Genomic DNA, 72,089 nt, shown 5'->3' with positions numbered 1-72,089 from the left:
GCAGGAATCCTCATTGAGTGGAGCACAGTGCCGGAAGTCTGGGACTTGGTCAGACACTGGCTTCATCCCCAAGAGTTTCTCATCGGGGGCCCCCCACTGGTCCCGATGGGTCAGCGGGGCAGACAGGCGGAGGGGGTGGAAGGAGAAGGAGCAGCATTATTAGCTCTCTCTCCTCTCCTGCTTGTGAGGGGAGGGTGGAAGTGTCAGCACTGGCTCTGAGTGACTCTCCCTGGCTGTGATCCGGAGCTATCAGTGAGCTCCGATCACACGGTAAATAGCCTGCTATCTCTCCATGGGGGGATCCACTATCAGCACAGCTCTTTAGTTAGGCAAACTAGGCAGCCACGAGGCCCCTGTGAGCGCGAGGCCTTAGGCGACCTCCTAATTTGCCTAATTAGAGAGTCGCTTCTGACTGCACTCATCCTGGATCTAACATGTCATCTGTATAATATACTGTCAATGCACTCATCCTGGATCTAACATCTCATCTGTATAATATACTGTCACTGCACTCATCCTGGATCTAACATCTCATCTGTATAATATACTGTCACTGCACTCATCCTGGATCTAACATCTCATCTGTATAATATACTGTCACTGCACTCATCCTGGATCTAACATCTCATCTGCATAATATACTGTCACTGCACTCATCCTGAATCTAACATCTCATCTGTATAATATACTGTCACTGCACTCATTCTGGATCTAACATCTCATCTGCATAATATACTGTCACTGCACTCATCCTGGATCTAACATCTCATCTGTATAATATACTGTCACTGCACTCATTCTGGATCTAACATCTCATCTGCATAATATACTGTCACTGCACTCATCCTGGATCTAACATCTCATCTGTATAATATAATGTCACTGCACTCATTCTGGATCTAACATGTCATCTATATAATATACTGTCACTGCACTCATCCTGGATCTAACATCTCATCTGTATAATATACTGTCACTGCACTCATCCTGGATCTAACATCTCATCTGTATAATATACAGTCACTGCACTCCTCCTGGATCTAACTTCTCATCTGTATAATATACTGTCACTGTATATCAGTATAATATAGTGTAAAACTTTTTGTAGTTAAATGATAGATTTTTATTGAGGGACAGAAGGATTTGGTCCCAAATGAGGGACAGTTGGTGGATATAAGATTAGCACACCTCCCAAATTCTAAGGTGGGAAGGAGGGACACGTTTAAGCGCAATATATTTTGGCACACGTTATACCTCTGCTCAGGTCCTGCATTTGTCAACAATGGTCAGCATCAGCAAAGAAAGAATATTACAAACATACACATTACCTAAATACAGGGATGCTTTTTCACAACAATTTTCCTTTATGCTTGTATTAGATCACTCTTTAGGCCGGTTCACACTGGTGCGATGTCAGAGATCGGATGTGATTCGCACCGCACTGCAGTGAAAATCACATAGATCTCTGTGCGATGTCTGTGCGATGCAATTTCAGCCATAAAGATCGTATGGCTGAATTCACATCAAACTCGCACAGGACCCTTTTTTTTGTGTTCACACCCATGCGATCGGATTCCTGTCCGAGTTTGCAGATCGCACTGCGATATGCGAACTGATTTGGGGGTCTTATTAACTTTACCTGACACTCCCAGCAGTTCGCATAGGGAGCCGCCAGGAAACATGCGATGCGGGAACCCGCAGTGGATTTGCAGGGTTCCCGCATCGCAGCAGTGTGAACCGGCTCTTTATTGGCAAAAGAAATTCAAGCAACTGGGTTTGTGCTGTGTAATGATTTGTCTTCTCTGACTCTGCAGGTTTTGCACACATCATGTCCTTGTTGTGCACTGTGTCATCACACATGTGGCTGCGAGTCATGTGGGTGGTGGTGGATGTGATTATCTGCTGGATTTTGCACTCCGTTTGGGATCTGTTTATATAGAGAGAAGCACAGTGTACACTTCAAACAGCAACACGCTGAGGATCACCGACATCTACTGAACGCCTGAAAATCACCGACATCTACTGAACACCTGAAAATCACCGACATCTACTCAGCATCTGAATCCACAGCAAATCACTGCCGTCTTTTGCCCATCTGAATCCGGTGCAACCATGGACCCTCAGGATTGCAAATGTGCTCAAGGTATGCCAATGACTCTAACTAATAATAACATAATGATATGGAACCTTGTAAATAAGAAGTTATCTCAAATATTGTTCATTTTCTGGAACTTTTATGGTTTTTAGAAAAAGTACTTGTAACTGTCATTTTGTAACAATTAGGCTCCATGCACGCTAGTATTTTTTTATAAGCTCAAAAAACGCTGGATGAAATATGCTAATAATAGAGTTTTGTACTGGCTAGTAGTAGCATTTTTGTAGCTTTTAGGAGCGTTAGTATTTTATTAGCGTTTTCACAGTACATGCAGAAAATAGAAGCGTTTTAGTAGCGTTTAGGAACATTTAGCATTTTTTTGTTCTGCTGGGAAAAATGCTCCAAATAAGTGTACAAAAACAATTTTTTTGTGCTCCTAGATGCTGAAGCTCAAAAAACACTAATAGCCTAAAGTAGTGTGCATGAACACATAGGATAACACTATTTAGCTTCTAGGAGCAGAAAAAATGCTAATAACAGCTTATAGGAGCATAAAAAACACTAGTGTGCATTATTTTATTATTATTATTATTATACAGGATTTATATAGCGGCAACAGTTTGCACAGCGCTGTACAATGTAGAGAGGGGACAGTACATTTACAATACAGTTCAATGCAGAAGGGATAGGAGGGTCCTGCTTGTCGAGTTCACAATCTATAGGATGGAGCCTCACACTGATTTTGTTGCATAGTCTCTGATAATTACAGCTTTGATGCTCGCTGTAAAATCCAATTCACAGTATTTATAAAGATTTGAAGGACCATTTTCAGGAGGTGGAATTGAAAAGGTATATTAAAATTTTTTGCAGCACTGTACAGTAGTAGTGCAAATGTTTGTCCAAAACTCTGGTCCTATTGATTTAGCACCTCTTACAATCCCAAGTGTAAATTAATGAGAAACTTTACATACTGCACATTGAGGACAAGATTCCATAATCCAGAAAACCCCATTGAGAATTACAGAGTGTTTAACAATTATAGATTTTTGTATAATCTAGCTTGCTTGTATGTATTGTTGTTTTTTGTGTTCTTTTCTAATTATATCTCATTTTATAGGTGCTTCCTGTAATTGCCAACCTGATTCCTGTAAGTGCCAGGACTGCCAATGCGATTCTTGCAAGAAAAGTAAGACTGAGACTTGTATTTGTATCCACTTCACATGTACAATAGATAATAGACTTAAAGTGGAACTAAACCCTCCTATGCCTTATAGCCAAGAACGTGGCCATCTTAGCCTCGGTTTGATCTGCAGTTGCCATGGTGCTGCACATGTGGTGTGTTATGACCCCAACCATTTGATGGCTTAGCCGTTTGGATGGGAGCCGAAGCACTTTTGACAGTTCTCATTCACGAAAATCCTTGAATATAACGGTTTTGGGAATCAACACCATTCGTTTCAGGCTTGCCACCAGTTTTTTAAACATCCATCGGCGGTTTCTACTGAAAATAACATTCATTAAGCTAAATTTCCTAAGATAACTAACTTTTTTGTAAATAAGGAAACTTATCTTCAGCTGAGCAGAAAACAAATGAATTTAAGATGAACCTGATTCACACATCCAGTAGCATAGAAGTGTGTGTGTGAATGTGTGGGGGGGGGTGGGGGTGGAACCAGGGGACGGACTTTAATCCCCCAGGCCAATACTTCTAAGATATGATGGTCTGGTAGCCCCAAATGAAGATATTTTATCTTTCATCCATTGATCAGAGTATGACCCGCAGTGAACAATAGAATTCCAGCACCATTTTTCTATGTGGCTCTTAGATGTCAGTTTACAGTATGTCCGCTAGAGATGAATTCATTTCAATCTGCTGCTTTACAGCTCTCACTGAGATATGTTATATGAAATGTTTTTGTTTTGTTTTTTAGTTGCGATTTATTTATCCTTCTAGAACAGTGGACTCTAAACTGCAACCCAGAGGCCAGATGTGGCCTTTTGCTTTTTTGTTGTCCAGCCCTTGGGGCACTATTCCTCCTACTGCCACCAATACCATTGATGGGCACCCTTTCACCCACTGACACCAGTGATGGGGTACTATTCCTCCCACTGACACCAGTGATGGGGTACTATTCCTCCCACTGACACCAGTGATGGGGTACTATTCCTCCCACTGACACCAGTGATGGGGCACTATTCCTCCCACTGACACCAGTGACGGGGCACTATTCCTCCCACTGACACCAGTGATGGAGTACTATTCCTCCCACTGACACCAATGATGGGGTACTATTCCTCCCACTGACACCAGTGATGGGGTACTATTCCTCCCACTGGCACCAGTGATGGAGTACTATTCCTCCCACTGACACCAGTGATGGGGTACTATTCCTCCCACTGACACCAGTGATGGGGCACTATTCCTCCCACTGGCACCAGTGATGGAGTACTATTCCTCCCACTGACACCAGTGATGGGGTACTATTCCTCCCACTGACACCAGTGATGGGGTACTATTCCTCCCACTGACACCAGTGATGGAGTACTATTCCTCCCACTGACACCAGTGATGGGGTACTATTCCTCCCACTGACACCAGTGATGGAGTACTATTCCTCCCACTGACACCAATGATGGGGCACTATTCCTCCCACTGACACCAATGATGGGGCACTATTCCTCCCACTGACACCAATGATGGGGCACTATTCCTCCCACTGACACCAATGATGGGGCACTATTCCTCCCACTGACACCAATGATGGGGCACTATTCCTCCCACTGACACCAGTGATGGGGTACTATTCCTCCCACTGTCACCAGTGATGGAGTACTATTCCTCCCACTGACACCAGTGATGGGGTACTATTCCTCCCACTGACACCAGTGATGGAGTACTATTCCTCCCACTGACACCAGTGATGGGGTACTATTCCTCCCACTGACACCAGTGATGGAGTACTATTCCTCCCACTGACACCAATGATGGGGCACTATTCCTCCCACTGACACCAATGATGGGGCACTATTCCTCCCACTGACACCAATGATGGGGCACTATTCCTCCCACTGACACCAATGATGGGGCACTATTACTCCCACTGACACCAATGATGGAGTGCTGTTCTTCCCACTAACACCAGTGATGGGCACTGTTTACTCCCACTGCCCCCCTAAAGTCTGGCCCCTTGTTTAGAAAGTTTGGCGACCCCTGGTCTACAAGCAAATTCAATTACTTCAGATCACGTAACAATGTTGTAACATACATACAACATCATACAAATCCAGGTACATGTACAGTATCTGGAGTAAGCACCGCATGTGCTGGAGTGGCAATGAGGATAGTCCACCCACAGTGCAGCTGAGCTCCCCCCTACCCCAGAAGCTGTCACACAGACAACGAATCAGCAGAGGAGTTTTGTCGCTGGATGGGTGGAACCTGATGGGAATTCGGAGACACTGGTTTTCCATCAGATCTGCTCCCCTTGTGATTCACAGCAGGCAGTGGCCACATTCCATAGCTAATAGACAAGCTGCAGCAGTATTCATCACTCACCATTCTACTTTTTAGTAGAATGGTTCACTAGACAGCGCAGTATCTCTACCTTTGACATTTTGATAGCTAATAGACAGCCTGCTGTTGGCTATAGAATGCACCCACTGTCTGCTGTCAATTCCAAGGAGAGAGCAGACCTGATGGGGATCTTGTTCCTCAGCTTCCCTATCAGGCTCCGCCCATTGTCAGCATCACTGATTGTTAGGAGCATTTCAGCTGTAAAGAACTGAGAGCATCCCTGACGACTAGAGATAGATGGGGAGGGGTGTGTGATGGCAAACATGCCGCCTGCTACACAGCGTACAGAAATGGGCACTGTGCCTGTCTCTGTACGCCAACTTATGCCGTGTACACACGAGCAGATTTTCTGTTGGAAAAATCTTGGATGGTTTTTCCGACGGAATTCCGCTTAAGCTTGGCTTGCATACACACGGTCACACGAAAGTTTGCTGAACTTTCGACCGTCAAGAACGTGGTGATGTACAACACTACGACGAGCCAAGAAAATGAAGTTCAATGCTTCCGAGCATACGTCGAATTGTTTCAGAGCATGCGTAGGAATTTTGCGCGTTGGAATTGTTACAGACGATCGGAATTTCCAATTGGAACTTTTTCCGTCCGAAAAATTGAGAACATGCTCTCAATCTTTTGCTGGTTGGAATTCCGCCAGCCAAAATCCAATGGAGCATACACACGGTCACATTTTCGGACCAAAAGCTCTCATCGGACTTTTGCTGGCAGAATTTCCGCTCGTGTGTACGGGGCATTAGAGTTGGTCATAATCCTCCAGTCTTGTTATTTATGAACTGGAGGTAATTGTTCTCGAATCCACTTCAGCAATAAAAGTGAAAGTAAAAGTGCCGCTATTAAGAACTACCTGAATCTGTTACATGTTTTGTTAAAGCTCCCAAAACTGGTGGCAGGGCTTTTAGGATCTGGTGCAGGCCATTTTAAAGGGGCCACACCACTAATAAAATGTCTTTTGCCTTTTGACAAGTGGTGACGCATGCCAAAGCAAAGCACTGCAGCTGTGGTATATGAACATCTCCATCTGGCTGTTATTTTACAGGTTGGGTGGCTGGCAAAAGGAGGTAAAACCACAGCTCAGCTGCCAGTATTTACTGAACCCCAACCGCTCGTCTGAAAGAAACCTTAGAGATTTTCACAGATCTTTAATAGCTGGTAACCACTTTCCATCTGCCCTATAGCAGTGTTACTGCTATAGGGTAGCACCTGTGTGACGTAACACAGAGTGTGTGTGTGTATGTGTGTGTATATATATATACACACACACACACTACGTGATTCAACTCTTCCAGGTAAGGGGCGCACATGCGTGCTGCCTTGCTCCCGCTGTGATCGTGAGCCTAGCGGTGGGTACCATGGGGTTGATGTCTGCCAACACCAGCCGATGAACGAGCAGAGAGGCAGAAGGGCCATCTTCCTATGTAAAACACGGCAGATTGCCTTTCTGACAGGACAGGAGGCATGGATCCTGTGTCTCTGCAGAGCAAGGACTAGGATCCATGTCTTCCCCTAATAACAGCCTCTCCCACAGTTAGGAATAGAAAATCACAGGCTAGGCACACATTTAACCCTTTGATTGCCCCTGATGTTAACCCTTTTCCAGCCAGTGTCATTAGCACAGTGACCAGTGCTAAAAAAATATGCACTGATCACTGTATTAGCGTCACTGGTCCCCAAAAAGTGTCAGTTAGTGTCAGAATGTGTCTGCTGCAATATTGCAAAAAATAAATAAATAAAAAGCAATGCAGAGGTGATCAAATACCACCAAAAGAAAGCTCTACTTGTGGAAAAAAAGGACGTACATTTTATTTGTGTACAGCATGACATGACCGCGCAAAGAAACGCAGTGCCATATCGCAAACAAGGGCCTGGTCATGAAGGAGGGGAGACCAAGTGGTTAATATACAAAATATCATTTGAACTGGACTTTCTCTAACTTCTAGACCTGTTTGATTTCTCATACATTATATTCACAAGTAATCGTGAACTATTACAGGAAACTTGTACTGAGAAAATATGCCAGCTGCTGCTATAACGGATATTCCTTCTAAATATGCTAGTTGCCTGAATGTTATACTTATCGAACGACTTGATTATCTTTTGATAAAGCAATTCCATCACTAGTTCTTTGTGTTTTAGCTTGGTATAGGTTTCTTTTCAGAATACATTGATTTTTTTGCTTTTGATAGGCGCTTTTATTGATGACAATATTAAAATGTTGTGAGTTTTGGCTGCTATGGCGTTTCCCTCGATCGAAGCACATTATCCTACCATCATCTGATGACTGTTTCTATCCACAGGCTGCTGCTCCTGCTGTCCAGACCAGTGCGGTAAATGCATTGAGGGCTGCCATTGTGCCAGCGGAAGTGAGACCTGCAACTGCTGCAAGTGACCAGAGCTCCAATGAAGATTCCTAACAATGTGATCTGTATATTGTGATCTTCATCTGATGCATGCTGTATAAGTGTGATGCCTGGGACAATAATCCAGCTCATGTGTTCCTTAATAAAGGTGTCTATGAAGTATGATGTCTTGGTGTTGTGTCATCTGTCATCAGTGTCTTTGAGGGCCGGTTCACACTGAATCACATTCCTGTGCGTTCCCATGTGGTGCGAACGCAGGAAAAGTGGATACTCTTTTGGAATACTTTTACAATCACTTCTTAGCAGAAGAATGGCAGCTCAGACACAAAGATCCGTCTACTTGGGCGCTAAGTCAGTCTTTAGGGTCAGGAAGGAATTTCACCCAAATCAAAATTTCCTTCTTTCCTTTTTCTGGCCTTTCACTGCCAACATTACAATCATCTCTAACACCTTCCACAAATGCTACATTTCACTTACACTGATTTCATAAGCCCCAGGTAGCAAAAAGAATTTTTATTTTTCATGTATTCATACAGCAGTAAATTAAAAATACCATAATAAGCTTTTTTTATTTTTTGTAACTGTCCTCAGCATCATAGTCCTATTTGTTAGCATCCAGTTTGGCCTTAGATTTTGCCATTTTCTGGTCTATTTCTTGCAATATGTCTTGCTCGATCTTGGTTGTATCATATTCCTTCAGCATATCAAACTGTTCCCAAGGTTTAGCAGACTTCTTCACTCTCTTTATGTGTTTCTCCAGCAGATATTGTTCAAACCAAATGCCTTTAATGTTGAACTTGTCCTTCTCCCAGCGTTTGGACCACGGCTGGGGCTTCTCGGCACCTGTATCTATTGGGGGGGGGGGGGGGGGAGAGGACATGAATATATTCTACTATATATTGTAAACATGTTTTATGTAAAACTGTTGTCACTGTGACTGTAGGTGGAAATCTCTCTAACAGAACAGCAGGAAAAACCCAACAGGTGTTCTAAATATTCCTCTCTTATACTAAACTAAAAAGAAAAAGGTTTAGCAGGAATTACACTTTATAAAAATCATCACTGAACTCCAGGCAAACAATTAAGTACACAGATTAACCACTTAAGGACCGAGCCTCTTTCTGAAATTTGTTGTATACAAGTTAAAAAACATTTTTTTTTTGCTAGAAAATTACTTAGAACCCCCAAACATTATACATTTTTTTCCAAACACCCTAGAGAATAAAATGGCGGTCGTTGCAATACTTTCCGTCACACCGTATTTGCGCAGTGCACTTTTTTTGGAAAAAATAAAATTTTTGATTTAAAAAATAAGACAACAGTAAAGTTAGCCCAATTTTTTTTACAGTGTGAAAGATAATGTTACGCCAAGTAAATCGATACCCAACATGTCACGCTTCAAAATTGCGCCCGCTCGTGGAATGGCGACAAACTTTTACCCTTAAAAATCTCCATAGATGACGTATAATAAAAATTCTACAGGTTGTGTTTTGAGTTAGGCCCTTTTCACACGTGCGGACCGTATGTCCGTATTTCATCCATCCGTTTTCGGATGAAATACGGACATACATGCATCCCTATGGGATAGCGGGTGTCAGCGGATGTACATCCGCTAACACCCGATGTTGTCCGGCTCCGCTCTCGTCCGATTCTGCGGACGGAAGAAAATCCTATTTTTCTATCCGTCTGCAGAGCGGATCGGAGGAACACGGACAGACGGTCCGTGTTCCTCCGATCCCCCATAGGGGAGAGCGGAGATCTGACAGGGTGGTCCCTGCACAGTGTGCGGGTCCCGCCCTGTCATCTGCCTGCTCAGCTGGGGAAAGCGGAGCGATCCCCGCTGAGCAGCGGATAAACACGGGGCGGATCAACACGGAAAGGGGCCTTAGAGAGGAGGTCTGGGGCTAGAATTATTGCTCTTGCTCTACCGATCGCGGCGATACCTCACATGTGTGGTTTGAACACCGTTTTCATATGCGGGCGCTAGTCACGTATGCGTTCACTTCTGCAGGCGAGCTCGTCGGGACAGGGCGCGTTTCTAATTTTTTTTCTTATTTATTTTACCTTTTTTTAAAAAAATTTTACACTGTTTTTTAAAAAAAAAAGTGTCACCTCCCTTGTAATAAAAAAAATTGAAAAAAGCATGACAGGTCCTCTTAAATATGAGATCTGGGGTCTCATATTTACACTACAATGCAAAAAAAACAAACAAACAAAAAAAAAACCACAGCAAGTATCCGATCGCCTCCGCCGCTGCCGACAGCTCCGGTAAGTGGCAGAGGGGACCGGAGCACAGCAGGCCCTCTCCCGCCGCCGATAAAAGTGATCTCGCGGCGAATCCGCCACAGAGACCACTTTTGTCTTAAACCGGACCACTCACTGAAGAAGAGGATACCAGGGTTATGGCAGCTAGCTGCTGCCATAACAACGATATCCTCCTTCAAAGTACCGACGTATAACTACGGTGGGCGGTCCGGAAATGGTTAAATGCATACATGAGAGGTTTTACCTGTCAAGGGATTTCTAATTCTCTCCATCCAGTCCTGAGATTTACACAGCTCTGTCACACAGCACAGCTCTGTCTAGCAGGGTAGGGGGCCTGATCTTTCTCTGCTGCAGTATTTCACTTCAGATTTCCTCCCCACCCAGTTATTGAACAATAACAGAAGAAGTGGCAAACTGATCAGCTCATCCTTGTCACACTGCTCTCTTCTCCCATCAACATGCTCCTTACTGCAGTACAACAGATGGTCTCCTTGTGCTGCTTTTTTCCCTTCCCCTGTCTGAGCTCTGCTGTGCAAGGTTTACAAGAAGCTGATAACAGGTCACATTTAGGAATGTACACTGCTTGCATTAAAGAAATACATTTAATAATATGTTAATGATTACAGCGCTGCAATACAGATTGTTCACATATGCTTTCTTCCCTGAAGAGTGATCTGAACAAGCATTTGACAAGAGGTGAGGTGACATTGTAGGGTCTTCTCGCTGCCTGCTGTAATCGCTAAAACCCCAAAACTAGCACATCGCCACCATGTGCAGTGCATGTGGTTGTGGGGTCCTTGAGAGCGGCCTCATTCACTTTAATGTGTTGCGCTCAGCTTGTCGAAAATACATCATAAATATATTGTTTCTACTATATATTGCATACATATATTGTGTATATATACAAACACACAATATTACCAAAAGTATTGGGATGCCTGCCTTTTTATATATATATATATATATATATATATATATATATATATATATATATACACACACACACACAAACACAAACTTTAATGACATCCCAGTCATACTCCGTAGGGTTCAATATTGAGTTGGCCCACCCTTTGCAGCTATAACAGCTTCAACTGTCCACAGGCTGTCCACAAGGTTTAGGAGTGTGTCTATGGGAATGTTTGTTTTGTGAGATCAGGCACTGATGTGGACGAGAAGGCCTGGCTCACAGTCTCTGCTCTAATTCATCCCAAAGGTGTTCTATCGGGTTGGGAGCAGAACTCTGTGCAGGCCAGTCAAGTTCCTCCACCCCAAACTGGCTCATCCATGTCTTTATGGACCACTGGTCCAAATCATTTGGTGGAGGGGGGATTATGGTGTGGGGTTGTTTTTCAGTGGTTGGGCTTGGCCCCTTAGTTCTAGTGAAGGGAACTCTTAAGGTGTCAGCATACCAAGACATTTTGGACAAGATCATGCTCCCAACTATGTGGCAACAGTTTGGGGATGGCCCCTTCCCATTCCAACATGACTACACACCAGTGCACAAAGCAAGGTCCATAAAGACATGGATGAGTGAGTTTGGGGTGGAGGAACATTAATGGCCTGCACAGAGTCCTATATATATATATATATATATATATATATATATATATATATATATATATATATATATATATATATATACACACACAGAGACAGACAGGGAGATATTGTACAATCTCCTTTAGATTTACCAAAACTAAATAATATGAGGACAAGCCTACACAATATATTCAATTATTATCAAATCTGGTAGGTCCTTAAACTACATATTTGATAGTAGCTCTAAAGGAGATTGTACAATCAGATAGTATAGTGTAAGCCCTGGAGAAGGGCTTGGCTTATGTGTAGTATACAGCACTACAATTCACATACAACTTCCCCACTTACTGGGTTGACAGGAACTTCAGAGCCCAGTAACATGACTGGCTTCATATCGACATCAAACTTGCTGTATTCAGGGAGTGCGTCCCGCAGATACATCAGGTTGCTGTCCAGTCTCTTCTCCAGTTTCAGGACTTGGATTTCATTCATCCGAGGACTGTACAGGTCATATCTCATCTCAACACCTGGAGAACAGGAAGACAATCCCAACAACATCATGACCTTGGGAATCACCCAAGACAAAAAAAAATAAAAAAAATACCAGACCCTTATTCGAGCATGCCTGGAAGGCCAGCAAAGAGTGTTTGGGGGGCTAGAGCAAGCCCCCCCCGGACCATACCAGGCCTCAGGCCCTCAACATAGAGGGGTGGGTGCTTTGGTGCAGGGGCCCTCTTCCCCACAACCCTGGGTGGTGGTTGTGGGTGTCTGTGAGAGGGGGGCTTATCAGATTCCTGGCAACCCCCCCCCCCCGTGTGAATGAGCATGAGGTACATTTTACCACTACTCATTCACCCAAAAAAAGTGTCAAAAATAAATAAACACAGTACACAGGTTTTTAACAAAAGTCCTTTATTAAAAATGAAGAATGTCCCCTGTCGTAGCTCTGTGTCTTCTCTCTCCGCTGATGTCTTCTCCTCTGGTTCTTCTCTCATCGCTAGCTCCCGCTGTTGTCGGCTCCTGCTGTCTGCCATTTCTTATATAGCCATGGGGTGTGGCCATCCAGTGACATCATCAGGAGACCCTGTCCCTTGTGACACCACCGCACCATTATGCTCCAGGCGGTGACATCACCGGATTGTCATGCCCCATTTCTATATAAGAAATGTCAGACAGCGGGAGCCGACACAACAGCGGGAGAAGAACCAGCAGAAGAAGCAGAGGAAGAAGACATCAGCAGAGAGAGATGAACCAGAGGGAGAAGACGGTACTCACATAAATAGCCCTGTAACCCCAGTGCTGGGATGAATGGCATACAATCTTATCAGCAGACATAGGTGGATAAGGTGGCTGCAGTGGCGTCACAAAGTTCTCCCGCATTGCTATTTATGTGAGTACCCGTCTTTTATGAATAAAGAAAGTATTTTTAGCTACACAGTGTGCACTATATACTTTTTATTGTTTTTTTTTTTATGGTACCATGGTTGGAAATTAAGAGTGACAAGGTGCGGTTGTTTAAAGTGGTTGGACATCGTATCCTATTCATCTGTTTATTCAAGCTTCCATCTGTGACCACTTCAAGTGGTGAATGCCTGTTTGACCCATCTGTTAACTTAGGGGTCCAGTAATTGAGGTGAGCGGTTTGGCTAGCTGCTGGAGGAATTACGGATTAAGATACACCATATGAATGTCTGTGAGCACCCTTATCACCGCCGAGGAGATCTTATTATTATTATTATTATACAGCGCCAACAGTTTACATAGCGCTTTACAACTTGAGGGTAGACAGTACAAATACAATACACTTTAATACAGTAGGAATCAGAGGGCCCTGCTCCTTAGAGCTTACAATCTAAGAGGGAAGGTCAAGAGATACAAGAGGTAATAACTGTGGGTGATGTGCTGATTGAGAAGGTAAATGTACAGTTGTTATCTGTCAACTTTCATATTCATTTTTCCTTTACCAAAAGGGACTTTCAATATTTTATGCTATGAGCAACTTGTTTGATTGTTTTTTAATGTATCACTAACGCTGCACTGTTATTTACTTATCATATTCCATATACAGAACATTTATCACACAATATCTCTGATCATGTAACAGCAAATATGTTCTCCCAGGCAATGGCTGTGAGTATAAAACATTACAGTACTGTTGCCTTTACAAAGAGAGATTATTAACTCACAACTGAAATGCATAGAAGAGTGTCATACAGAAAGGAAAGGGTCAAAGGAATAATGACGCTCATTAACCACTTGCCGACCGATGCACGTCGATGTACGTCAGCGCAATGGCAGCGGTGGGCAAATGGGCATCCCTTTATGTCCCCTTTAAGAGGCGGGGATAGCAGGCGCCCGCCGCGTACAGCGTACCCGTGCCCGCAGGACCGGCAGACTCGATGTCCGCCGGTCTCCCGGCGATCGTGTCACAGAGCCGCAGAACAGGGAAGTGCCTATTTAAACAAGGCATTTCCCCGTTCTGCCTTGTGTCATGACAGAGATCCACTGCTCCCTGTCATCAGGAGCAGTGATCGCTGTCATGTGAGTTGAAGCCCACCCCCCCACAGTTAGAATCACTCCCTAGGACACACTTACCCCTTCATCGCCCCCTAGTGGTTAACCCCTTCCCTGCCAGTGTCATTTACACAGTAATTAGTGCCTGTAAATGACAGTGGTCCCAAAATAGTGTCAAAAGTGTCCGATGTGTCCTCCATAATGTCGCAGTCCTGATAAAAATCTCAGTTTGCCGCCATTACTAATAAAAAAAAATTAATACTAAAAATGCCATGACACTATCCCCTATTTTGTAGACGCTATAACTTTTGCCCAAACCAATCAAAATATGCTTACACATACTGTCCATGTTATATTATTTTGTGACGTGTTGAGATTCTTTTATAGTGTTAAAAATCAAAACTAATCAAAAAATGTAAAAAAAACAAACAAAAACAAAACAGAAGAGGGGGAAAAAAAACAAAAAACATCTAAACCAGGCAGCCAAAATTAGTTGTGTGTCCTTTCACCTTTGACTTCATTCCCCCAATTAACACAAATTGTTTTTAATCCTCATGCTGCTACCATTAGTAAATAGATAGGAAGGTGTGTCATATTTACTTGTTTTTAACTTTGTTTAATTACTTCACTTATTTCCTGGTTTCTTTCCTAGGAAAATGACATACATCCCAGGAGTCTTCAGGAGGGCTTTTCTCAGCAAAGCACAAACTCCTGCATGCATGCCTAAGAAAGGGGCAGATGGATTCCAGGAAATAAAAAGCTACATGAATCCTATTCCCCCTTCCCAAGGTGACCACAGCCAAAAATGCTAGGGGGGTGTTTTTCAAAGCGGTTTCTCAACAAAATAAAGCATGGCGACATGGATAGATGGGGGAATTTGCTTTGAATATTAAAAATGAATTAAATAGTATTTTTAGTTTGTGGTGCTCAGATGCAGCGAAGATCCGATTTAAAGTAAATCTCTGACAGAAGAAATACTGGGGCTGATAATAGCTTGCCATGATTGAAAAATACTAACTGCTCAGCTCTTTTTCTGACACTTTGGTTCTTATCTCCTGTACTATGTACTCACCCTCTTTGACAGTCTCCTGTAACATATCCCCACCCTCTCTGACAGTCACCTGTACTACGTCCTCACTCTCTCTGACCATCTCCCGTACTATGTCCTTGACCATCTCCTGTACTATGTCCTCACCCTCTCTGACAGTCTCCTGTACTATGTCCTCACCCTCTCTGACCATTTCTTGCATCTGTTTGATGGGATCTGCCTGGGAGATGGTGTTTGGAGTAGCTTTATCTGCTGATTGGTAAACTTTCTGGAATACACATTTTTATTGTGATGTAGAATCTGGGCCTGCTGTCTCTCCATCCCTCTTTCTTTCCTTCCTTCTCTCCCCTTCCCTCCCTATCTCTTTCTCCCTCTCTACCCTCTCTACCCTCTCTACCTTCTCTTCCCTCTCCTCCTTCTCTTCCCTCTCTACCCTCTCCTCCCTCTCTTCCCTCTCCTCCCTCTCTTCCCTCTTTACCCTCTCCTCCATCTCTTCCCTCTTTACCCTCTCCTCCATCTCTTCCCTCTTTACCCTCTCCTCCATCTCTTCCCTCTCCTCCCTCTCTTCCCTCTCTACCCTCTCCTCTCTCTCTTCCCTCTCTACCCTCTCCTCCCTCTCTTCCCTCTTTACCCTCTCCTCCCTCTCCTCTCTCTCTTCCCTCTCTACCCTCTCCTCCCTCTCTTCCTCTTCCCTCTTTACCCTCTACTCCCTCTCTACCCTCTCCTCCCTCTCTTCCCTCTTTACCCTCTCTACCCTCTATTCCTTCTCTTCCCTCTCTACCCTCTCCTCTCTCTCTTCCCTCTCTACCCTCTCCTCTCTCTCCTCCTTCTCTTCCCTTTCTCCCCTCTCTTCTCTCTCTACCCTCTCTTCCTTCTCTTCCCTCTCTACCCTCTCTTCCTTCTCTTCCCTCTCTTCCTTCTCTTCCCTCTCTTCCTTCTCTTCCCTCTCTACCCTCTCTTCCTTCTCTTCCCTCTCTACCCTCTCTTCCCTCTCTACCCTCTCTTCCTTCTCTTCCCTCTCTACCCTCTCTTCCCTCTCTACCCTCTCTTCCTTCTCTTCCCTCTCTACCCTCTCTTCCTTCTCTTCCCTCTCTACCCTCTCTTCCTTCTCTTCCCTCTCTAACCTCTCTTCCCTCTCTATCCTCTCTTCCTTCTCTTCCCTCTCTACCCTCTCCTCCCTCTCTTCCCTCGTTACCCTCTCTACCCTCTATTCCTTCTCTTCCCTCTCTACCCTCTCCTCTCTCTCCTCCTTCTCTTCCCTCTCTTCCCTCTCTTCCCTCTCTACCCTCTCTTCCCTCTCTTCCCTCTCTTCCTTCTCTTCCCTCTCTTCCTTCTCTTCCCTCTTTACCCTCTCTTCCCTCTCTTCCCTCTCTACCCTCTCTTCCTTCTCTTTCCTCTCTACCCTCTCTTCCTTCTCTTCCCTCTCTACCCTCTCTTCCCTCTCTACCCTCTCTTCCTTCTCTTCCCTCTCTACCCTCTCTTCCCTCTCTACCCTCTCTTCCTTCTCTTCCCTCTCTACCCTCTCCTCTCTCTCTTCCCTCTCTACCCTCTCTTCCTTCTCTTCCCTCTCTACCCTCTCTTCCTTCTCCTCCCTCTCTACCCTCTCTTCCTTCTCTTCCCTCTCTACCCTCTCTTCCTTCTCTTCCCTCTCTACCCTCTCTACTCTCTCCTCTCTCTCTTCCCTCTCTACCCTCTCTTCCTTCTCTAATTTAAACCATGTCCATTTTTCGCCACTACACACCACATTCTTTCCTACAGCAAAAGCATCCCTATTAATTTTTTCTGAATGTTGGCAATTATGCATAATTCCTGCCACTGACATTAACAATGGGGCACCACCCCCCCCCTGAAACCAACAATGGGGCACAATTCCCGCCACTGACACCAACAATGGGGCACTATTCCTCTCCCTAATACCAAAGCTGGGGCACTGCTTATTCCCACTGATGCCAGAAAAATGTTCTATTCCCGCTGTCCACAGTCCGGCCCCCCTAAAGGCTGAATGACAGTAAACTGGCTCTTTGTTTGGAAAGTTTGGAGACCCTTGCTCTAGACATAAACAGGCGGTTACCCCTTAAAGTGTGAACGCAGCCCTACTTGTGGAAATGGGCCGCATATATGCATTTGGCATTTGTGCTGCAAGCACATTTCCCCTGAGCACTCCTAGCAGAGAAAATGAGCTGTCACCGACAGCTCCTGGTTTTTAAACTAATGATCGGGTCACAGGAGGACTAGCTGTCGAACTCATGATTGCTGTGACAGCCTATGATTGGCTATCATAGTGACTGCCCCTGTACTCTCTTCTGCCTCTGAATGGAGGACAATATTGTATCTTTTTCTCCTAGTCAGAGGAGAAGAATATAAAAAAGAAAAGTCTGTGTGTACAATGTTTTTCATAAAATAAGGATAATTTTTTAGACCAAGGCATGATCTAGGAAAGTGTCAGGGTCAAGGGTCACAATTAAAGGTCAGGACCACTGTCATTATTATTTAGCAGAAAAAAAGAAAAATGCACACTATTGATTCTAATGAATATACACATATTCAGGAGTCAGGAGTGGGAGAATTTATTTCAGGTTTTTTCAGGCAGTTTTTTTTTCTTTTTAGTAGTGGGTCATAGTAACAGCAAGAAGTTTATAGCTACAATTTTGAAAACTTTTTTTACTATTTTGGTCAATTTTTCCTTTGATAATGAAAAAAAAAAATCTCCTCCCTCTCTTCCCTCTCTACCCTCTCCTCTCTCTCTTCCCTCTCTACCCTCTCCTCCCTCTCTTCCCTCTTTACCCTCTCCTCCCTCTCCTCTCTCTCTTCCCTCTCTACCCTCTCTTCCTCTTCCCTCTTTCCCCTCCCCTCCCTCTCTACCTTCTCCTCCCTCTCTACCCTCTTTACCCTCTCTACCCTCTATTCCTTCTCTTCCCTCTCTACCCTCTCCTCTCTCTCTTCCCTCTCTACCCTCTCCTCCTTCTCTTCCCTCTCTTCCCTCTCTTCCCTCTCTACCCTCTCTTCCCTCTCTACCCTCTCTTCCCTCTCTACCCTCTCTTCCTTCTCTTCCCTCTCTACCCTCTCTTCCCTCTCTACCCTCTCTTCCTTCTCTTCCCTCTCTACCCTCTCTTCCTTCTCTTCCCTCTCTACCCTCTCTTCCTTCTCTTCCCTCTCTACCCTCTCTTCCCTCTCTACCCTCTCTTCCTTCTCTTCCCTCTCTACCCTCTCTTCCTTCTCTTCCCTCTCTACCCTCTCTTCCTTCTCTTCCCTCTCTACCCTCTCTTCCCTCTCTACCTTCTCTTCCTTCTCTTCCCTCTCTTCCCTCTCTACCCTCTCTTCCTTCTCTTCCCTCTCTACCCTCTCTTCCTTCTCTTCCCTCTTTACCTCTCTTCCCTCTATACCCTCTCTTCCCTCTCTACCCTCTCTTCCTTCTCTTCCCCCTCTACCCTCTCTTCCCTCTCTATCCTCTCTTCCTTCTCTTCCCTCTCTACCCTCTCTACCCTCTCTTCCTTCTCTTCCCTCTCTACCCTCTCTTCCTTCTCTTCCCTCTCTACCCTCTCCTCTCTCTCTTCCCTCTCTACCCTCTCCTCTCTCTCCTCCTTCTCTTCCCTCTCTTCCCTCTCTTCCCTCTCTTCCCTCTCTACCCTCTCTTCCCTCTCTTCCCTCTCTACCCTCTCTACCCTCTCTTCCTTCTCTTCCCTCTCTACCTTCTCTTCCCTCTCTACCCTCTCTTCCCTCTCTACCCTCTCTTCCTTCTCTTCCCTCTCTACCCTCTCTTCCTTCTCTTCCCTCTCTACCCTCTCTTCCCTCTCTACCCTCTCTTCCTTCTCTTCCCTCTCTTCCCTCTCTACCCTCTCTTCCTTCTCTTCCCTCTCTACCCTCTCTTCCTTCTCTTCCCTCTCTACCCTCTCTTCCTTCTCTTCCCTCTCTACTCTCTCCTCTCTCTCTTCCCTCTCTTCCCTCTCTACCCTCTCTTCCTTCTCTAATTTAAACCATGTCCATTTTTCGCCACTACGCACCACATTCTTGCCTACAGCAAAAGCGTCCCTATTAATTTTTTCTGAATGTTGGCAATTATGCATAATTCCTGCCACTGACATTAACAATGGGGCACCATTCTCCCCACTGAAACCAACAATGGGGCACAATTCCCGCCACTGACACCAACAATGGGGCACTATTCCTCTCCCTAATACCAAAGCTGGGGCACTGCTTACTCCCACTGATGCCAGAAAAATGTTCTATTCCCGCTGTCCACAGTCCGGCCCCCCTAAAGACTGAATGACAGTAAACTGGCTCTTGTTTGGAAAGTTTGGAGACCCTTGCTCTAGACATAAACAGGTGGTTACCCCTTAAAGTGTGAACGCAGCCCTACTTGTGGAAATGGGCCGCATATATGCATTTGGCATTTGTGCTGCAAGCACATTTCCCCTGAGCACTCCTAGCAGAGAAAATGAGCTGTCACCGATAGCTCCTGGTTTTTAAACTAATGATCAGGTCACAGGAGGACTGGCTGTCGAACTCATGATTGCTGTGACAGCCTATGATTGGCTATCATAGTGACTGCCCCTGTACTCTCTTCTGCCTGTGAATGGAGGACAATATTGTATCTTTTTTTTTTACATTCTTCTCAGAGGAGAAGAATGTAAAAAAGAAAAGTCTGTGTGTACAATGTTTTTCATAAAATAAGAGGCATGATCTAGGAAAGTGTCAGGGTCAAGGGTCACAATTAAAGGTCAGGACCACTGTCATTATTATTTAGCAGAAAAAAAGAAAAATGCACACTATTGATTCTAATGAATATACACATATTCAGGAGTCAGGAGTGGGAGAATTTATTTCAGGTTTTTTCAGGCAGTTTTTTTTTCTTTTTAGTAGTGGGTCATAGTAACAGCAAGAAGTTTATAGCTACACAAAAAAAAAAATCAGGAGATATCCATTACCACTTATCCCTAAATGAAGGTCCAATTTGTCCTAAAGAAACAATGTATAATTCACCTGGATACACAAAGTAGTTGTGTGAGGATTTGTTTTATCTCTAGGTGTGAAAACGTTTGTAAACAGAAATAACAAATTAAATATAATACCTAATAATCCTGCCATGAAGGTCCATGTCTAGGCACTTCCTGTCAGAAGATGACAACACCTTATAAATTGTACACCTGCATTGTTGTCACCGTGACTCAGGCATCCAGATGTAGTCTGCAAGTGGATGTTTCTACAAACATTATTCAGGCGTGGTCCACTCTTGTTACCATCAGGACACCTATCTTCAGAAATACCATGCAACCCCACTGGAGGGTAAATATGTCAACATGAAGTGGCAGCAAAGAGCCCACAGGGGATAAACAGAACTAAAAGGCAATAAATGATAAAAAAGTTGAACACGCTATTATATTTTTTTAAATGAAAATTGTTTATAATATCCAGTCCTTTAGTAAATTGGATGTCATTGAGTTAGGGCTTACATCTATTTTAACCATATACAGTTATCAGAGTACAATATTTGTTTGCTATAGTTGTCTTTTCATTTTCAATTCCTGGTATCATGTGTTACTAAAACTGAGTGCAGAATGAGGTTAGTCTACAGTACATGGCGGGGCGTGTCTATGGAGTGTGGTCTGTACACAGACTGCTCAGTTCTCTGTCACTGCACTCCGCCTGAATCTGACATCTCATCTGTATAATATACTGTCACTGCACTCATCCTGGATCTAACATCTCATCTGTATAATATACTGTCACTGCACTCATCCTGGATCTAACATGTCATCTGTATAATATACTGTCACTGCACTCATCCTGGATCTAATATCTCATCTGTATAATATACTGTCACTGCACTCCTCCTGGATCTAATATCTCATCTGTATAATATACTGTCACTGCACTCATCCTGGATCTAATATCTCATCTGTATAATATACTGTCACTGCACTCATCTTGGATCGAACATCTCATCTATATAATATAATGTCACTGCACTCATCCTGGATCTAACATCTCATCTGTATAATATACAGTCACTGCACTCATCCTGGATCTAATATCTCATCTGTATAATATACTGTCACTGCACTCATCTTGGATCTAACATCTCATCTGTATAATATACTGTCTCTGCACTCCGCCTGATTCTAACATCTCATTTGTATAATGTACTGTCACTGTATATCGGTATAATATAGTGTAAAACTTTTTATAGTTAAATAATAGATTGTTATTGAGGGACAGAAGGATTTGGTCCCAAATGAGGGACAGTTGGTGGAAAAAACATTAGCACACCTCCCAAATTCTAAGGTGGGAAGGAGGAACACCATTAAAGCGCAATATATTTTGGCACACGTTATACCTCTGCTCAGGTCCTGCATTTGTCGACAACGGTCAGCTTCAGCAAAGAAAGAATATTACAAACATACACATTACCTAAATACAGGGATGCTTTTTCACAACAATTTTCCTTTATGCTTGCATTAGATCACTCTTTAGGCCGGTTCACACTGGTGCGATGTCAGAGATCGGATGTGATTCGCACCGCACTGCAGTGAAAATCACATACAATCTCTGCGCGATGCGATTTCAGCCATTAAGATCGTATGGCTAAATTCACATCAAACTCGCACAGGACCCTTTTTTTTGTGTTCACACCCATGCGATCGGATTCCTGTCCGAGTTTGCAGATCGCACTGCAATATGCAAACTTATTTGGGGGTGTCATTAACTTTTACCTGACACTCCCATCAGTTCGCATAGGGCAGTGTGAGCTGCCGCCGGGAAACATGCGATGCGGGAACCCGCAGTGGATTCGCAGGGTTTTTCACATGGCAGCAGTGTGAACCGGCCCTTTATTGGCAAAAGAAATTCAAGCAAATGTTTGTGCTGTGTAATGATTTGCCTTCTCTGACTCTGCAGGTTTTGCACACATCATGTCCTTGTTGTGCACTGTGTCATCACACATGTGGCTGCGAGTCATGTGGGTGGTGGTGGATGTGATTATCTGCTGGATTTTGCACTCCGTTTGGGATCTGTTTATATAGAGAGAAGCAGAGCTGTACACTTCAAACAGCAACACGCTGAGGATCGCCGACATCTACTGAACACCTGAAAATCACCGACATCTACTGAACACCTGAAAATCACCGACATCTACTGAACACCTGAAAATCACCGACATCTACTCAGCATCTGAATCCACAGCAAATCACTGCCGTCTTTTGTCCATCTGAATCCAGTGCAACCATGGACCCTCAGGATTGCAAATGTGCTCAAGGTATGCCAATGACTAATAACTAATAATAACATAATGATATGGAACCTTGTAAATAAGAAGTTATCTCAAATATTGTTAATTTTCTGGAAATTTTATGGTTTTCAGAAAAAGTACTTGTAACTGTCATTTTGTAACAATTAGGCTCCATGCACGCTAGCATTTTTTTATAAGCTCAAAAATTGCTAGAAAAAAACGCTGGATGAAAAATGCTAATAATAGAGTTTCTGTACCAGCTTGTATTAGCATTTTTGTAGCGTTAGCATTCTATTAGCGTTTTCACAGTACATGAAGAAAATAGAAGTGTTTTAGTAGCATTTAGGAGCTTTTAGCATTTTTTGTTCTGCTGGGAAAAATGCTCCAAATAAGTGTACAAAAAATATTTTTTTATGCTCCCAGATGCTGAAGCTCAAAAAACACTAATAGCCTAAAGTAGTGTGCATAAACACATAGGATAGCACTATTTATCTTCTAGGAGCAGAAAAATGCCAATAACAGCTTATAGGAGCTTAAAAAAACACTAGTGTGCATTATTATATTATTATTATACAGGATTTATATAGCGGCAACAGTTTGCGTAGCACTGTACAATGTAGAGAGGGGACAGTACAATTACAATACAGTTCAATGCAGAAGGGATAGGAGGGTCCTGCTTGTCGAGGTCACAATCTATAGGATGGAGCCTCATACTGATTTTGTTGCATAGTCTCTGATGATTACAGCTTTGATGCTCGCTGTAAAATCCAATTCACGGTACAGTGGAACCTCGGATTACGAGCATAATCCGTTCCAGGAGTTTGCTCATAATCCAAAGTACTCGCATATCAAAGCGAGTTTTCCCATTGAAGTCAATGGAAACTAAAATCATTTGTTCCGCATTGAATTCAATGGGATGCAATACCACATGCGGCCAGAGGTGGGGGGCGCCAGAGAGCCTTGGAAACGGCCGAAAAGGCCCGAGGAAACTTCGGCTGACCTTGGCAAACTTCGGAAAGCCTTTCCGAGGTTTGCCGAGGTCAGCCGAACTGTCCTCGGGCCTTTCCGTGCATTTCCGAACGCAGACGAACGGCGCTGTTTGGCTCCAGCGCCCCCCACTTCAGGCCAAAAGCGGTACTGCACACTGCTTTTGGCCTGAATCTTGCTCATTTTGAGAGACAACACTCGCAAACCGAGTTAGGATTTTTTACTTGCAAACTGAGGTTCCACAGTATTTATAAAGATTTGAAGGACCATTTTCAGGAGGTGGAATTGAAAAGGTATATTAAAATTTTTTTTTTAGTGCAAATGTTTGTCTAAAACTCTGGTCCTATTGATTTAGCACCTCTCACAATCCCAAGTGTAAATTAATGAGAAACTTTACATACTGCACATTGAGGACAAGATTCCATAATCCAGAAGGGCCCATTGGGAATTACAGAGTGTTTTACAAAATTGTAGATTTTTGTATAATCTAGCTTGCTTGTATGTATTGTTGTTTTTTGTGTTCTTTTCTAATTATATCTCATTTTATAGGTGCTTCCTGTAATTGCCAACCAGATTCCTGTAAATGCCAGGACTGCCAATGCGATTCTTGCAAGAAAAGTAAGACTGAGACTTTTATTTGTATCCACTTCACATGTACAATAGATAATAGACTTAAAGTGGAACTAAACCCTCCTATGCTTTATAGCCAAGAACGTGGCCATCTTAGCCTCGGTTTGATCTGCAGTTGCCATGGTGCTGCACATGTGGTGTGTTATGACCCCAACCATTTGATGGCTTAGTTGTTTGGATGAGAAGCGAAGCACTTTTGACAGTTCTCATTCACGACAATAATTGAATATAACGGTTTTGGGAATCTGTGAAGTCATTGGGTTTAGTTCCGCCTAAGTTCACTAAATTGGTTAGTTCCACAACAGCCATTCGTTTCAGACTTGCCACCGCTTTTTTTTTTAAACATCCATCGGCAGTTTCTACTGAAAATAACATTCATTAGGCTAAATTTCATAAGATAAGTTTCCTTATTTACAAAAAAGTTGCGGGGGGGGGGCGACTTTAATCCTCCAGGCCAATACCTATAAGATATGTTGGTCTGGTAGCCCTGAATGAAGATATTTTATCTTTTATCCATTGATCAGAGTATGACCCGCAGTGAACAATAGAATTCCAGCACCATTTTTCTATGTGGCTCTTAGATGTCAGTTTACAGTATGTCCGCTAGAGATTAATTCATTTCAATCTGCTGCTTTACAGCTCTCGCTGAGATATGTTATATGAAATGTTTTTTTTTTTTTTTTTTTATTTATCCTTCTAGAACAGTGGACTCCAAACTGCAACCCAGAGGCCAGATGTGGCCTTTTGCTTTTTTGTTGTCCATTCCTCCTACTGCCACCAATACCATTGATGGGCACCCTTTCACCCACTGACACCAATGATGGGGCACTATTCTTCCCACTGACACCAATGATGGGGCACTATTCTTCCCACTGACACCAATGATGGGGCACTATTCCTCCCACTGACACCAATGATGGGGCACTAGTCCTCCCACTGACACCCATGATGGATTGCTGTTCTTCCCACTAACACCAGTGATGGGCACTGTTTACTCCCACTGCCCCCCTAAAGTCTGGCCCCTTGTTTAGAAAGTTTGGCGACCCCTGGTCTACAAGGAAATTCAAGTACTTCAGATCACGTAACAATGTTGTAACATACATACAACATCATACAAATCCAGGTACATGTACAGTATCTGGAGTAAGCACCGCATGTGTCGGAGTGGCAATGAGGATAGTCCACCCACAGTGCAGCTGAGCTCCCCCCTACCCCAGAAGCTGTCACACAGACAACGAATCAGCAGAGGAGTTTTGTCACTCGGTGGGTGGAGCCTGATGGGAATTCGGAGACACTGGTTTTCCATCAGATCTGCTCCCCTTGTGATTCACAGCATGCAGTGCCCAGATTCCATAGCTAATAGAAAGCCTGCTGTTGGCTATAGAATGCACCCACTGTCTGCTGTCAATTCCAAGGAGAGAGCAGACCTGATGGGGATCTTGTTCCTCAGCTTCCCCATCAGGCTCTGCCCATTGTCAGCATCACTGGTTGTTAGGAACATTTCAGCTGTAAAGAACTGAGAGCATCCCCGACGACTAGAGATAGATGGGGAGGGGTGTGTGATGGCAAACATGCCGCCTGCTACACAGCGTACAGAAATGGGCACTGTGCCTGTCTCTGTACGCCAACTTTGAGTTGGTCATAATCCTCCAGTCTTGTTATCTATGAACTGGAGGTAATTGTTTTCGAATCTACTGCAGCCATAAAAGTGAAAAGTAAAAGTGCCGATATTAAGAACTAGTTGAATCTGTTACATGTTTTGTTAAAACTGGTGGCAGGGCTTTTAGAATCTGGTGCAGGCCATTTTAAAGGGGCCACACCACTAATAAAATGTCTTTTGCCTTTTGACGCGCGGTGACGCATGCCAAAGCAAAGCAGGGCGGCTGTGGTATATGAACATCTCCATCCGGCTGTTATTTTACAGGTTGGGTGGCTGGCAAAAGGAGGTAAAACCACAGCTCAGCTGCCAGTATTTACTGAACCCCAACCGCTGATCTGGAAGTGACCTTAGAGATTTTCACAGATCTTTCATTGCCGTTAACCACTTCATATCTGCCCTATAGCAGTGTTACTTCTATAGGGTTGCACCTGTGTGCCGGATCACATAGTGTGTGTGTATGTATGTATGTATGTGTATATATATATATATATATATATATATATATATAAACAGACACACACACACACACTATGTGATTCAGCTCTTCCGGGTAAGGGGCGCACATACACGCCGCCAGCGGCTCGCTCCCGTTGCGATCGCACAGAGCAGGAGCCCAGCGGCGGGTACCATGGACTCGATGTCTGCCGGCACCAGCCGATGAACGAGCAGAGAGGCAGAAGGGCGATCTTCCTATATAAAACAAGGCAGATTGCCATTCTGACATGACGGGATGCATGGATCCTGTGTCTCTGCAGAGCAAGGACTAGGATCCATGTCTTCCCCTAGTAAAAGTCCCTCCCGCAGTTAAGAAAATCACAGGCTAGGCACACATTTAACCCTTTGATTGCCCCTGATGTTAACCCTTTTCCAGTCAGTATCATTATTACAGTGACAGTGCATATTTTTTAGCACTGATCACTGTATTAGTGTCACTGGTCCCCAAAAAGTGTCAGTGTCAGAATGTCCACCACAATATCGCCACCATTACTAGTAAAATATGTAGCAGAATACATGTTGGCCTACATTTTTGAAGAAATTCGATAAAAAAAAAAATATATATATATATAATAATAATAACTAGAAAAGGTACAATTTCTGGGGAAATTGTGAAAGTGTTCTTGCCTCTACAACTGGAGTGGGCGGAGTAACTGGGTGGGGTGGAGTGGCTTGAGTAACTGTGAAAAGTGTTAAAAAGCTTAATATTTTAAAAAGTATAAATAGTAGTAAAAAAGTTCCATCATTCGCTGAAAGAGCTGAACATTTTTTTCAAAAGTAATTTTTTTTTTCAAAAATGAATTTTTTTTAATCAAAAATGATTTTTTTTTTCTTCAAAAATGATTTTTTTTTTCAAAAGTAATTTTTTTTTCAAAGGTAATTTTTTTTTTCAAAAATAATTTTTTTTTTAAAAGAAATTTTTTTTTCAAAAATAATTTTTTTTTTTTCAAAAATATTTTTTTTTTTTTTTCAAAAATGATTTTTTTTTTTCAAAAATTATTTTTTTACTTTTTTCAAAATTTTTTTTTTTTTTTTCAAAAATATTTTTTTTTTTTTACATGGGGCGGTCATAATGTTTTGGCTGATCATGGGGTTGTCAGCTTTTGTCACTTCCCACTCTAGTTTTGAACATTTCGCCATTCATTCCTATGGGACCAATTTCGCCGCAAAAACGTCATTTCGTGGACCATTCGGCAAAACATTCCACAAAGTAATAACACACCAATCGGGAACAATCCGCTCGTTTCGGTATATTATTTGTCTCTGTAGTGTGAAAACTGTGGGAGGAGTCTACAAGCATTATCAAGTCTAGCAGATAAAGTCACATGCATTTGGGGTGTCTCAGCATCTTGTGTTTACAACCACTGTTTCCTAGCAACGCTCATGCCCTGTTTATGCTTCCCAAATACTGCTTCATCAAAACTGCCCCATCAAAACTGCCCCATCATATTCCTCTATTATAAATCAGTACATGGTGTGTCTGTCCCCTCCCCCGGGCTCTGTAATCAGCTGAGATGCTCCAGCCACCTTCCCCCCTGTGTATAACAGAAGCTTTGGTAACCATGGCAACAAAACAAACACACACAGTACACTCTGATTAATGGCTAAAATTTCCTGAAATGACCTCTAAACAAATGGCCGTATTTTAAAAACTATACATCCTACAGCGAAGATCTTTATATTGTGAGAATCACAAGACCCAGACCTAGATTTTGATGTATAGTATGTCTCTGAAATATTAAAATTGAAGGCACGGTCGCAGTTTAGAAATTGCCCTTCAAATTTGGAGGGGGCTAGAGTGTAGTTTCAATGAATGTCAATGGACGGCGTGAGTTACAAACAAATGGTCATATTGTGAAAACTATCAGGACTATGGCTTAGCCGTGGACATGTTTAGTGGCAGCAGGGATAGCTGAACGTTTTGATATAAGATTTGTGTAGGTGGGCTTGAAAATGAGGGAGTGGCGGCAGTTTAGAAATCATGTTCTGATTTTCCAGCTTTTGTCATCTCCCACTCTAGTTTCCCCATTCATTCCTATGGGACCAATTTCGCCGCAAAAACGACGATATTTCGTGAACCATTCGGCGAAACATTCCACAAAGTAATAGCACACCATTCGGGAACAATCCGCACGTTTCGGTATATTACTTGTCTATGTAGTGTAAAAACTGTGGGAGGAGTTAGGGTGGTAAATTTGGCTATAATAATAAGAATAATATATATGTGAGATAACAATAAGTGGTCTTGCTATGCAAGAACACTTAATAATATATATATATATATATATATATATATATATATATATATATATATATATATATATATATATATATATATATATATATATATTGGGGCTGTTTTATAGCAGAAAGTAAAAAATATACATTCTTTTTTTTCAAAATTGTCTGTCTTTTTTGTTTATAACAAAATAAAAAAGCAATGCAGAGATCATGAAATACCACCAAAAGAAAGCTCTATTTGTGGAAAAAAAAGGACATACATTTTATTTGTGTACAGCGTGACATGACCGCACAATTGTTAAAGAAACTAACTGCCGTATCGCAAAAAACAGCCTGGTCGTGAAGGGGGGTGGGGGTGGGGGAGTGGTTAATATACAAAATATCGTTTGAACTGGACTTTCTCTAACTTCTAGACCTGTTTGATTTCTCATACATTATATTCACAAGTAATCGTGAACTATTACAGGAAATTTGTACTGAGAAATTATGCCAGCTGCTGCTATAACGGATATTCCTTCTAAATATGCTAGTTGCCTGAATGTTATACTTATCGAACGACTTGATTATCATTTGATAAAGCAATTCCATCACTAGTTCTTTGTTTTCAGCTTGGTATAGGTTTCTTTTCAGAGTACATAGATTTTTTTTTTTTTTGCTTTCGATAGGCTCTTTTATTGATGACAATATTAAAATGTTGGGAGTTTTGGCTGCTATAGTGTTTCCCTCGATCGAAGCACATTATCCTACCATCATCTGATGACTGTTTCTATCCACAGGCTGCTGCTCCTGCTGTCCAGACCAGTGCGGTAAATGCATTGAGGGCTGCCATTGTGCCAGCGGAAGTGAGACCTGCAACTGCTGCAAGTGACCAGAGCTCCAATGAAGATTCCTAACAATGTGATCTGTATATTGTGATGTGTGATCTTCATCTGATGCATGCAGTGTGATGCCTAGGACAATAATCCAGCTCATGTGTTCCTTAATAAAAGGTGTCTATGAAGTATGATGTCTTGGTGTTGTGTCATCTGTCATCAGTGTCTTTGAGGGCCGGTTCACACTGAATCGCATTCCCGTGCGTTCCCATGTGGTGCGATTTTGCAGCCCAATTATGTGAATGGACTGCAAATCACACCAGAACGCAGGAAAAGTGGATACTCTTTTTCTCTTATTTCCTTCTTTCCGGCCTTTCACTGCCAACATTACAATCATCCCTAACACCATTCCACAAATGCTACATTTCACTTACACTGATTTCATAAGCCCCGGGTAGCAAAAAGAATTTTTATTTTTCATGTATTCATACAGCAGTAAATTAGAAATACCATAATAAGTTTTTTTATTTTTTGTAATGGTCCTCAGCATCATAGTCCTTATTTGTTAGCATCCAGTTTGGCCTTAGATTTTGCCATTTTCTGGTCTATTTCTTGCAATATGTCTTGCTCGATCTTGGTTGTATCATATTCCTTCAGCATATCAAACTTTTGCCAAGGTTTAGCAGACTTCTTCGCTCTCTTGATGTGTTTCTCCAGCAGATATTGTTCAAACCGAATGCCTTTAATGTTAAACTTTTCCTGCTCCCAGCGTTTGGACCACGGCCGGGGCTTCATCTGTACCTGTATCTATTAGAGGGGGAAAAATAGAGGACATGAATATATTCTACTATATATTGTAAACATGTGTTTTATGTGAAACTGGTAAGGAGTGAAACAAAGAAGAAGAAACAAAATTAATGACACCACATCCCAGATAATTGTTGAAAAAGAAAAAAATGGACTTTAAGGCAATAAGCCTTGGGACTTTGAGGGTGTACAGGGTTAAAAAATATTCAGGAATTCATCCAGAATGATCATTTAATTAAAAAAAGAGAAATTTTATTTAAACTTTGAGTAAAGTGGTAATTTTATCATGAATTGTTACTGTTATTTATGGATTTTTCTGTAATTTCTGTACTATACTTAGCCTTCTAGCTTTTTAAACATTGTTTAAATAAAATTTCTCTTTTTTAATTAAATGATAATGTGTGGTTTGAACACCGTTTTCATATGCGGGCGCTAGTCACGTATGCGTTCGCTTCTGCACGCGCGCTCGTCGGGATGTGGCGCGTGTTTTTTTTTTTTTTTTTATTCTTCACAGCTCAGCTGTGCAAGGATTACAAGAGGCTGATAACAGGTCACATTTAGGAATGTACACTGCTTGCATTTTAAAGAAACACATTTAATAATATGTTAATGATTACAGCGCTGCAATACAGATTGTTCACATTTGCTTTCTTCACTGAAGAGTGATCTGAACAAGCATTTGACAGGAGGTGAGGCGGCATTGTAGGGCCTTCTAACTGCCTGCTGTAACCGATCCAACCCCAAACTAGCACATCGCCACCATGTGCAGTGCATGTGATTGCAGGGTCCTTGAGAGCGGCCTCATTCACTTGTTGCGCTCAGCTAGTCGAAAAGACGACATAAATATATTGTTTCTACTATATATTGCATACATATATTGTGTATATACAAACACAATATTACCAAGAGTATTGGGATGCCTTCCTTTACACACACACACATGAACTTTAATGGCATCCCAGTCTTAGTCCGTAGGGTTCAATATTGAGTTGGCCCACCCTTTGCAGCTATAACAGCTTCAACTCTTCTGGGAAGGTTGCCCACAAGGTTTAGGAGTGTGTCTATGGGAATATGTGGCCATTCTTCAAGAAGCACATTTGTAAAGTCAGGCACTGATGTGGACGAGAAGGCCTGGTTCGCAGTCCCTGCTCTAATTCATCCCAAAGGTGTTCTATGGGGTTGAGGTCAGGACTCTGTGCAGGCCAGTCAAGACACACTCCTAAACCTTGTGGACAGCCTTCCCAGAGGAATTGAAGCTGTTATAGCTGCAAAGGGTGGTCCAACTCAATATTAAAGTCTCAATACTTTTGACAATATAGGGAGTGTGTTTGTATATAGGTGTATGTGTATATATATATATATATATATATATATATATATATATATATATATATATATATATATATATATATATATATATATATATATATATATATATATATATATATACACATATACACACACACATACACATATATACATACACACACAGATATTGTACAATCTCCTTTAGATTTACCAAAACGAAATAATATGAGGACAAGCCTACACAATATATTCAATTATTATCAGATTTGGTAGGTCCTTAAACTACATATTTAATAGTAGATCTAAAGGAGATTGTACAATCAGATAGTATAGTGTAAGCCCTGGAGAAGGGCTTGGCTTATGTGTAGTATACAGCACTACAATTCACATACAACTTCCCCACTTACTGCGTTGACAGGAACTTCAGAGCCCAGTAACATGACTGGCTTCATGTCCACATCAAACTTGCTGTATTCAGGGAGTGCGTCCCGCAGATACATCAGGTTGCTGTCCAGTCTCTTCTCCAGTTTCAGGACTTGGATTTCATGCATCCGAGGACTGTACAGGTCATATCTCATCTCAACACCTGGAGAACAGGAAGACAATCCCAACAACATCATGAACATTCCTGTATCACTAACACAGACCGCCGGCGCCTTGTATTTTACAAAACTTTCCTGGCTATGAGACAAACGTCACCCGCTCATCACAGACACGGGCTTATTTACAAAAGCTGGAGAGTGCAAAATTAGGCTTAATTTTGCAAAGAAACCAATCAGCTTCCAGGTTTTAGGCCGGGTTCACACTCCTCCAACATGGAAGTCGGACAACTTCAGATCCGACTTTGCCCTATGACTTCAGTGAACAGTATCCGACAATAAACAACAATATCCAAGAACATTTTAAGGGAATCCCCCAAGACAAAATGAAAAAAAAAAATCTATACCAGACCCTTATTCGAGCATGCAGCCTGGCAGGCCAGGAAAGGGGGGGGGGGGGGGGGGAAGCGAGCCTCCCCCACCTTCTGGACCATACCAGACCACAGGCCCTCAACATAGAGGGGTGGGTGCTTTGGGGCAGAGGGGAATCTGTGCCCCTACCCCAAAGCACCTTGTCCCCATGTCAATGGGGGCAAGGGCCTCTTCCCCACAACCCTGGGAGGTGGTTGTGGGTGTCTGCGGGCGAGGGGCTCATCAGAATCGCAGGCGAACCCCCCATGTGAATGAGCATGAGGTACATTGTACCCCTACTCATTCACCCAAAAAAGTGTCACAAATAAATAAAAAAACAAACAGTACACAGGTTTTTAACATAAGTCCTTTATTAAAAATGAAGAATGTCCCCTGTCGTAGCTCCGTGTCTTCTCCCTCCGCTGATGTCTTCTCTTCTGGTTTTTCTCCCATTGCTAGCTCCCACTGTTGTCGGCTCCCGCTGTCTGCCATTTCTTATACAGCCATGGGGTGTGGCCATCCGGTGACATCATCAGGAGACCCCGCTCCTTGTGACACCACTGCTCCATCATGCTCTGGGCGGTGACGTCACCGGATTGTCACGCCCCATGGCTATATAAGAAATGGCAGACAGCGGGAGCTGACACAACAGCGGGAAAAGAACCAGCAGAAGAAGCAGAGGAAGAAGACATCAGCGGAGAGAGATGAACTGGAGGTAGAAGACTGGAGGAAGAAAACACGGCGCTACGATGGGGACATTCTTCATTTTTAAAGAAATGCTTTGTCACAAACCTGTGTAATGTTTGTATTTATTTTTCACACTTTTTTTGGGTGATTGAGTACCCCATACTCATTCACATGGGGGGGCCCTTGTTAGATACCTTTCAGATTTTCAATAACCCCCCCATCCGCAGACACCGCCCAGGGTTGTGGGGAAGAGGCCCTTGTCCCCATCAACATGGGGATAAGGTGCTTTGGGGTAGGGGGGCGCAGAGCTTGCTCGCTCGTCCGCCCCCTCCCTTTTTCTGGCCTGCCAGGCTGCATGCTGGGATAAGGGTCCGATATTGATTTTGGGGGGATCCCTACATCTTTTTTTTTGCCGTGGTGTTCAAGATTCCTCAGAGCACAAGTCGTATGCCACAAGTCAGATCAGTTAAGATGATCCGACTTGGATGTGACTTACATTAAAAGCAATTGGCTGAAATCGGACCAAAGTAGCACAGGAACCTTTTTCAAAGGCGGATTGACAAGTCGGACCAGTTAAGACGGCTCCCATAGGGAACCATTGATTCATATACGTCATGCGACATGTGCTCCCAAATATGGAGAGTATGTCACACCGGTGTAAACTGGGCCTTATTGCCAAAGCTTGATTGAACAAGCCGAGGTTACAAGCTTATTGGTTACCCCATACACAGCTGCACCAGATTCTGAGTGTACCAGTTTTACTAAATCTCTCCTATAGTGACTTCTCTGGAAAGCCAAAAAGAAGATCAGATCAGAAATTAAGCTCACCCAAATCGATGATTTTGCAGATGTTAATCTTTCTACATAAATCATTTATATTCCATATACAGATCAATTATTAAACAATATCTCTGATCATGTAAAATATGTTCTCCCAGGCAATGGCTGTGAATGTAAAACATTACAGTACTGTTGTCTTTACAAAGAGAGATTATTAACTCACAACTGAAATGCATAGAAGAGTGTCATACAGAAAGGAAAGAGTCAAAGGAATAATGACGCTCATTAAAAAAAATAAAAATATAATATGTAGAAATAATAAAAACATCAAACTAATAAGAAATCTCTAGGTGATGATGTTAGGGATGTTTAGCACTCAGACATAATCAAACAATTTGGCTTAATTTTCCGAAGCCAAGAGGGCAAAAGATGCTGAAAACTAATCAATACAACCAGCAAATGTTACTCAAGTATATTATGGCTCATGCCTAACCGAATGATAATTCATGTGTACGTTTTATACCCAACTATTTTCCCGCAGTCCAAACATGACAGTTTGACCTGTATCATATTCAGTTTTTGCATACCCTGATGTATGACTTGCTTACACATACTGTCCATGTTATATTATTTTGTGACGTGTGGAGATGATTTTTAATTGTTAAAAATCAAAACTAATTTAAAAAAAAAAAAAAAAGTAAAAAAGAAGAGGGAAAAAACAAACAAAAAAAAACAATATAAACCAGGCAGCCAAATTTAGTTGTGTGTCCTTTCACTTTTCACTTGATTCCCCCAATTAACTTATTGATTGTTTTTAATCCTCATGCTGCTAGCATTAGTAAACAGATATGACACACCTTCCTATTTTCTTGTTTTTAACCACTTCCCGACCGCCGCACGACTATGTACGTCCTAAGTTTGAACGGGGATATCGTTGTTATGGCAGCAGCTAGCTGCCATAACCCCGGTATCCCCGTTTTCGTGCGGCGGCCGGCTTTCAGATAAAAGTGGTCCCTGCGGCGGATTCGCCGCGAGATCACTTTTATCGGTGGCGGGAGAGGGGCGCCCCCCCCTCCCGCCGCGATCCGGTGCCCTCCGCCGCTTACCGGAGCCGTCGGTAGCGGCGGAGGCGATCGCATCCTCTGCCGTGCTGTGTATAGAGACGAGTGAGGCCAAGATGGCGCTCACTCGTCTCCATGACACTGCTGGGCGGAAGCGACGTCGAAACGTCACTTCCGTCCACGCCTCTTAAAAGGCATATTTTTTCAAATGTCATTTTTCTAAATGACTTTTTTTTTTTTTTTTTTTTTTTTTTTTTTTATTGCATTTTAGAGTAAATATGAGATCTGAGGTCTTTTTGACCCCAGATCTCATATTTAAGAGGTCCTGCCATGCTTTTTTCTATTACAAGGGATGTTTACATTCCTTGTAATAGAAATAAAAGTGACACAATTTTTTTTTTTTTTTTTTTAAAGTGTAAAAATAAAATATTGTAAAATAAATAATAAAAAAAAATTTTTTTTAAAAACCCCCCCTGTCCCGACGAGCTCGCGCGCAGAAGCGAACGCATACGCGAGTAGCGCCCGCATATGAAAACGGTGGTCAAACCACACATGTGAGGTATCACAGCGACCGGTAGAGCGAGAGCAATAATTCTAGCCCTAGACCTCCTCTGTAGCGCAAAATATGCAACCTGTAGAATTTTTTAAACGTCGCCTATGGACATTTTTGAGGGTAAAAGTTTGACGCCATTCCACGAGCAGGCGCAATTTTCAAGCATGACATGTTGGGTATCAATTTACTCGGCGTAACATTATATTTCACAATATAAAAAAAAATTGGGATAACTTTACTGTTGTTTTATTTTTTTATTCAAAAAAGTGAATTTTTTCCAAAAAAAAGTGCGCTTATAAGACCACTGCGCAAATACGGTGCAAAAAAAAGTATTGCAATGACCGCCATTGTATTCTCTAGGGTGTTAGAAGAAAAACCATATATAATGTTTGGGGGTTCTAAGTAATTTTCTAGCAGAAAAACCTGTTTTAAACATGTAAACACCTAAAATCCAAAACGAGGCTGGTCTTAAAGTGGTTAACTTTGTTTAATTAATTGAGTTACTTCCTGGTTTCTTTCCTAGGAAAATGACACACATCCCAGGAGTCTTCAGGAGGGATTTTCTCAGCAAAGCACAAACTCATGTATGCCTGAGCTAGGGGCAGATGGATGCCAGGAAATAAAAAGCTACATGAATCCTCTTCCCCCTTCCCAAGATGACCACAGCCAAAAATACTAGGGGGATGTTTATCAAAGCGGTTTCTCGACAAAATAAAGGATGGCGACATGGATAGATGGGGGAATTTGCTTTGAATATTAAGAATGAAATAAATAATATTTTTGGTTTGTGGTGCTCAGATGCAGCGAAAATCCGCTTAAAAGTAAATCTGTGACAGAAGAAATACTGGGGCTGATAACAGCTTGCCATAATCGAAAAATACTAACTGCCTAACTCTTATTTTGACACTTTGGTTCTTATCTTCTAAGCCAGTGGTTCTCAACCTCAGTCCTCGAATACCTTCAATGAGCCATGTCTTGGGAACTTCCCTTAGATAAAATAGCTCCTATTAATACCACGTCATTGATATTGATTCAAAGCAGCTGTGCAAAGTAAAGGAAAACCTAAAAAAAACATGGCCATTGCGGGTACTTGAGAAATGAGGCTGAGAGCCATTGTTCTAAGCCACTCAACTGGAGACCAACCAGTAAACCAGACTTCCTCATTTGCATACTTGTTTCAAGCTAGAAAATCAAAGTAATAACACCAAAGTCAACGAGATAGCCAGTCACTTAGCATTTTCAGAAAGAATGGTTAGCAGTGGCAGCCTTCTTGGTGCTCTCATGAAAACCCAGGGCAGTCACTGGTAGCCATATTGCATCTGTGCCTGTCCCAAACAAAGATAGGACATGCTAAAGGATAAAGACAAACACTCCAAAAACGATGGGGTTGGTTTGCTAAAACTAGGGTTGGAACAATACCGATACTAGTATCGGTATGGGTGCCGATACCGAGCATTTGCCCGAGTACTTGTACTGGGGCAAATGCTCTGATGCTTGATCAGATACCTGGACAGCCAAGGATGATCAGTGCGGCGGTGAAGGGAGTTACAATCACCGATCTCCCTATATAGATTTCAATAAAGAAGCTGACAGCGGCTTCTCCTCGACTCCCTCCCCCCGGCTTTCAGCTGCTTTATTGAAGAGCAGTGATTTTAACTCCTTCCCAGAGCCGCACCAATCACCCCTGACTGTCCCCCATATCCTCCTCAAGGTCCCCCTCAGTGCTCCCCCAGTCCCCCACCGTGCTCGATCTGTCAGGATGGAGAGCGGAGGAAGGAGCCAATAAATGCCATTTACCGGCTCCTTCCTTTTCCGAATGCACAGAGTCAGTAATTAATGTACACTACTGAAGTTGCTCCGACTTCAGAAAAGGTTCCTGTACTACTTCAAGGTGACCTGTACCCATAGATTTCAATGGAAGTTGCCTTCAAGTCGGATCTCCATCAATATTGAAGCGGCTTTACAGGAAAAAGAAAATAATTTACCCAGGTGCTCCCCACGTTTACCCAGAAGACAACCCCCTCCCTCCCACAGAGCTGATTATTCTGTGATTGGCCACAGCCAAAGTCTCCTGTCCTGGAGGCAACGTCAAGTTGCGTTGTAAGTTGGGCAAAGTCGCCTCCAAATCGCCTTGCAAAGTCGCGCTTTAAGTCGGGGTTGCCCCTGTGTGAACCGACACGAATAACCACTGACTCTGTCCATTCATAACTGTCACTGGGCATCGTAAACTGTGTTTATGATGCTTCAGTTTATGAATGGGGAGGAGCCTTTGTCTCCTGTCCATTCATCTTTAGTGCAGCTAAGGCTGCAAAAAAGGGACTGTGGAATCTCTGTCCTCAATCCCTTTCCCTGTCTCAAAAGGGAGATGTCAGGGGTTTGTTAAGACCCCTGATATCTCACCAAAGCCCCCCCAACAGGGCTAATAAAAAATAAATAAATAAAAACAAAACACACATACAATAAAGAATTGTAATAAATAAATATTGAAAAGGTTAAATTGTAAAAAAAAAAAAAAAAAAAAACACACCACAACAACACCGTTCACCCCCCCCCCCCCAAAAAAAAGAGAGCATTGTAAAAACAAAAAGCACATTGTAAAAAAGAATAAATGAAACAAAAATAAAAACTGACATGTTAGTGTCACTGTCACATGACATTAAAAAAAAAAAACAAACCGGTATCGGCGAGTACTTGCAAAAAATAAAGTATGGGTACTTGTACTCGGTCTGGTGCAGCTGTGCATGGTAGCCAATCAGCTTCTAACTTCAGCTTGTTCAATTAAGCTTGAAAATCCTGGAATCTGATTGGTTTCTATGCAGAGCTGCACCAGATTTTGCACTCTCCAGTTTTAGTAAATCAACCCCTTATTATTTTTTATAGGCAATTAAAATATGGTGTCACCATGCCCCTTTAGCCAATGCCGAGTTTGTCAGTGACCTTGGGGAGCCGTGATGTGTCACTCCTAGTCATGTGACAGTACTCAGGCTGGTGATTGGCTGCAAGGCTTTGACACTGTCACAGGAAAAAGGTCACATGCTACTTTATACCCAGAAGTGCTGGGAATCCTCAACGGCTAAGGAGAAGCAAGAAAGTGCAGGTCTGATGATTATAAGAGGGTCTTTCAGAGACTCGGTCACCTTGCCCCTGCATGGGTGAGGTGTCAGCGTCTCTAAAACATAAAACTGAGTACACCGCAACAAAAAATATTACATTGAGCTGGGAACGCCAGTTAAAGTAGAACTCTTGTCAGACAGACTGGGAAACATTCAAATCTCAAGATTGTATTGCTTTCTGTGGTTCCACAATGGGGAGATTTCCTTCTAGTTGCTGTGTAGTCACTGGGACAAGAAAGTAAAAGGAAATTTCCCCATAGGGAACACAGTAATAAGAAAATGTTTTGGCTGGAGCTGCACTCCATGTGTGAAATGCACAAGCAGCTACAGCAAGTTTCTATGTCCTTTACCTTGTCCCTCAATCACATTTCGGAGAACAAAGGTGGCACCGAGTCCTTTTCCTGACCTCTGGATACAAAGCCCCACAAATCTGTGGAGTTTTCCCCCTGCATGTGGATCGGACATGGTCACAGCAAGAATGCTTCCTGGAAGACACCAAATATATAAATCATCAATACACTAAACAGATCATCTACTCCCTAATGTCTCAGAATCCATCTCCACTCTGTACGATATTCTGTATTCTCCATTCTTACTTCTTCACCAATAATAACCCTCCAATAGTTTTTTCCTCCACATACCGGTCTGAGCAGCTGCTTCTGAAACAGATTTCTATATGGCAGGCTAGCTATAGAACTCTGTACATACTGTTATTCTATATAGCTTACTAGGCCTTAGATATGGTGGCTACATTATTATTATTTATTTTTTTTGTATTTTCAGTAAGTACAGAAAATACATGTTGATTCTGCCAGCAATGCAGTGTCTTTTTTTTCTGCTTATTTTAGGCCTGAAGGTCACCTAAATCCCCCAAATATTACATATTTTCTTAAAGCACAGACCCTGTAGAAAATAATGGAAGCAGTTGTCATTTTTTAAGTTACACAATAATTGCAATACTGTTAATTTCAATGAATTCTCTATTTTCAGTAAATAAAATGCACTCAAATGAATTTATGTGCACATAAACACAAAAAAATACCCCTTTTTTTTTTTTGGTGTAAAATATAAAAGAGGAGGTTGTGTCAAGTAAATAGATGCTAAATATCTTAAAGAGGAGGTCTGGCCTTTATTTTTATTTTTTTTAAAAGTCAGCAACTACAAACACTGTAGCTGCTGACTTTTAATAAGGGCACTTACCTGTCCAGCGAGCCGCGATGTCGGCCCCCTAAGGCAAACAGGTGGTGGAGCTTTGCGGCTTCACTGCCCATTTCCTACTGCACATGCGCGAGTCGCACGGCGCTTTGTGAATGGATGCCTGTCTACACACATGTCCCAGAAGACATCGCGCCACATCTCCCAGAAGACAACGTGAGGGAGAACAAGAACCGCGGAGTAGGAAGTGGCAGATTAGGACGATCTGCCTAGCAACAGCCATTTCTGGTAAGTAAAAAAAAAAAAAAAAAAAAAAAAAAAAAAATCGCCCTGGTAGTTCATTGAGAACTACAAGCTCAACTACAACCCGACAGCCGCAATGGCTGATGGTAGTTGTAGTTCTCCCATTCACAGAAATGTGTGAATGAATGATGCAGCCAGATGGATGGAGGCTCGCATGGCCGTTTAAAAAAAAAAAAATTGTGACAGCAGTTCTGGGAAGAAGATCCCCTGCACACTGTCACAAGGAGGGATGGGGGGCACGCTGTTGCATCAGTAACATATTACATGTTACACCCTTGATATACGTGTAACATGTTATAGCAGGTGAACTTATCCTTTAAAGAGACTCCATCACTAAGAATATTGAAAATAACGAAGTAAAGGTTTCCAGGAGGTGTCTGCAAATACCTGCAGCAGGTTTCATACTTTCTGCTTGGGCAAAGTTTCAGCCACCAATGCCCCCACACACAAACATACATATTTTTTTTGTCCATCAGCCTGTTATAGCGACAGGCCCAATCAGGCATAGCAGGGGGTACTGGATACTGCTGCATGCCTTCTGGAAGCTTTCAGCATTCTTAAAGCGACAGAATCTCCTTAAAGGTCTACTTTACCATTTCTGCCCTTTTCATTTCAACTAACATGGGGTTACAAGGATGGAACAGTTCTCGCACCTACGTAGAATTCTGGAATGTTGAAGGTTTTCCGTCTTTCAATCATGTCATCCCTTTCAATCCGAAAATAAAGTGGATCTTTCCTGCATCGGCGGGGAATAAATTCTGGGCTCAAGAACCTGCATTAAAACATAATAAAATGATTGTATCAGTAAAGGGACTTTTGTCAACAATGAACAAAATTGCAGGTAAAAGTACAGAAAAATCAATTATTTAACCCATTCATGCCCAAGGGTAAAACAAATCCTAACGCCTAAGCAAACTTTTGTAACTATGACATGTGTTGGTAAAACCGTACATATCACCACAACTACTTTGTACACCCAGGTGGATTATACCTTGTTTTTTCAGGACAAATTGGGCTTTCAATTGGTGATAAATGATGATGGATATCTCCTGATTTTTTTTAATTATCAAAGGAAAACTGGCCCAAAAAAAAAAAAAAAATTATATAGATATAGATATAGATTTTTTATACACACTTTTCTTCTCTCTGCAAGGAAAGAGAAAGATACACTGTATCTTTCCTCTTCATTTATAGAGAGAGAAACACAGCGGCAGGCTTCACATTGACTGATCACTGTGGTAGTCAATCAGAGGCTGCCACAGCAATCAGGTGACCTGGAATCGGGAGATCTGAGTCCCGATCGTTAGTAAGGGACCCCAGGCTCTGAGCTGGGAACGCACTGTGTGGCGTGCTCCCAGCACAAAGACAGATACGCATATATGAGGCCACATATATGCAAACTGTCAGCAGGAAAGGGTTAAAATGCTTACCTGCAGCGCTTTTTCATTCCATAAACATTTTTTTAAACTTACTTGCAATGTGTGCCTTTGAACTTGCTAGAAAACTTGACTTTGTCAGAAAGTGTCAATTCCCTAGCACAGCCCCCTCCCTCTTTTTCTGGTATTGTACACCTTGTGCTGGTCCAGCTCCCATTACCCTCCTCCCAACTCCCTACATAACCCTTTATGTACCTGCTGGGGGAGACGCAAAGGGGGGTATTATAGAGTGTCAATAAAACATCAGCTCTGAGTCCTACAGTGGGGAAAAGAATCATTTGATCCCCAGCAGATTTTAGAAGATTGCCCATTTACAAAGAAATGAAGAGTCTATCATTTCTATCATAGGTGTATTTTAAATAAGAGACCGAATATCAACCAAAAATCCAGAAAAAACACATGATACAAATGTTATAAAATGAAGTTGCAGTTCAGTGAGTAAAATAAGTATTTCATCCCCAAACAAAACATGACTTAGTACTTGGTGAAGAAACCCTTGTTGGCGAGCACAGAGGTTTCTTGTAGTTGGTGACCAGATTTGCACACATCTCAGGAGGGATTTTGGTCCACTCTTTACAGATTTTCTCTAAATCCTTAAGGTTTCTTTTTGTCTTTTGGCAACTCAAAATTTTATCTCCCTCTATAAATTTTCTATAGGATTAAGGTCTGGAGACTGACTGGGCCACTCCATGACATCAATGTGTTTCTTCTTGAGTCACTCCTTTGTTGCCTTGGTGGTATGTTTTGGGCCCTTGTCATGCTGAAAGACCCATCCATGACCCATGTACCTTTAGCAGGTACCGGTCCAAACCAGCCAATCTGTCTAATGAAGAAAATTTGGCCCTGCAACGCCTCACAAAAAACCCTGACATTGTGATAAAACCATCTGATAAAGGGGGCAACGTAGTCGTCATGAATAATGACGACTACGTTTCAATGTGTCTTGACATACTAAGGAACAAAGAATGGTATAAAGTCGTCTCAATTCTTAACATCGATCAATATAATACCATCTTTTACAATATGATTGACCGTGCATTCTATAGAGGAGAAATCACCAAAGACATCTATGAATATGTTAGAACGGTACATCCCAGGGTAGCTACCTTTTATAGTCTACCCAAGATACATAAAAATCCGACAAAACCCACAGGTCGCCCCATTGTCTCCGGCAATGGAGCTATCTCCGAAAATTTAAGCCGGGTCATAGATGCACACTTGCAACCTCTTGTTCTGTCCCTGCCCTCGTTCGTCAAAGACACTATACAATTTTTACAACTCATTCATGATCTTAGGATACCTAGAAATGCAATTCTGGTAACCATTGATGTTGAGGCGCTGTATAGCAGCATTCCTCACTCTAAGGGTCTGGATGCTGTACAAAGGGCCCTGCAACAGCATTCCCATTATGATCCAGCTTTGGTCAGATTTATCTTGACAGGATTACACTATATATTGCACTACAATCATTTCTGCTTTGACAACTCCCACTACCTCCAGGTGCAGGGTGTGGCTATGGGGACCTGTTGTGCCCCCTCCTACGCCAACCTGTACCTGGGGGAGTGGGAGAAGTCCCTCCTGGACGACGAGGGCCTTGTCGAGTACACCAGCCATATAATCAAATGGCTGAGGTATATCGATGATGTCTTCGTCGTCTGGGAGGGACCTGAGACCAAACTACTTGAGTTTTTTCGTAAAATTAACGTAAACGACCGCAACCTGAGGTTTACGATGACCCATAATTTCCACAGCGTCACCTTCCTCGACGTCTCCATCTCAGTCACCGGGGATGGACACCTCTCCAGCACTCTGTTTCGAAAAACGACCGCTGGGAATACGGTTCTTCATTCTGAGAGTTTTCATCCGATTCCACTGAAGAACTCGATCCCTTACGGACAGTACTTGCGCCTTCGGCGAAACTGTTCAAACGACACTTTGTTTAAAAAAGAAGCAGAGGATCTACAAAATCGACTCCTAGCAAGGGGCTATAGTAGATCTTGCCTCAAAAAAGCTTATAACCAAGTCTCAGAACATTCCAGATCTCAGCTACTTTTTAAATCCAAACCCCCCCAAGGCTCTGAATGTAACCCTACCCGAATCATTATGCGGTATTCTCGACAACACCAGGTCATTAAAAAGATTATAGAGCGCCATTGGAACATCCTTACGGATGATCCAAAACTGCGTGGATTCGTTCATGAAAAACCATCCATAACGTACAAAAGAGCGATATCACTACGTGACAAGCTCGTTCGGAGTGAATATACTAATGCCAATATGAGATCGAAGCAATGTCCTGCAGTGGGTTCTTTCCCCTGCGGGCTTTGCTCATATTGTTCACTCATCAAACAGGACAAAATCTTTATGTTACCTAATGGTGACATTTTCACACCTACACAATTTGTGAATTGCCGCACCCGCGGAATTGTTTATCTGATGGAGTGTGAATGTGGTGCGTTCTACGTGGGGAAGACCAGGCAGGAATTCGGTAAGCGCATTTCCCAACATGTTTACAGTATGGAGGTGGGGAACCCATACCTCCCAATTGGAAGGCATATAATCAGCATACACAAATATAGTGTCCCCAGAGTCACTTTTGTGGCCCTTTACAAAATACAGATTCCCAAACGAGGTGGCGACTGGAACAAGTCTCTGCTGCAGAGAGAGCAGAGATGGATATTCCAGTTGCAGGCCACCTCCCCACCAGGCCTAAACGAGTCAATCTCATATGCCCCTTTTCTGCAGGGGTTCTCATCTGGGAAGACACAATAATGTTTGGAGGACAAAATTCTTATCTCCTATTTCTATTCTACATTACCGCTTGGATCTACACATTCTATTCCCCTTTTTCCCCCTCCCCCTCCTTTCTTTTTTTTTTTTTTTTTTTGTTTTGCTCTTTCCTATGTTGACCCAAGTGGAAGTCCCCACCACTATTTCACTCATTCAATGCTTCCAATCTTGCATATACTGCCTGGTTTTCCCCATGTGTAGTCACCCACGTCACCACTCTTTTCCCCATCATAAATAGATGTATGATGTGTATATGGTTGTTATAGGTCATAGCATCAAAGTCAATGGACCACACATGTTTAAACGCTCTTTCTTTTTGAGAAAAATCCAGTCCCAGAAATACAGTTCTAAGTTCTTTACATAATAACTTACAATGTTATGCAAATTTATTCGTTTATTTTTTCTACATGTGAGGTAAATATGTATTTGCAAGCGGACGATGCCAGTTTAGGTGCTTAATCTTGTGTAAACTAATGTTGATATGTAATGAACAATGTATATGCTATGGTATGGTCAGCATGTAGTTAATCCGCTCTGCATGGATCATGCATGTTGTGCCCGGTGAACAAGTGATGCGGACTGTAAAAATTAATATCAATATTGCTTTTACACCAGAGATCCTTGCAGAAATTGTAGCTATAACTGCATAGCATGACGTTCATCGTCATCTCCCCTTCAGTGTCTGTCCTTCCTTTCTGGGGGCGGTGTGTACCTATGTGCCTTCCTGGCAGGGTAAGAGAGGAGATGCTTGGGCCCGCGTCTCCACAATATGCCCACTAGGAGGCAGTACCTTTGGTGGGCATCTCTTGCCCTGCCAGCGGCGTCCCGGATTCCTTCCGGATGCCGTGCTCACGCGCGCGCGCCTCAGTGCGCGTGACGTAGCGGCGCTTGCGCGGTTGCGACGGAAGTTACGGGGATGCCCGGAGGAGCAATCCTCTCCGGAACGCCGGGGGGGTCACGTTGAGCGCACAGCTGTGTTGCTCACCTCCCCCCCCCCCCCATTGTTTGATGAGGGGCAGGGGGCGGGTTGGGGGGTGGGCGGACACACACCAGCACCTGACGGGAGTCAGTCATTTAACACTCCTCATAAATGGAGGAAACCTTAGAGGCACTATATTGGACTCTCTTCAATGCAGAGACGCCAGGCACGGTGATAATCTAGTCATCTAAGTGGTAAGTGTACTTGGAATGACGGTTATGTGTTCATACAAGCTGCTCAGCAATTCGTTTTTTGCTTTTTCTTTTCTTTTTTGAAATCATTTATGATTTTGTCATGATCTCTTATCCTTAATCTAATTTTTGCAGAATAATGAAGGCATCCACTTTGTTATTCAGTTCAGCTTGACCGGGTAAATAGCCCCACCACCACCCCCGCACTTATCACTGGGTTGTTGATTTTCAGTGTTTAGCCACGTTCACTTGTGTGTGTGTTCTATCATCTGTTATCCCATTCCATTTACCGCTGCACTCCCCTATCCATCCCATACACTTTCACCTAGTATCCCACCCTCACTTCCACGCTGTGTCTTTCTCCCCTCCCTTTTCTGTCCACACCTTCACTTTTTCCCTCATCATCCTTCACAATTTTCCAATCACTTGTCACTTCCTTGTCGTGCCCCTCCATATGGTCTAACATCCCCCCCCCCCTCTCCCCCCGACCCTACACTGTAGTCCTGTTTTGTCTCTCTCGCTCACTTGTCCCATCCCTATGGTTTGTTGGTGCTTTTACCCTATCAACTTTTTGGTACATTTTGAGGTTGCATGGTGAATTATTGTCAGCAGGGCATTGGCTATTTTCCAGTCTTATTGCACTTCACCACACTTCTCTTATTCACTCTTTTCTTTATTCTTTTCACCCTTTTCCTCACACGCCTTTTCCTCTCCCTTCTTTCCGTTCCTCTTTTTTCCCATGCCCCCTCTTCCCTTCCCCTTTTTCCCTTCCCCCCCCCCCCCCCTTTCTTCCCCCCCCCTTCCCTTTCCCCCCCCTCTCCCCTTTTCCCTCCCCCTCCTTCCCTTCTTCCCCTCTCCTTTTTCCTCCATCTCTTTCACTTTCTAGCAATGCCCTCCTGCAGATCCATGGACTCATAATACAATAAGCATATTGAATTCCATGGTTGGGAAACTTTCCAACTATATGGTATGAATCAACTGACCCTCCAACATTTTCCATTTTTGATTTGTAGTATTAACGTGAACCCTATCTGGGTGCGGTCCTGGACTGCCCGTCCTGCCCCCTCCCTTCCCTCCCTCTTCCATACATGGGGGGCTGGTAAGCGTGACCCCTCGTAAGGCTCATCTGGTCCGTCACTCGTCCCCGGTGGGAACTGGTCCGATACGGGGGAGACGGAGGAGTGAAGAAACAAGTGTATTCATCTTAAACGTTTTGGTAATGCCAAGAATGACACTGGAGTGTCACAATTTCTGTGATAGGTAACTATACAATTTATTCAGTCGCATTATATGGGCATGCCTGCATGGTTTTTTGGCACTGCGGAAATTGGATGTTATGTTTGATATGTAATATATGTTACCCCCTTTCTTTTAGTGTGGACAGCCATCCTCTGAAGAAGACCCGGGAAGGGTCGAAACGCGTCAGGATTTTATATAATTATTATTGTCCCACATACATTGTATGGCCTACTGTCTTCATTAGAGGCATTTATTGTTATTCAAAACGCTTAATTGGGGAAATATAGGCTGCCCTCGTATACATTGTGTCATACATTGGTTTTCATTGCAAGTTGCTGTATATGTATGCCACACTCAGTTCGTGTCCTGACTCTAACAGTCAGTATTTATCCTTATGAATTTTTCCCTTTTATCGCTATTTATATATTTTTTTTGTACCAATAAAATTCAAATTTTGTAACCATCCATTGTATTCTATTGGCTGCTTTAAAGCCCCGATAGGGGGTTCTCTCTGGTTTCTTTCATGCACTGTATGGGGTGTGCAGCCTACCTGTCTACACTCATGGGAGTGCTTTTTATTGTTGCATGACCCATGTACCTTTAGCAGAGAAACAGCCCCAAAGCATAATGTTTCCACCTCCGTGCTTGACTGTAGGGATGGTGTTCTTAGGGTCATAGTCAGCATTTTTCTTCCTCCAAACACAGCAAGTCAAGTTAATACCACAGAGCTCAATTTTGGTCTCATCTGACCACAGCACTTTCTCCCAATCCTTCTCTCATTGGCAGGACTGTACATGTGCCTTTTTGAGAAGGGGGACTCGCTGTGTTTGATGGAAGAAAAATGCTGACTATGACCCTAAAAACACCATCCCTACAGTCAAGGACGGAGGTGGAAACATTAGGATTCGGGTGGTTCCTCTGCTAAAATTACTGACCGACTTTGACGCATTGAGGGGCCAATAGACAGGGCCATGTATTGTAAATTCTTGGATGAGAACCTCCTTCCCTCAGCCCGAACACTGAAGATGGGTCATGGACTGGTCTTCCAGCATGACAATGACCCAAAACATACCACCAAGGCAACAAAGGAGTGGCTCAAGAAGAAGCACATTAAGGTCATGGAAGTCTCCAGACCAAACCAAGAGATTTCGTTTAAGGGTATAAAGCACCCAATATGGCGGAATTAGAGCTTCCTGATGATGGCCCATTGATTGGCTGAAACGCGTCGAGGCATCATCTCGAAACACTTCCGCCCACGCAATCCTCCGGGAATCAAGCTGAACAGCAGTAGCAGTAAACAACACATTGCGGGCCGATTCCCCCAAACAAAACACCTACTATACATGCCGGGTGCCAGGACGATAGGCACCATTAATTACATGTGAGTGTAATTTTTAATTGTTTTACCAATAAATTTTTCAACAGCATTGCGCAATGAGGTTTCTATGTGGGGCACCCAGTCTGAGCACTATGGAACATGGATTTATTATTGAGCACGAGCACTTATATTGGGACTGTTAAGGACTTATATTTATTTCTATTATCACCTAGCGTGGTGGATTGTTTTCTTTTCATTCATATTTACTACGAGCAAGTTTATACTGCAGCTGGGGCAATTACAATTGTATCATTTATTTATTTACTCACTCACATTTCATTGGTGCTTAGTATTTATATATTTATCTGAATGGTGCCTGTGTCGAGCGGTCAACCTCCTGTGCTCAGTACTTTGGTAATTTACAGTTTCCAGGGGAATCAGCCAGGTATGGTATACACAGTTACACTGGTCCAAGTTGGACCAATGTAAAATATGTGAAAAATATTCTGGAATTCTCCTGTAAGGAAAACTTGGCAATACCTTCTCTGAGATTCCGGCAGCGCTTTCTTATCTATAAACACTGGCTTGACGGGCGGCTGGAACTTGGTAGACTCGCCATCAGCAAGGAACCTGGCCGGCATCAGGAATCCTAATGGGGAGGAGAAATAAAAAAAAAATGCACATTTTGGCTTATTAAGAAAAAAAAAAAAAAACATAAAAAAATGTATTTGTCAGTAAAAAAATAGAACAAGTGAGGGGAGGGGGGGAGGGGAATCATTATTTTGATTACCAGAGTTGGGTTTTAAACTAGGCATAGACTTAGCAATCTGATCATCTTAGCCAATCAGACCACTTAATTTGTGTAAGCTTACTTTTTATACAGTGCCTTGAAAAAGTATTCATACCCCTTGACATTTTCCACATTTTGTCATGTTACAACCAAAAATGTAAATGTATTTTATTTGGATTTTATGTGATAGACCAACACAAAGTGGCACATAATTGTGAAGTGGAAGAAAAATGATAAATGGTTTTCAAAATTTTTCACAAATAAAATTCTAAAAGTGTGGCGTGCATTTGTGTTCAGCCCTCTTTACTCTGATACCCCTAAATAAAATATAGTGGAACCAATTGCCTTCAGAAGTCACCTAATTAGTAAATAGAGTCCACCTTTGTAATTTAATCCCAGTATAAATAAAGCTGTTCTGTGAAGGCCTCAGAGGTTTGTTAGAGAACCTTAGTGAACAAACAGCATCATGAAGGCCAAAGAACACACCAGACAGATCAGGGATAAAGTTGTGGAGAAGTTTAAAGCAGGGTTAGGTTATAAAAAAATATCCCAAGCTTTGAACAACTCATGGAGCACTGGTCAATCCATCATCTGAAAATAGAAAGAGTATGGCACAACTGCAAACCTACCAAGACATGGCTGTCCACCTAAACTGACAGGCCGGGCAAGGAGAGCATTAATCAGAGAAGCAGCCAAGAGGTCCATGGTAACTCTGGAGGAGCTGCAGAGATCTACAGCTCAGGTGGGAGAATCTGTCCACAGGACAAATATTAGTTGTGCACTCCACAAATCTGGCCTTTATGGAAGAGTGGCAAAAAGAAAGCCATTGTTGAAAGAAAATCATAAATAGTCCCATTTGCAGTTTGTGAGAAGACATGTGGGGGACACAGCAAACATGTGGAAGAAGGTGCTCTGGTCAGATGAGACCAAAATTGAACTTTTTGGCCTAAAAGCAAAACACTATGTGTGGCAGAAAACTACCCCTGCACATCACCCTGAACACACCATCCCCACCGTGAAACATGGTGGTGGCAGCATCATGTTGTGGGGATGCTTTTCTTCAGCAGGGACAGGGAAGCTGGTCAGAGTTGATGGGAAGATGGATGGAGCCAAATACAGGACAATCTTAGAAAAAAACCTGTTAAGCCCCATACACATCATAGGACTTTGTACAAACTTTCCCTTGGATTTTTGTACAAAGGGCGTTGTCTTGCATACAGACGACAGGACTTTTCCAGCCAACTTTCACCATATCACGTGGTTTTTCAGCTCTTTACCACCACCCTTTGGTCAACTTCTGTATTGTTGTCTGATATTGTGTGAATCCTTGCCACTTTTATTGGCGAGATTGACATCTTGCAAGCCGGGTTCACACTGGTGCGGGGATCCTAGTTGGATCCCCGGCGATACCAGGCACTGTGTTTGGTATGAATCCTGAGGGGGAACGCCGCGCCAAATTTTAAATAAAAAACCGGCATGGGTTCCCCTCCAGGGGCATACCAGGCCCTTAGGTCTGGTATGGATATTAAGGGGAACCCCCTATGCCGAAAAAAACGGGGTGGGCCCCCCCCCCCAAATCCATACCAGACCCTTATCCGAGCATGCAGCCCGGCTGGTCAGGAAAGGGGGTGGGGACGAGCGAGCCCCCCCCCCCCTCCTGAGCCGTACCAGGCCGCATGCCCTCAACATGGGGGGGCGGCCCCCCCACCCCAAAGCACCTTGTCCCCATGTTAATGAGGACAAGGGCCTCTTCCTGACAACCCTGGCCGTTGGTTTGGTCTGGTGCGGCTCAGGGGGGGGGGGGGGGGCGCTCGCTCGCCCCCACCCCCTTTCCTGACCGGACGGGCTGTGTGCTCAGATAAGGGTCTGGTATGGATTGGGGGTTCCCCTAAAAATCCATACCGGACCGAAGGACCTGGTATTCCCCCAGAGGGGAATTCCCTCTCGCGCTTGCCACATTAGGAAAATGTGTTTTTCCTATTGCAGCTAGCGCGAGATGTACAGTACACTGTCGCCGAGAACCAGCGCGATCGGATCATGCTGGAAACATTCTCGCGGCTGCGTACTGTAGTTTGTACAAAAGTCTGATGCTTTTGTGTACACACGATCGGACTTTGCTCCATCGGACTTTTGTTGCGGGAAAGTTTGTCCGTTCGCACAGCCAACAAAAGTCCGATGGAAACAGAAAAAGTTTGTCCGATGGAGCGTACACATGGTCGGATGTTGCTCCAAAACAGCTAATTTGCATGTTTGTTGTCAAAAAGTCCAATCGTGTGTACGGGCCTTTAGAGTCTGCAAAAGACTTGAGGCTGGGGCGGAGGTTCACCTTCCAGCAGGACAACGACCCTAAACATACAGCCAGAGCTACAATGGAATGGTTTAGATCAAATCATATTCATGTGTTAAGCCTCGTACACACGATCGGATTTTCAGATGGAAATTGTGTGTTGGCCTAAAATCCGACCGTTTGTATGCTCCATTGGACAAATGTTGTCGGATTTTCCGCAGACAAATGTTGGATGGTAGGCTTATACATTTTCCACGGACAACGGTCTGTTGTCAGATTTTCGATCGTGTGTACACAAGTCCGTCAGACAAAAGTCCAAACACGCATGCACGGAATCAATGCTCAAACACAACATTAGCAGAAGGTGCCCAAAGGGTGGGAATAATGAGCTGAAAAGCCACGTAGTACGTCACTATGTTCATGTTTGTTGGCCAATAATTGTGTGCCGTTTGTATGCATGACAAAATCATGGCCAACACCCTTCGGACAAAAGTCTGACGCTTTGTCTGCGGAAAACCCGATCATGTGTACGAGGCTTTATAATGGCCCAGTCAAAGTCCAGACCTAAATCCAATTGAGAATCTGTGGCAATACTTGAAAATGATTTATTGGAACCCCACACATTTGCTAAAGTGCAGCTTGCCTTGAAGAGGAGTTCCCACTAACAAAAAAAAAAAAAAAAAAAAGTCAGCAGCTACAAATACTGCAGCTGCTGACTTTTAATAATCGGACACTTGCCTGTCCCAGGGTCCAGCAATGCGGGGGATCGGAAGCCCCTCTCGTCTCCCCCTCTGTTCGGCGGGATTTGCCGCGCAATCATATGGGACCTGTCTCGTGTCCCATATGATTGACAAGAGGGAGGGGGCTGAGCTGAGCCCTTCCTGCGCCGAGGGGGAAGTGATGTCACCAGCCCAGGCGCTGAAGGAGGCAGACTACGAGGGACCCCCTAGCAACAGGCATTTAGAGGTGAGTAAAAAAAAAAATATTTTTCTAAATGTTTTTTTTTAGGCACATTTATGCATTTTTTTTTTGGGTGGAACACCACTTTAAAGCGATATTAAGTCTGGATTTTTTTTTTCTGTTAAAAATAACAAACTTATTATACTTACCTGCTCTGTGTAGTGGTTTCGCACAGAGCAGCCCAGATCCTCCTCTTCTTGGGTCCCCCCAATGGGGCTCCTGGCCCCTCCCTCCTGTTGAGTACTCCCACAGCAAGCAGCTTGTTATGGGGGCACCCGAGCCGAGCCACAGCTGTGTGTCCATTCAGACACGGAGCCGCGGCCTGGCCCCGTCCCCTTTCTCACCTAATTGGCTCACTGACTTTGACAGCAGCAGGAGCCAATGGCGCTGCACTGCTGTCTCCACTAATGGGGAGGGGAGTCCCGGACAGCCACGTCTCTCATGCAACATTGCTGGATCTAGATGGGGCTCAGGTGTGTATTAGGGGGGCTGCTGCACACAGAAGGCTTTTTATCCTAATGTGTAAAGATGAAAAAAAACCTTCTGCCTTTACAACCATTTTAAAGTGGTAGTAAATGGCAGTTAAAAAATGAATGTCATAATGTGCTAGTAAGCATTGCATACTAGAACATTATGAGAGACTTACTTTAAAAGAAAGGCCTCCAGTGCCACACTGTCACTGCTGACAGGGCTTCCATCTTCACCCGGTCTTTCTTCCCGGTTCACAGCCTCCAGCTACATGAGTGGTCGGAGGCGTGATGACGTCACTCCCGCCCATGCGCACGGGAGCTGCCGTTTACGGCACGAGGTCTGAAGGTCTGACGTGGTATGCCCGACCTTCAGAGTGCATGACATCACTGGCTGCATGCAGTGTGAATATCTTCTAAACCGTGCAAGTTTAGGAAATATTCATAGTACCTACCGGCAAGACTTAATGTAGACTTACCTAGAGGTACAAGTGATAAAACTGAGTTTATTACCTCCTTAAGAGAAGGGAGTGCAAAAGGTGAAGCCACATTCACCAGCTATATCAATTCTGACTGGGGAGTGGGGGGGGGGGGGGGGGTGAGCATCACAAACACACAGTTGGTTTCAGGGTCTTATGGAGCCACCTTTGTATGCAGAGACTAGAGTTGTGCCTACACTGTGTGCATCAATAGAAACACACAGCCCTAGAGCCTAGAATGGCAAGGCACTCCCCCCGCTCCTCCCTCTTCCTGCCCCTTTCTATACTCCAAGCTAACAGCCTGGCTGGAGACTGCACTGTCCACTGTCAACGCTTTCCTATGAAGACTGGAAGTTCAGGGAAGCGGCACTGCCATTTATACCCCTTTTAGTACAAACGATCTCTTCAGATGGTGTTTTCATCTGTAGCAACTGGTTTTCTTCTGATGGGTTCCTTCTGATCAGCTTTCATTTCATACACTACATGTATAAGAATAGTGATCATTTTCTGTGTAGGTCACGATGGGTGTTAGCTGTTGTAGATTTTACACGATTTGTTTTGCTGTATGGTGATCCTACATAGAAAACCAATAGCATGCAGTGACCTTCCCATAGAAGGAGTCCATGCTGCTTCCATCTTCTCTGTACATTGCATTATATCCCCCCCCATGACCTCTGTGCTCTCACCTGTCCTGTACCGGGCCAGCAGCACTGACCTCCTGCACGCCGCCATGCTCGTCCCATAGGCAGAACTGACAGCGGACATGCGCAGTACGAGGCGCCGCTCTGTCTACGGGGCGCCGCTCTGCCCAAATCAGCCAGAAAAGCGAATCTCTTCCCTTGCGCTGCTTGTGTTGTGTGAGGAGGAGGTGACTCCTGTGTGTGTGCTGCCACTGCTGGACCGACTACACACACGTGACTGAAGTCACTGACCCAGACGTACTGGGGGGAAGGTTACACTTTGTAGTATCACATGTTCCAGCATGTTTGCTTTGTTCACAGGGAGCCAGCCATGTCTGGTCTCATGTGTGTCCCCACAAATGTCCTGGGGGTTGGATGACCCCATCCCCGGGATCAGTACATGCCCCTTCACCAGCTGCAGGGCACAGATGTTTGCATATGACACAAGAGCTGACTGTTACCATACTTACTGGGCCTGCTGAATACCTGAGATACTTGGGGCAAGGTACTCAGAAGGTTCTAGATTTGTAATGCTGGCCATTGGTGACGGGGTATTCTCCCACTGACATCAGGTATTTTTACTACCTACTGCCTGCTTGAGGGGCAATCTTCCTGCGACTGATCACCAATGATGGGATATTCTTCCTCCCTCTGACCACCATTACCAGAATATTCTTCTGACCACTGAACACTGATGCCAGGGTCTTCTTCCTTCCATTGACCACCAATGATGGGATATTCTTCCTCCCATTGACCTCCAGTACCAGGGTATTCTTCCTTCCACTAACCTCCAGTGCCAGAATATTCTTCCTCCTACTGACCACTGTTGCCAGGGTCTTCTTCCTTCCATTGACTACCAATGATGGGATATTCTTCCTCCCATCGACCTCCAGTACCAGGGTATTCTTCCTTCCACTGACCTCCAGTGCCTGTGGATGTTCTTCCACTGACCTCCAGTGCCTGGGTGTTCTCTTCCCACTGACCTCCAGTGCCTGGGTGTTCTCTTCCCACTGACCTCCAGTGCCTGGGTGTTCTCTTCCCACTGACCTCCAGTGCCTGGGTGTTCTCTTCCCACTGACCTCCAGTGCCTGAATGTTTTCCTTCCACTGACCTCCAGTGCCAGGGTGTTGTCCTGTAGTGCCTGAATGTTTTCCTTCCACTGACCTCCAGTGCCAGGGTGTTGTCCTGTAGTGCCTGGATGTTCTCCTTCCACTGACTTCCAGTACCAGTGTGTTGTCCTGTAGTGCCTGGATGTTCTCCTTCCACTAACTTCCAGTACCAGGGTGTTGTCCTGTAGTGCCTGGATGTTCTCCTTCCACTGACTTCCAGTACCAGGGTGTTGTCCTGTAGTGCCTGGATGTTCTCCTTCCACTGACCTCCAGTGCCTGAATGTTCTACTACCGACCGCCAGTGCCAGGGTGTTCTCCTCCAGTGCCTGGGTGTTCTCCTTCCACTGACTTCCAGTGCTGGGGTGTTCTTCTTCTCACTGACCTCCAGTACCAGAATATCCTTCCCCCCACTGACTTCCAGTACCAGGGTGTTCTCCTGTAGTGCTTGGATGTTCTCCTTCCACTGACCTCCAGTGCCTGAATGTTCTACTACTGACCTCCAGTGCCAGGGTGTTCTCCTCCAGTGCCTGGGTGTTCTCCTTCCACTGACTTCCAGTGCTGGGGTGTTCTTCTTCTCACTGACCTCCAGTACCAGAATATCCTTCCCCCCACTGACTTCCAGTGTCAGGGTATTCCTCATTCCAATGACCTCCAGTGGCAGGGTATTCTCCTCCAGTGTCTGGGTGTTCTCCTTCCACTGATTTCCAGTGCTTGGGGGTTCTCCTTCCACTGACCTCCAGTGCTGGGGTGTTCATCCTCCCACTGATCACTGATGCTGGGGTATTCTGCCACTGATCACTAGTACCAGAGTATTCCTCCATTGATCACAAGTTCTGGGGTATTCTTCCACTAATCACTGGTACTGGGGTGGGTATTCTTCCTGTCTCTGACCACCATTGCCAAGGTATCCTTCCTGTCACCTACCACTGTTGCCAAGGTGTTCTTCCTGCCACTGACCACAGATGCCCGGGTATTTTTCCTACTATTGACTACCTGGGTTGGGGCATTTTTCCTTCCACCGACCACCAGGCATTCTTCCTACCCTGACCACCATTGCTGTGACCTTTATTTCTCTTCTTGACCACCAACACCAGGGTATACCTTCAATCGCCACTAATGCTGAGGTATTTCTCCCTCCTACAAATCAATTGCAGGACATTCTTCCTCTCACTGACACCAGTGCCAAGGTTTTTGTCCTCCCACTAACCACCTGGATAGGGAAATTTTTCTGACCAAGTAAACCTGGGTATTCTTGGACCCACTGACCACTGACACCTGGGCATTCTTCCTACAGCTGACCCCTGACGCCCAGACAATCTTCCTATTATTAACTACCTAGGTTTGATGATTTTTACGGACCATCAACATCCAGGAATTTTTACTGCCACTGACCACCGATGCCTGGTCATATACACATCTGTAATGAAAGAGTTTAATTTTTAAATCTTTTTTTCTTGAGGTTTATGTGCAAGACCCTTACACATGGCATACAAATTAAAGCCCAACTCCAGGAATTAGAAAAATATCTACCCATGCAGTGGGGCTAGGTCGCACTGCAAGGGTTAAATGTTCATTGTGTATAGGGGCTAGCTGCTAGACAATTAGACACTGTTACTCACTCTATTCCCTGCCACTGCCAACTCTGGAACTGCTCTTTTCTCCAAAACTCTGGTCTGTGGCCAGTCAGCATCATGTACAATGCAGGGCTGTTAACAGCTATTAATACATAAGACCTATGGGACTTCAGGAAAAGTGCTAGGCTCTAGGGCTGTGTGTTTATATTGATGCACACAGCGTAAGGAGAAATAACTCTAGTCTCTCCATGCAAAGGTGGCTCCATAGGACACTGCAAGAAAAAGGAACCACTCTGAAAACAATAGTGTTTTTGTGGTGCCCCCCCAGCTCAACAGTCAGAAATTATATAGTGGCTTTACCTTTAGCAGTCCCCGTTCCCTTAAAGCAAGCAAGCCCACCAGCTGATGGTACTCAGTGCCATAATTCCTGGCCTACTGGAACAAGGGTCAGAGCGTAGGTAACAGCAAAGAACACCTAAGATCTGGCATGAAGTGTAGCACAGCAGGGGAGAATATGTCCAAAAAGTCCAGAGGCTGGTGGTGGTCAGGTAGGCGATAGACCGTTAGTGGTACTCAGAGACAATCCAAGGTCAGGACAGGCAGCAGCCCAGGGTTATCCAGAAACAGTCCAAGATTGGGGCAGGCAGCAACATGACCAAAAAGACAAGGCAGGGTAGGGAGCCAGGTAGCACGACTCCTGGAATTTTGATGCTTAAATAAGGCACCACATCGTTGGAGCCAAAGAAAGAAGGTCAGACGCAGGAAGGTGTGTGGCTGTAGGCCAATCAAAATACAGAAGGATAGGCAGACAAAGCTGGCATTCTAATTATGAAGAAGTCCTCTGAACTGTGGTACAATGTGTATAGATTTTCCTGTGCTCACCACTAGGGATGGGCTGTCTGATCGAGTCGAACATCAGCTGTTCGATGAAGATCGAACATTATGGGCCGTTCGCGCCAAATTCGAGAGTCGTGTCACGGCTCATAATGTACTGCGTCATTGCAGTGCATTGCTGGCTGATGATTGGCCAAGCATGCACTATGACCTGCATGCTTTGGCCAATTACAGCACCGTCAGCGAAGAGAGCCATAATTGGCCAAAGGCAGGGGGTGTGGGGTGTGCTGGAGGGTCTATTGATGTTGGGTGCTGGGGGATCTATTGTCACTGGTGGGGATCTGATTTTGTGTGAGGGTCTATTGTTGCTGATGTGGAATATATTGTTGCTGGGGGGGGGCTTATGTTGCTGGAAGGGATCTACTGTTGAGGGAGAGGTCGATTTGTACTGGCTGCTGAAGTATCTATTGATGCTGGCTGCTGGGAGATCTGTTGTTGCTGCTGGCGAGGGATCTAATGTTACTTGGGTGGATATTTTGTTACTGGGTGTGATATTTTGTTGTGGGTGGTTCACTGTTGCTGCAGGGAATCTATTGTTGTCGGGGTGGAGTTCATTGTTGCTGGGAGAGTCTATTGTTGTGTGGGGAGCTATTGCTGGGATTCTATTGTTCCTAGCTGCAGGGGATCTATTTTACTGCTTTTCTTTTTATCATTAACATGTTCCATACAAATGATTTATCACCACAAAATGATACTTGGCTCTGTATTCTCTAAAAGGGGCAGTACTGGTAGGTGGGTAGGGGGTGGAATCCAGGGACAGTGGTCAGAGGAGGTGGGTAGGGGCAGACACAAGGGGTGACTCAGACGGGGGGAGTTCCTGCACCTATTCTCCGAGAAAAAAAGCCCTGTATATATATATATATATATATATATATATATATATATATATATATATATATATATATATATATATATATATATATATATATATATATATATATGTATATATATATCCACCGTATCCAGTTTAGCTCTCACTGCAGTGTATTTAATATATATATATATATATATATATATATATATATATATATATATATATATATATATATATAGCACTAACTCTCGGTGGAGCTGCTGGTTTAAAGCGGGCTGTTACCTTCACTCTCGACACCTCTGTTTCACCGGCACCGGGTCTAGGGTTCCGTTGAGTTTACCTCTGGACGATGTAGACACCAAACACTTGAGTATACTTTCCAATGCTTTAATGAACAAGTAATAAAGGGAGTAGCAGGAAAGAGGCAGAAGTAAAGTTGCAGGGAAGCTCAAATACCTTTCCTTAGTATTCTTTAGACCAATCTTTGAAATTAAGCACTTGTAGTTGAATGCACTCCCCTTGTGGGATTCAATCTTTGCCCGCCTGGATAGGCCTCTCACTTGCCTTGCAGCCAGTACGCAGCACGAACAAAAGTCTCTGCCACAGACTTGTTTGGAATAAAACCCATACGATCCTCTGCCACAGGATGTATTGGTTTGCGATGAATGTCAGACACAGTACTTGAACCTTTAAGCCAACCCGGCAGTACTATGCAGTAAGATTACTTCAGGATACGTCCTCCAACCGAGTCACCAGGCCCCTCTCCAGACCAGCACTCTGCCTGATCCTTCCATGATGGGTCCTCACCTGGGATCTTCTCGGTTGTCCAGCTTCTTCACTCAGTATAGACAGCTCAGGACCATTCCTCTGCTGCTGTGCTAGGCCCCAGACAGGCTTCTGGGCCCACCCACACGCCGCAGCGACGTGGGCCTCCGGAACGGAGGACCACAACGTGGTACTCTTAACGCATACCTGTCAGCCCGAGGGCCAGCAGGTGGCTGAAAACGAACCCCTAAACATGGCATCTGTCCCATAAATACCCTCTCCCAGAATGCAACTCGGAGGACCACCTCCACCGAGTTGTCTCCGGGACAGAGGAGCACTCATACGCTTCAACACGTTGCTTTTCCAACACCAGCCCATGGTGACAATGACACCCACCGGCACAGTGTGGAACTACACGCAACTCAGCCAAGCTGGAACAGAGGCAAATCTAACTTCACCTAACAAGTAATCCACAAAATTTACCTATCAGCGGTAGATTAAAAATCTACCAGCGCTACATGTATACAGTCAGACTGCTATATATATCTATCCACTGTATCCAGATTAGCTAGATCTCACTGCAGACCGTTCCGTTCCTGGTGTACTGTTCCTAATATACTTCAGGCAAGCAGTTGATTCAGTTACCATATACAAAAAAAACTGGGTTATCCTAATCAAGACTAAAAGGAACCAGAAGACCAAAATGAGTGACACAGTATACAATGTATAGGAAAGTGAAAAATATATGACATTTTATTGATAGATAAAAATCACTGTAAAATTTCTCAATAGAAGGGAATAATGAGGATACTGAAAAAACAAGGCAAACAGCTAGAGATGCCAGTATCAAGTAATCTCTGGATGTGGCTACAAACACAGGACAATGACAAAACACACAAACATGAAAAACAAATGAACAATCGTCCGGACACCAAGAATCTGTATATGGATGCACATGCCACGTCAATGACGTATGAAATAAACCACTATTGTGAAAAATAAAGCATGGACATCCATATAGGGGTCCCTTGGAGGCTCAAGCCCACAGTATAACTGGGAAGGGAGGGAAGAAGGGGAAAAGGGAAAGGAACTGTGCCTTAGGAGAGAACTGACTAGTATGTAAGGGGAACTTCAGCAAAGTCAGTGTCTACTGATAATAGAGGAAACAGCCTAGATGGAAAATGTTTGCATCTGGAGGAAAAAGCATAATTGCTGAAAAGTAAACAAAAATGGTCCGTGGTTATTCCATATAGATTGCCAGTAGGGATGAGCCGAACACCCCCCGGTTCGGTTCGCACCAGAACCCGCGAACGGACCGAAAGTTCGCACGAACGTTAGAACCCCATTGACGTCTATGGGACTCGAACGTTCGAAATCAAAAGTGCTCATTTTAAAGGCTAATTTGCATGGTATTGTCCTAAAAAGGGTTTTGGGGACCCGGGTCCTACCCCAGGGGACATGTATCAATGCAAAAAAAACTTTTAAAAACGGCCGTTTTTTCGGGAGCAGTGATTTTAATGATGCTTAAAGTAAAAAAAAAAAAGTGAAATATTCCTTTAAATATCGTACCTGGGGGGTGTCTATAGTATGCCTGTAAAGTGACGCGTGTTTCCCGTGTTTAGAACAGTCCCTGCACCAAATGTCATTTTTAAAGGAAAAAATCTCATTTAAAACTGCTTGCGGGTTTAATGTCATGTCGGGTCATGGCAATATGGATGAAAATCAGTGAGACAAACGGCATGGGTACCCCCCAGTCCATTACCAGTCCCTTTGGGTCTTGTATGGATATTAAGGGGAACCCCGCACCCAAATTAAAATAAGGAAAGGTGTGGGGCCACCAGGCCCTATATACTCTGAACAGCAGTATACAGGCGGTGCAAACAAGACAGGGACTGTAGGTTTGTTGTTAAGTAGAATCTGTTTGTAATTTTGAACATTTTTAACGTGTTTAGCTCCAGCCAAAAAATCTTTTCTAAGCTTTTTGGAAAACATAGGGAAGGGTTATCACCCCTGTGACATTTGTTTTGCTGTCTTTCCTCCTCTTCAGAAGATTTCACCTCACTTTTTTGTCCCAATGAAAAATGTTTTTTGAAAATTTGGGTTTTTTTGTGGAACAAGGATTGGAAAGCATCAGTGGAAAGGAGAACTTGTTTTCCCATATTAACTCTTACAGGAGAGAATTTCCCTTCCTAGGGGTAGATTTCATCTCACTTCCTGTTGTCTCCTTCCGTTTGCAAGTAGGAGTCGTTTGTAAGTTAGATGTTTGAAAGTAGGGTCCTGCCCTATATACTCAGCAGAAATTTGGGCCTTAGGTGTTGCTGTGGCCACAACACTGTAAGCCCTCACAGGGCCCTGCTGTGAAATATTAGATCAAGAATTGTAATTACATGCCCCTGTTGAACAGGAGCTGAAAAATTAGGCCTTAGGCACTGGTGCTGGTGCCACAACACTGCAACCCCTCACAGACACTCTAGTTGGAACGCAGGAACGAGCCCTGCTGCAAATTATTGCTTCAAAAATTGTAATTACACGCCCCTGTTAGACAGGGGCAGAAAAATTGGGCCTTAGGCACTGGTGCTGGTGCCACAACACTGCAACCCCTCACAGACACTCTAGTTGGAACGCAGGAACGAGCCCTGCTGCAAAGTATTGCATCAAAAATTGTAATTACACGCCCCTGTTAGACAGGGGCAGAAAAATTGGGCCTTAGGCACTGGTGCTGGTGCCACAACACTGCAACCCCTCACAGACACTCTAGTTGGAACGCAGGAACGAGCCCTGCTGCAAAGTATTGCATCAAAAATTGTAATTACACGCCCCTGTTAGACAGGGGCAGAAAAATTGGGCCCTAGGCACTGGTGCTGGTGCCACAACACTGCAACCCCTCACAGACACTCTAGTTGGAATGCAGGAACGAGCCCTGCTGCAAAGTATTACATCAAAAATTGTAATTACACGCCCCTGTTAAACAGGGGCTGAAAAATTGTGCCTTAGGCACTGGTGGTGGCGCCCAGAACCAAAAATGTTCTTACAAGCTATCAGCGTGATGATTGAGGAGGAAGAGGATAATTACTCAGGGATAGTCACTCAGCATCAGCATAGGCAGTCTTTGAAGGGATCTGAGATTTCAAAAAAAATTATTCGGTTACATCAGCATCAGGTGCTTGGTAGCTGGTGGTGATCCAAGACTCATTCATTTTTATGAAGGTCAGCCGATCGACCGAGTCGGTGGACAGACGCACCCTGTGATCGGTTACCACGCCTCCAGCAGCACTGAATGTGCGTTCCGAAAGAACGCTGGATGCAGGACAGGCCAGTAGCTCAATTGCATACTGTGCAAGCTCTGGCCAGTGATCCATCCTCAAGACCCAGTAACCCAGAGGATTTTCGGTGGGAAAGGTGTCCAAGTCTGATCTTGCCCCTAGGTATTCCTGCACCATGTAAAACAGACGCTGGCGATGGTTGCTGGAACCGATCATACCTTGGGGCTGCGGACCAAAAAATTGTCTGAACGCATCGGTCAGACGGCCACCTTCTCCACCGCTCCTTCTTTGACTGACCGAAGCCTCAGCAACACGTTGTCCAGAAACAGGAGTTTGTAACCTCCCAGTCTCTGGGAACGCGTTGCACAGACCTTTCTGCAAGGCCTCCCGAAGATGTTTCATCCTCTGCTCCCTCTGCGATGGCAAGATAAGGTCCGCAACCTTACCCTTGTAACGTGGATCAAGGAGGGTTGCCAGCCAGTATTGGTCCTTCTCCTTGATACCACGAATACGAGGATCCTTACGCAGGCTTTGCAGGATCAGGGAGGCCATGCAGCGTAGGTTTGCTGAGGCATTCGGTCCGGAGTCCTCTGGGTCACTAAGAACGACATGGTCCGCAGCCACCTCCTCCCAGCCACGTACAAGTCCATGTGTTTCTTGGGACTGATCCCTTAAAGACTGCTGCTGATGCTGAGTGCCAGGCTCCACCTCCATACTGACACAATCTTCCTCCTCCTCCTCTTCCTCCTCGTCCTCTTCCTGTGTGATCGGCGGGCACGCAGGAACACTGTCTGGATAAAGGGGGCCTTGAGAGCTAAGGAAGTCCTCCTCTTCCTGCCTCTGTTCTGCCTCAAGTGCCCTGTCCATTATTCCACGCAGCGTGTGCTCCAACAGGTGGACAAGGGGGACAGTGTCACTGATGCATGCACTGTCACTGCTCACCATCCTCGTGGCCTCCTCGAATGGTGACAGGACAGTGCATGCATCCCTGATCATGGCCCACTGGCGTGGGGAAAAAAAACCAAGCTCCCCTGACCCTGTCCTGGTGCCATAGTCGCACAGGTACTCATTGATGGCCCTCTGCTGAGTGTGCAGCCGCTGCAGCATGGCCAACGTTGAGTTCCACCTGGTGGGCATGTCACAGATTAGGCGGTTCTTGGGCAGGTTAAACTCCTTTTGGAGGTCCGTCAGCCGAGCACTGGCATTATATGACCGGCGGAAATGCACACAGACTTTCCTGGCCTGCCTCAGGACATCCTGTAAGCCCGGGTACCTGCCCAAGAACCGCTGCACCACCAAGTTAAGGACGTGAGCCAAACAGGGCACATGGGTCATTTGTCCCTGTCGGAGGGCAGAGAGGAGGTTGGTGCCATTGTCGCAAACCACCATTCCTGCCTTAAGTTGGCGTGGCGTCAACCACCTCTGAACCTGCCCCTGCAGAGCTGACAGAACCTCTGCCCCAGTGTGGCTCCTGTCCCCCAAGCACACCAGCTCAAGCACCGCATGGCATCTTTTGGCCTGCGTACTTGCGTAGCCCCTTGAACGCCTACGGAGCACCGCTGGTTCCGAGGAAGAGGCCATGGAGGAAGAAGAAGAGGAGGGGGTGGAGGAGAGAGGTGTGTCACAATCAGCATTTTGGAGGCGTGGTGGCGGAACAACCTCCAACACTACTGCACCTTGTCCTGCATCCTTCCCAGCTGCCAGCAGAGTCACCCAATGCGCCGTGAAACTTAGGTAACGTCCCTGTCCATGCCTGCTGGACCATGAGTCAGCGGTAATATGCACCTTACCGCTGACCGCCCTGTCCAGCGAGGCATGGACATTGCCTTCCACATGCCGGTAGAGAGCCGGAATCGCCTTCCGTGAGAAAAAGTGGCGTTTGGGTACCTGCCACTGAGGAACCGCACATTCCACAAACTCACGGAAGGGGGCAGAGTCTACCAACTGAAAAGGCAGCAGTTGAAGTGCTAGCAATTTTGCCAAGCTAGCATTCAACCGCTGGGCATGTGGATGGCTGGGAGCAAACTTCTTTCGGCGGTGCAGCAGCTGGGGCAGGGAAATTTGCCTGGTACAATCTGACGTCGGTGTACCAAAAGCAGATTGCCCACAAGTACTTGGCTGTGACACACCTAATTCTACACCTTCATTCCTCTCACTGCAGGTCTCAGAGAGGACTGAAGGTCTAGTGGGGTTGGAAATCTCAGCTGATGAGGAGCAAGGAGAGATCCTCTTTGTTCTTTGGTGTGGGTCTTTTAGATACGCTTGCCAACGAACTGCATGGCAGGTCAACATATGTCTGGTCAAGCATGTGGTACCCAAGCGGGAGATATTTTGGCCACGCGAGATACGCTTGAGACATATGTTGCAAATAGCAGCGGTGCGATCTGATGCACTCGTCTCAAAAAAGGCCCACACCAAAGAACTTTTTGAATAACGCGCAGAGACTGCAGCGCCCTGCACATGTGGAGCTTTGGGGTGTGATGCAGTCAATGTGCTGCCCTTAGGCTGGCCCCTGGAGGGCATCCTGCCTCGTTGGTGATGTGCTGCCGCCTCCTCCTCCTCCTCCTCCTCCTCCTCCTCTCTCCTATCAGGCACCCACGTTGAGTCAGTGACCTCATCATCCCCTCCCTCCTCATCACTGGAGCAAACCTGGCAGTATGCTGCAGCAGGGGGAGCATGACTGCCAGATTGCTGTCCTTCTTGGGCACCCCCTCTGTCCGCGCTCATGTTACTGCCTTCATCGAGCTCAGTATCGTCATCAGAGCCTTCCAAACGCTGGGCATCCTCCTGGAGCATGTACCCAACACTGTGGTCAAACAGTTCGAGGGAATCCTCATGAGGACATGGTGGAGCTAGGGAAGGAGTCACTGATGACATTGAGCTGAGGGAAGAGGCCGCTGCTTTGCCAGACAAAGCACCCTGGGCATGGGTGAGAGAGGATGAGGAGGATGAGGACGGCTTGGTCATCCACTCGACCAAGTCTTCCGCATGTTGCGGCTCAACATGGCCAGCTGCCGAAAAAAAGGCCAAGCGTGTCCCATGGCCACGTGCTGATGAGGATGCACCGTCTCCACGACCAGCACTAGACACAGAGCCTGCTTGCCCTCTCTTATTGGCTTGTGACTGTCTGCCTCTCCTTCTTGGCCTTCCAGACATACTAATGGCCTGTAGCTGCACTAAGCTGGGATAGAACACCTGTAATTTTCTTCAAGTAGCTTTATATACTGTAACCAGACAAGCCTGCCTGTCAGTAGGAAGATAACAGGAACGGATCTAGCTGAACACTGTGAGCAGGACGCACTGTACTAAATGTAAATAGTCTAGCTGCCTGACCGTGGTACTAATAGGATCAAATAGAACACCTGTAATTTTCTTCAGGTAGCTTTATATACTGTAACCAGACAAGCCTGCCTGTCAGTAGGAAGATAACAGGAACGGATCTAGCTGTACACTGTGAGCAGGACGCACTGTACTAAATGTAAATAGTCTAGCTGCCTGACCGTGGTACTAATAGGATCAAATAGAACACCTGTAATTTTCTTCAGGTAGCTTTATATACTGTAACCAGACAAGCCTGCCTGTCAGTAGGAAGATAACAGGAACGGATCTAGCTGTACACTGTGAGCAGGACGCACTGTACTAAATGTAAATAGTCTAGCTGCCTGACCGTGGTACTAATAGGATCAAATAGAACACCTGTAATTTTCTTCAGGTAGCTTTATATACTGTAACCAGACAAGCCTGCCTGTCAGTAGGAAGATAACAGGAACGGATCTAGCTGAACACTGTGAGCAGGACGCACTGTACTAAATGTAAATAGTCTAGCTGCCTGACCGTGGTACTAATAGGATCAAATAGAACACCTGTAATTTTCTTCAGGTAGCTTTATATACTCTAACCAGACAAGCCTGCCGGTCAGTAGGAATTTAACAGGAACGGATCTAGCTGAACACTGTGAGCAGGACGCACTGCACTAAATGTAAATTGCAGGAACGGATCTAGCTGAACACTGTGAGCAGGACGCACTGCACTAAATGTAAATAGTCTAGAAGATAACAGGAACGGATCTAGCTGAACACTGTGAGCAGGACGCACTGCACTAAATGTAAATAGCAGGAACGGATCTAGCTGAACACTGTGAGCAGGACGCACTGCACTAAATGTAAATAGCAGGAACGGATCTAGCTGAACACTGTGAGCAGGACGCACTGCACTAAATGTAAATAGCAGGAACGGATCTAGCTGAACACTGTGAGCAGGACGCACTGCACTAAATGTAAATTGCAGGAACGGATCTAGCTGAACACTGTGAGCAGGACGCACTGCACTAAATGTAAATAGTCTAGAAGATAACAGGAACGGATCTAGCTGAACACTGTGAGCAGGACGCACTGCACTAAATGTAAATAGCAGGAACGGATCTAGCTGAACACTGTGAGCAGGACGCACTGCATTAAATGTAAATAGTCTAGATAGAAGATAACAGGAACGGATCTAGCTAAACTGAATACAGTGTATATATATATATGCAACACCTGGGATGCATATATATACACAATACACTGTAAGTGCAGCTAACTGACTGACTGTTCTGCCTAATCTATCTAACTCAAATCAAATGACACTGTCTCTCTCTCTCTCTATCTCTCAGCACACCGGAACACACACTACACAGGGCCGCCGTGCAGGCGGCCTTATATAGTGTGGGGTGTGTACTAAATCCCCTGAGCCATAATTGGCCAAAGCCACCCTGGCTTTGGCCAATTACAGCTCTCTCTACTGACAGCGCTGTGATTGGCCAAGCATGCGGGTCATAGTGCATGCTTGGCCAATCATCAGCCAGCAATGCACTGCGATGCCGCAGTGAATTATGGGCCGTGACGCGCCACACGAATTTAGCGCGAACGGCCCATAACGTTCGCAATTCGGCGAACGATCGAACAGCCGATGTTCGAGTCGAACATGGGTTCGACTCGAACACGAAGCTCATCCCTAATTGCCAGAAACCAGATCCTATGTCAGACTGATGGGGGCAAAAAAGGGATAAAGCTAGGACCAGGTACACCTCGGTGTTAGGGGAATTGTGGCAGTTCATAAATACAGTCCTTTTCTGGTATGCTTTTGCATTGGATGTATCATGAGTAACGGTCAGACAAACCAGTGTGTAATGTACACACAAATGACTTTGGGGTCTGTTGCCAACAATCCTCTCTATCGCGCACATGTTACAAGCAATTAGCAAACTGAAGATCTAGCATACGATACCCTCTTGTGATGATGCGATCAATCTCAGGTCTACAACTAGGGTCTTGCTTGGTATCTGTCCTCCGTTATGCTTAAAAATGTACTGTATACGATGCAGGCATTACTCCAGTGCATAGTATGCATTTTGATTGTATACACTCTCCGCATGGAGCGGCTGCTGTCAGGTTCCCCCAGCCTCTCGTGCACGCCGTGGGCGAACTTCCGGGACACGATGAAGATCACGTAGCTTCGTCGCAGTTGATTCAGTTAGCTGCAGTGCATTTAATAATATATGCACTGCAGCTAACTGAATCAACTGCGACGAAGCTACGTGAACTTCATTGCGAAACGCGTTGACGTCATCAGCGTCACGTAACGCCTCCTTTCCATCGTGTCCCGTTGGAATATATATATATATATATATATATATATATATATATATATATATATATATATATATATATATATATATAGTCTAGCCAAGCCTATACCTGACTGTAGGCCATTCCTGAAGTACATGTTCAAAGATACTTGATACTTTCAGGCAGGTGACTCAGTGAGCTGCAGTTCATTTAGTATATATATATATATATATATATATATATATATATATATATATATATATATATATATATATATATATATATATATATATATATATATATTCCTGGTGTACTGTTTTTAGTAAGCTTCAGGCGTTGTTTTGCTAATCTAATTGTACAGTATATCTGGAAGGCCACCAAGGAGAAGCAGATGCTCACAGGCCTCTAAAAGAGGGCAAGCAGGCTCTGTGTCTACAGCCAACAGTGCCGTCCTCATCCTCTGTCACCCAGGCTCAGGGTACTTTGCCAATGCAGCTGCCAAAGCGGCCTGTTCCATCGGCTCAATGTCATCAGTCACTCCTTCCCTAGCCCCACCATCATGCTCTGAGGAGTCCCCCAAACTGTTCGACCACAGTGTAGGGTACATGCTGCAGGAGGATGCGCAGCATTTTGAAGGCTCTGATGATGGTACCCAGGTTGAGGATGAAGGCAGTAACGTGAGCCCAGAGAGAGGGGGTGCCCAAGAAGGACAAGAAACTGGCAGTCATGTTCCCCCAGCTGCAGCATACTGCCAGGTTTGTTCCAGTGGCGAGGAGGGAGGCGATGATGAGGTCACTGACTCTACGTGGGTGCCAGATAGAAGAGAGGAGGAGGAGGAGGCACATCTCCAATGAGGCAGGATGCCCTCCAGGGGCCAGCTTAAGGGCAGGCAACCGACTGCTTCACACCGCAGAGCTCCACATGTGCAGAGCGCTGCTGACTCCACACATTTTTCCAAAAGTTCTTTGGTGTGGGCCTTTTTTGAGACGTGTGCAGCAGATTGCACCGTTGCTGTTTGCAATATATGTCTGAAGCGTATCAAGCGTGGCCAAAACAGCAGCCGCTTGGGCACCCCATGCTTGACCAGACATATATCGAGCTCCCATGCAGTCTGTTGGCAACAGTACTTAAAAGACCCACACCACCCACACACTTCTCTCCTCCACCCCCTCCTCTTCTTCCTCTATGGCCTCTTCCTGTGCAGATTTGTCCTCGGAACCAGGGGTGCTCCGTAGGCGTTCTAGGGGCTACGCAAGCACTCAGGCAAAAATATGCCATGCGGTGCTTGAGTTGGTCTGCTTAGGGGACAGGAGCCACACTGGGGCAGAGATTCTGGCAGCTCTGCAGGGACAGCCTCAGAGGTGGTTGATGCCACGCCAGCTTCAGCCAGGAATGGTGGCTTGCGACAATGGCACCAGCCTCCTCTCCGCCCTCCGACAGGGACACTTCTCCCATGTTCCCGGTTTGGCTCACGTCCTTAATTTGGTGGTGCAGCGGTTCTTGTGCAGGTACCCGGGCTTACAGGATCTCCTGAGGCAGGCCAGGAAAGTCTGTGGGCATTTCTGCCGGTCATATAATGCCAGTGCTCGGCTGGCTGACCTCCAAAAAGGAATGCAACCTGCCAAAGAACCGCCTCATCTTTGACATGCCCACCAGGTGGAACTCAACGTTGGCAATGCTTCAGCGGCTGCACATGCAGCAGAGGGCCATCAATGACTACTTGTGTGAGTATAGCACCAGCACACGGGTCAGGGGAGCTTGGTTTTTTTCGCCACGCCAGTGGCTCATGTGGCTCAAGGATTCATGTGCTGTCCTGTCACCATTTGAGGAGGCCACGAGGATGACAGTGCATGCATCAGTGATACTGTCCCTCTTGTCTACCTGTTGGAGCACGTGGAATAATGGACAGGGCACTTGAGGCAGAACAGAGGGAGGAAGAGGAGAACTTCCTTACCTCTCAAGGCTCCCTTTATCCAGACAGTATTCCTGCAGGCCCGCCTATCACACAGGAAAAGGAGGAGGATTGTGTCAGCATGGAGGTGGAGCCTGGCACTCAGCATCAGCAGCAGTCTTCAAGGGATCATTTTCAGGCCGCAGAAACCCATGGACTTGTACGTAGCTGGCAGGAGGTGGCTACGGATCAGGTAGTCTTTAGTGACTCAGAGGACCCTGGACCGAATTCCACAGCAAACCTATGCTGCATGGCCTCCCTCATCCTGCAAACCCTGCGAAAGGACCCTCGGATTCGTAGTATCAAGGAGAAGGATCAGTACTGGCTGGCAACCCTTCTTGATCCACGTTACAAGGGTAAAGTGGCAGGACTTATCCAGCCGTCGCAGAGGGAGCAGAGGATGAAACATCTTCGGGAGGCCTTGCAGAAAGGTTTGTGCAATACGTTTCCAGAGCCTGGGAGGTTACAATTTCCTGGTACTCCTGAACAACGTGTTGCTGAGGCTTCGGTCAGTCACAGAAGGAGTGGTAGAGAAGGTGGCCGTCTGACCGATGCGTTCAGACAATTTTTTAGTCCGCAGCCCCAAGGTCTGATCGGTTCCAGCAACCATCGCCAGCGTCTGTTGTACATGGTGCAGGAATACCTAGGGGCAAGATCAGACTTTGAGACCTTTCCAACCGAAAATCCACTGGGTTACTGGGTCTTGAGGATGGATCACTGGCCAAAGCTTGCACAGTATGCAATTGAGCTACTGGCCTGTCCTGCATCCAGCATTCTTTCAGAACGCACATTCAGTGCTGCTGGAGGCTTTGTAACTGATCACAGCGTGCGCCTGTCCACTGACTCGGTTGATTGGCTCACCTTCATAAAAATGAATCAGTCTTGGATCACCAGCTACCAAGCACCTGATGCTGATGTAACCGATTAATTTTTTTATGAATGCGAGATCCCTTCAAGACTGCCTATGCTGATGCTGAGTGACTATCCTAATCCTCCTCAATGTTCATGTTGATAGCTTCTAAGAACATTTTTGGTTCTGGGCACCACCACCAGTGGCTAAGGCCCAATTTTTCTGCCCCTGTTTAACAGGGGCGCGTAATTACAATTTTTGCTGTAATATTTTGCAGCAGGGCTTGTTCCTGCGCTCAACAAGAGTATCTGTGAAAGGTTGCAGTGTTGTGGCACCACCACCACTGTCTAAGGCTCAATTTTTCTGCCCAGTTTAACAGGGGAGCGTAATTACAATTTTTGATCTAATATTTCACAGCAGGGCCTGTTCCTGCGCTCAACAAAAGTATCTGTGAGGCTTTACAGTGTTATGCCGACACCACCACCATCCGCCTAAGGCCCAATTTTTCTGCCCCTGTTTAACAGGGGCATGTAATTACAATTCTTGATATAATATTTCACAGCAGGGTCCGTTCCAGCGCCCACCAAGAGTAACTGTGAGGGCTTACAGTGTTCTGGTACCACCAACACCTAAGGCCCAATTTTCCGCAGAGTGTATAGGGCAGGCCGTATGGTATATACAGGCGGTCCACTATTTTCAAAAATCCGACTTACGAACAACTCCTACTTACAAACGGAGGGAGACAACAGGAAGTGAGAGGTAATCTACCCCTAGGAAAGGAAATTCTCTCCTGTAAGAGTTAATATGGGAAAAAGGTGTCTCCTCCACTGATTTATCACCAATCCTTGTTTCCCTTAAAACCCCCAAATTTTCAAAATCCAATTGTCATTGGGACAGAAAGTGAGGTGAAATCTTCTGAACAGGGGATCAGACAGCAAAACAAATGTTACAGGGGTTATAACCCTTCCCTATGTTTTCCAAAAAGCTTTAAAATAGATTTTTTGGCTGGAGCTACACTTACAAAATGTACCTGTTCCAAATTACAAACAGATTCTACATAAGAACAAACCTACAGTCCCTGTCTTGTTTGCACCGCCTGTATACTTACTGCTGTTCAGAGTATATGGGCCTGGGGGTCCAACCCCTTTTCTTTTTTTAATTTGGGCGCGGGGTTCCCCTTAATATCCATACAAGACCCAAAGGGCCTGGTAATGGGCTGGGGGGGGGGGGGGGGTACCCATGCCGTTTGTCCCACTGATTTTCATCCATATTGCCGGGACCCGACTTTACATTAAAGCCTCAAGCAGTTTTAAATGACTTTTATTCCTTTAGAAATGTCATTTTGTGCAGGGACTGTTCTAAGCACGGGAAACACTTTACAGGCATACTATTGACACCCCCCAGGTACGACATCTAAAGGAATATTTCACTTTTATTTTTTCACTTTAAGCATCATTAAAATCACTGCTC

At 44.6% G+C, this 72,089-nt stretch overlaps 1 protein-coding gene across 1 annotated transcript; it reads right to left on the bottom strand.

Moving 5' to 3' along the window:
* Nucleotides 1-29,915: 29,915 nt before the first annotated feature.
* On the bottom strand, nucleotides 29,916-53,945 carry LOC141139306 (large ribosomal subunit protein bL19m-like). The gene is made up of 6 exons (XM_073625286.1): nucleotides 53,800-53,945; nucleotides 48,671-48,779; nucleotides 40,831-40,949; nucleotides 39,070-39,204; nucleotides 31,983-32,161; nucleotides 29,916-30,267 (listed from the first exon to the last, which is right to left on the bottom strand). The coding sequence occupies exons 1-6, from the start codon at nucleotides 53,876-53,878 to the stop codon at nucleotides 30,019-30,021; spliced, it is 870 nt and encodes a 289-aa protein (XP_073481387.1). The 5' UTR covers nucleotides 53,879-53,945; the 3' UTR covers nucleotides 29,916-30,018.
* Between the last annotated feature and the right edge of the window lie 18,144 nt (nucleotides 53,946-72,089).

This window comes from Aquarana catesbeiana, linkage group LG04, assembly GCF_042186555.1.
Source record: "Aquarana catesbeiana isolate 2022-GZ linkage group LG04, ASM4218655v1, whole genome shotgun sequence".
NCBI lineage: Eukaryota > Metazoa > Chordata > Amphibia > Anura > Ranidae > Aquarana > Aquarana catesbeiana.
Note: the sequence above shows the minus strand (reverse complement) of the source record. Positions and strands in the feature narration are given on the sequence as shown.

Bases quoted from the DNA above. Each gene is read 5' to 3' on its own strand.
- LOC141139306 (XM_073625286.1), bottom strand. From the start codon at position 53,878: ATGTCCGCTGTCAGTTCTGCCTATGGGACGAGCATGGCGGCGTGCAGG. The intron at 32,162-39,069 runs GTAAAGGACATA...CCTGTTCTCCAG, and splicing joins AAATGTGATTGAGGGACAAG to GTGTTGAGATGAGATATGAC. The intron at 30,268-31,982 runs GTAAGTGGGGAA...CCCCTCTAATAG, and splicing joins CTGAAGTTCCTGTCAACGCA to ATACAGGTACAGATGAAGCC.